Below are 72,089 nucleotides of genomic sequence, written 5' to 3' on the forward strand. Positions count from 1 at the left end.
TTGAACCCACCAAATTTAAACACTAAACTACATCAAATTCTTTTAGAATAATGGCAAGTCCAGGTATCAATCCACATGAACAATTGTGAAATTAAGCTAATTTAATTGATAAATTCCTAAATTAATTTTGATGAAAAGAATGATTGATCATAACCTAATTTAGTAACGAATAAATTAAACTAAATAATTAAATTATCAATTATAACTGACAGTGGATTTGCTGAATTGGGGGAAAAACTAGGGCAAAGAGTCCACCACTAGTCACGTAATTAGGGTTTCCAATTGAAATCAATTATGTTATGATTCGAACGGAATAATGCTTTGCAACTACAAGTTTAAAACATTTAACAAGAAAATCATCACATTTAATGTACGAGTACGAACCATCTCAAGTAGTACGAACCGTTCACTCTAAACTAAGGTAGTGACACGACTCGTCCCTCGTAGTATGATTCGTCTCATACCTTGAATGTGAAAAAATAGAAAACTCATGTATAGAAGACATTCAACAATCACAGAAAGCCGAATACTTGAAGAGATAATAAAAATTATATATAAAAAATTTCTAAAACACCATATAATTGTTCAAACCTTTACATAATTGAGAATCAAAAAGAAAACAAAATAATTACATGGCTAGGGTTTCATCAAAACCCTAGAAAATGAGACTAGCCACTCATGGAGGAGTGAAAGGAGGTCGATAGAGAAGTAGCCTCCATGGGAGACATGCTTAAAGCTTCAATTCCTTTCTCTTCTCAAACCCTAGCCCCCTTTTCTTGACAAAACAACTTCAGAACCCTATTTCCGCCTTTTTCTTGCCTTTTTATACTTTTGATCTCTTCCAAACAGGTTTAAAACGTCGGACACATTTTTCTAGAAAAAGTCAACGCACGTACGGAAAAAGTCAACGCATGTGCGCAAAAGTCAACTCTCTCCAAATTTTATCTTTTTGCTCATTTTATGCTCCGACTATGTACAACCCGATTGACATTCAACACACATAAAGTATGCAGTTTGACCAGCAAGTGAAGTTAAAAGATTCTAATTAACGGCCTCAATGGTGTACATTTCGGCCTTAATCACATCCCCCAACTTGCTACTTGCTAGTCCTCAAACAAGTAATAAAAATAAAATAAAAACGAACAAAATCTAGCTAGTTTCTCTTTCGTGGGAAAACGGTTGCATTTAGCATATGCAACAAGCCTTTAAACCACAAAGCTACCCCAATTGGACGAGTAAAGTCTCGTGAGGGTTTCCAGAAATGATACCCACAAACATTTACATATTCATGTATGCCCAACAATTAACCACACTACTCCACCTAACAATCAACTTATGTGCCACTACAGTGTGATATTAAAATATAATGAGTCATTAAAGGCGCAGTGGACAAGCATGAAGGAACCTATTGAGTCAAAACCACAATTCAGTTAATACAAAAGTAAAGTCTCATGTACTTGCGCATGCTAGTAGACAAATCATCAATACCCTTGGTGTAAAGTGCAATCTCCATATTAGTTAACTGTCCACTATAATAGCCCAGTGTATCTCATAATAACACCCAACATATACAGAAAAACTAATATGTTGCAGCCAAGATTCTCAAAATTGTTTTTTTTTCTTTTTAAGATGACTGTGCAATGTCCTGATCCACTAAGCTTTCTAATCAACCTATGTAGCAAGTATTGGACTAATGACTCCCAAACCGGATGGTTTTAGGGCACTAGGTGTAGGGACACCCCTACGGGCTTAATAACTTGAGTTGAAAAGGCTACGAATCTGAACAAGTCATTCTCCTTATTTTTTCCTTAACTGTGCAATGTCTAAGTTCCTTAAGTTTTCTAATTAACCCATGTAGCAAGTATTGGGCCAATGACTCCCAAACCAGACGATTTTAGGGCACTAGGTGTAAAGACGCCCCTACGGGCTTAATAACTCGATTTAAAAAGGCTACAAACCCAAACAAGTTAAGTGTTTTTTTTTTTTTTTTTTATAAAAAGAATCTTGGCTCCTCATTTATTCTTTTCTGCAACCCTAGCTATTATCAATGATGTACACCATGGATTATAATAAAGTGGTCACCGCAATGAGAGTGTGTTCATGTGAATTAAGGCATACTTATGATAAGTGCACTAATACCACAAGCACAAACGACTCCCTTAATGCAAACATCACATGCAAGTATCTAGCCAATAAATCCTTTTCATACAAGTCTACTATGCTCCCCAATTAACATATATAAATATCATCACCTTACTAGCAACAAGTCACATCAAGTGAAGTAATGCAATCAAGTGAAACAGGTATAAGCATGAATGATGTATGCCAAATAGGAATGCATAAAAGAAAATACAACCCTCATCCCCCAACTTGAATATGACATTGTCCTCGATGGAAAAGTAAAGAGCAATGAGAGAAGATTACCAGAGATTGTAGGTGCACATCCAGGTAGGCATATAGGAACACACACACACACACACACTCAACTTTGTGTTTTTTTTTTTTTTTTTGAAGAAATTAAAAAAAATAACTGAAAAGAAATAAAAATAAAAATAAAAAAGATAAAGCAATATACAGTGGGTGCTACGGGGAAGCCGGTGGTGGTGGTGGTGGGAAATGCTAGGCAAACAAGGCTTGCATCAAAGAGCACATCTCAAAGGCTTCATCCTAAACCCGTTGCTGGATGTCGAGCTGGCGGGCGTGTATCTGGTCGAAGGTTGCCTGAGAATAATCTCGATGCGCCTGAATATCCATGCACAACTCCATGAGACTCTGATGGTGGTCACGAAGAGTACTGTGGACCTGATCCACAGAGTGCTGAGGCTGTAAGTACTCCTCGCGAGTCATGTAGAGTGGGTCCCCTTGGGGAGGCACGGGGGAAACATCATGAGGTGGGGTGGTCATGTACGGGGTCTTGGGCCTCATCAACTGGGGCACCAACCTGTTGCGGGATGCGAGATATGCTCTGCTGCCATTCCCGCTGGCCGAAAGTCGGATACCCTCTACCAATCTCCTCGTTCTCAGCAATGGGGAGGCCATTCAGCTCAAACACAAGTGTTAACAAATTGGCAAATGGCAGTGGCCAAGTCAGGTTCTGCATAGTTTCAGGCCGAACGGCCTCTCGTAGAAATTTTCGCAAATGCATCCAGATGATATGCTCAAGCGGGACCTGATAGCCATGCTGATAACCATGTAAAACCCGAACAAACTCCAAATGACGCTCAGCTCTATGTCCAAGTGGAAGGACATTCTTATGGACCACAGAATCAATGAATAGCAAGCGGCTAGGCAGCTTGCTCCGCCACAAGCATGTGAAACTGGAGTCACCGTGGGCCCCCGGGAAGTATTGTTGGATGAGGCTATGTATGGGTTGTCGATCCTTAACTTTTGGGAAGGGCTGATAGTCTGGCATGGCGAAAAACCCTAACGCGTCAGCAATCATGGCTACGGTGATGCTGATGAGATGGCCATCAATGCTAGACAGCAGCCCAGACTCGGTGAGTGACTTATGTAGATTCTGGTAGAAGAGTCGTACCAGACGAGGATAAATGGGCGCTGTCACAGTGTAAATGCCCAACTATTGCCAGAGTTGGAGCTACTCAACGGCCCAAGAAGTGGCCAGGTCATGCCGAAAATATGGAACGTTGAATTGCATGAGCTTGTGAAGAGGGCGAGAAGCCCACTCCAGCCGTGGCAAGGATGGTGGTGACGGTGGCGGTGGTGGCGCCGAAGAGGTGAAACCTCTGGCCTTTTAGGAGGCCCGAGCAGATACACGTCGACTCATATCCTCCACACATCAAAAGAAAATAGACACAAACCCGTGGAACCAATCATGAGAATAAAGTAAAATATGAAAGCACAAGTTTCCCACCAATAAACCACATGCAATTCGCAGTTTAAATATATATAAAAGCATAAGCTTCGAACATGAAGAATTAATGAATCGAAGTGCGACCCTTGTGTGTTGTGATCAAAGTACACTAAAACGGCCATCAACAACTGGTTGGATCGTTTATTGGTTGTTCGAAACCCTATTTATGAAATTTATCATCACTACATGAACTGAAGAAGTTGAGGGGTATGAAAGAAACAAATCAATAGAGCCCAAGAGAACAGACTAAGTAGTGTCGCGCGGTGACGATGAAAAGAAGTAAGGAGAAGTGAGTGTAGCATGAAGGGTTTCAAAAGTATAAAAGGTGTTTTGAAAAACCCTGAATCTAGAACAAAAATCAAAATTCATTTACTCGTTTCATAGAAATCAAAATCCTACAACATCAAAAAAACTAAAAATAAAAAGCCCTAGAGCAACAATGAAATTGAGAAATAGAAGAAGAGATGGAGAGAGAGAGAGAGAGAGAGAGAGAGAGAGAGAGGGAGAGAAAAGCCTGAATGTCGATGAAAGGCGAGGTGAAGATAAACGACGGTGAGCAACGGTGATTGAGCGACGGTGAGCAACTGTGAGAGAGAGAGAGGGAGAGAGAGAGAGAGTAAGCGACTTCTGTTTGGCGCTTGGTTTTTTTTGGTGTATATATCTCAGCTGAGATACAAAGAAACAAAAAAAATAAAATAATAATAATAATAATAAATTAAACTTAAACTCAAATTAGGCAATAATATTTCGTATTCCCACCAAAAAATTTGAGTTGTATTGCTGACTAAATGTTTTTTGGTCACCGAAAATGTATATTTGATGACGAAATGAAATAGTCACCAAAGATTAAAAATAAAATTATGCTAGTTATTTTGCGACTAAATTTATTTTAGTCGGCAAAAGTTAGTATATAACAACTAAATGTTTTTTAGTCACTGAAAATGCATATTTGTCAACCAAATTAAGTAGTTGCCAAAGATTAAAAATAAAATTATGCTAGTTATTTTGCAACTAAATTTCTTTTAGTCGGCAAAAGTTACTATATGACGACCAAATGTTTCATGGTCACCGAAAATGCATCTTTGCTAACCAAATTAGGTAGTCATCAAAGATTTAAAAAAAAAAAAAATTATGATAGTTATTTGGTGACTAAATTTCCTTCAGTCGGCAAAAACTAGTATACCACGACTAAAATAAATTTTAGTAGCCTAAAACCTATACTAACTCCAACCAATATTTTTTACTCGCCTACTGTGACAATTTTGGTGACTTAATTTTTTTATAGTCGGCAATAATTAATATTTTTGACCAAAAAAATTTAGTAATTAAACCCTGAAACAATGTCGAACAATATAATTTTAGTCGCCTATTATACAACTTTTGGCTACTAAATTCTTTTAGTCGCCAAAGTGTAAATCGTTGTAGTGAAGATTGATAAAAATTCTTCTCTCCTTTCTTCCTTGAAGGAGAGGTGTTTATATAGACTGCGAGGTTGCTTGGCCCGGAATTTGCATGAGAATTGCGGAGGTGGCACCTTCACATGCATAAGGGGACCATTCTCCCAAAATTGCAGTATTTCTCGACAAACTTGTTTGGCTAGCCAGAATATTGCTGGCCAGGCATAAAAGTTGTACTGTTGAGCTTCTTTTTGTATGGCTGAGGTAATTTTGTAGGGAAAACAAGGGTTGCGTTTGGTAGAGCTTTAGAATTATAATTTGATAATAGAGTTGTGTTTTGAGTTTGTTAGTTTTGGAATTATGATTTCATTGTGAAAAATTTGTTTGGTTACGAGTTTTGAAAAGAGTTTTGAATTGAGTTTGAATTGAGTGATATGACATATGATATTTAATTCAAGTATTTATAACTCATAACCAAAGACAACCTAAAATTCTATTCAAAGCACATAAAAAATGTTTAAAAAAAAATTCTCAAAATATTTTTTATTTAAAATATAAAAATAAAAGGTGCCAAAAAAATTAAAAAAAAACAAAAAAAAATACGAACACCATTCTAGTCAACTGGCCAGACGACTGACCGGATGTCCGGGAGGATGACCCGGTAGACGTGTTTTGAAAAGTAGGTGTGGAATCAATTTTTGAAAATTGTAAACAAATAGAGCACTCAAATCATGTTGTGGAATCATGTTTGGAAAGCTCCACCAAACATAGACAAGGTTTATCAAGAGGATTCTCCTCATTTTCACTCATTCCTACTCTGTCCTTGCCCAGTTACCAAAAGTCACAACATTTTGATTTTGAAAGATGAGCTCGAACATTAAAAAAAATGATTGGATTCATAGATGGCTAAAGAAAACATTTTGGAAAAAGATTTTTTAAAGGTTTGAAAACATTTGGGCAAAATGGGTGAAAAGGTTGGGATCGACTTTTGAATAAAGCTCTTTTTTAAAGAGATCGAAGGATTTGCACATGCTGGCCTTTCACTATCGAGTGCTTAAAGAAAAGGAGCTCAAGTCTTAAGGCTAGTCAAAATGGATTAACTAAATCATTAGAAACTTCCATAAAACCGATTTTTTTCCCCTTTACATACAGTGATGTAGATGTTTCAATAAATCTAGTAATAACAGTGCTTTAGTAATAACAGTGCTTTATTAATAACAATGATGTAGATGTTTCATCATATGTGTCAGACAAGGAATTTAGTAATAACAGTGCTTTATCTTCATCTTCAACTTCAACATCTAGATTCAATAAATCTACAAGAATTTTATTGAAACCATCTAGATGTTTTATCATTGAAGTACATTTTTTGTATTGGAAACAAAATAGTTGTTTCTTCAGGTAGAGCTGATTTTTACACTCTTCGTCATGTATTTCTCTTCCAGTTTCTTCCAATACTCCTTTGCATAAATTTCTCTCATGATACAGTATTTCTGTTCTTTAACTAGACACAATTGGATGGTGCGGCAAGCTTGGCAATTAATCTGTGTCCATTCCTTATCACTCATATCAACCGGTTTGTCTTCCAAAGTAATGTCGAGTTCTTGCTAGTAGTGGACATCCCTAACTATGCATTGGCACATACTGGTGTTGTTGGTTCCATCAAATTTCTCCACCTTGAACTTTGCGTTGGACACAATAATCCTTCCTCCAGAGCTACTTGAAGACTCGATTGCCTTAGTGATATACTTTCAGCCATTAGAACTCCTCTAACTCTACCATAAGCAATAATGAAAGCTTGGAAATGCCCGAAACACGGTGATTTCTGTGCTTTTGAAAGCTTAACACAAAATTTGGATCCGAATTTCAAAAAATGGGGTCGGCAGTTGTGTCCAAAATGGTCGATTTAGCTACAAACAAGTTTTCTCTTCTCAAAAAAACCCAAAAAATGGATTGGAAATTGACCAGAAACGTTTTTCAAGGAATATTCTGTTAGAAGAAGGACTATTCCGTTAAAGAGAACGAATAGTCCATTCAAAAGAGAATATACCCCTACTTCTAACCATAACGTTGATGTAGCAGAATTGTTAATGCGACAGGCACATGGTGCTGACGGGACAATGATGTAGCACTGACCTGTTGATGACATGGCAATGACTGGTCTGCTAACTAAGCTACTGTGTCAATTGTGGAATATTCTGATAGAATATTCTCTTGCCATAAATGGAACAGTGGCACCATGCCCGAGAAGACACGTGGGGCGCATGTTTGAGAGTTAACTTCTCGTGCCGACTTTGACCAGAGCGTGAGGGGGTGTCTGATGTTCGTTTCCTTCAATTTTTTCATTGTTGAACTAGTGAGAATGAGGGGATCAACTTGGTGTATTCAAAAGTTTGACTGGACAACTTTGGTTTATGAGGAGATTCAAAAAAACAAAGCTTTGGAGCCCTTTTCCGCAACTTGGGTGCTCTGATACTAGTTTGTTGTGCCCAGGGCCAGAAACAAACACCAAACAAGAAATCAAACAAGAAAATAACAAGATTTATGTGGTTCGGCAAACAACATACATCCACGGGCAACAGATTTTACTAAACTGAGGAAGAAAATTATTATAAGAGAAATATCTCACTCTCAACCTCACTCTTCTCAAAGACTTGATGCTCTTCACTTGCTTGGCTTTTTCTCCCTCCTTACATCCCTATTTATACATAAGTTTTGGGGACAGTTTGGGAACTTTGCTAAGGCAGCTTGAATGCAAGATTCAAGAATTGAAACTTGCCAACTTGCAAGTCTTCTAGAATCTAAGCCAACCCAATGAGTCAACTCAATGAGCTGACTCAATTGAGCCAACTCAATACAACAAGGAGATGGCAGAAGAGAGAGGCAATGCTAGCGACGTAAACAACACGGTAAATGGTGGTATGGGTTTTGATTAGCATTAGGATTAGAATGTTGAAGATTAGGGTATAATAGTCATCTAAGAGGTGTGAATTGAGCAAAACTAATGCCCCTCCCCCCCCCCCAAAAAAAAAAAAAAAGTGTGTGAATATGGATTGAGTAATAGTGTAAACTTAAAGAAATGGTGATGTGCAAATAGAAACTCCCACACAACAAGTTCTTTCTTGGTATGAACACTATCCTAAGTTAAATGTAACCAAATACAAGGAAAAAAAGTACAAAAAAAAAAAAATACAAATAGAATTTTTATACGTACACTCATCTTGAATATTGTATCAATGATATCTTTAAAATTATGAATTACAATGATTTGATTTTTAATTTAAAATAAAAAGATGAAAAAAAACTTCATTAATACATACATAATTCTATATAAAAGCTCATTTTTTGTTGCATTATTTAATACAAAATTGCCAAAATCAATCAAAGAAACAGGAGAGATTTGGTGAAACTAGTTCTTATGCTTATATTCTCTACTTACTATATGCTTACGTTGGTTTCTATGGTTTCTTCGTAGGATGGACACTCAATGTTGATACACATTAGTAACAAAGCAGTTCTATTTAGGAATGGCAATTTGACTCCGAGTCAATGGTGACCCGCCTCGGACCTATTGAGACAGTTTTTCCGCCTCCACCCTATTGGGTTTTGTGTGGTGTTAGTTTGTGAATCCCTGATAGATTTTCATGGCCCATGTTAGTACATATTATTAGCGAAGTAGTTCTATTTAGGAATGGCAATTTGACTAACCTGATAGAGACCCACCCTGGTTGAACCTATTAAGGCAATTTTTCTGCCTCCACCCCATAAGGTTGTGTCACGACCCCAAACCGCCCCTAGTAGTTTGGTGCCGTGATGGCCAGTAATCCGTAATTACCGAAGGCCAACTTTCAAAATTCACACACAATCAGAGTATAGATATAGGGGGCTCACAAGTGCGGAAGCAATAATCTAAAATACAAGTGGTCCATAAGAGCAGTGCATAAGTCAAATGGAATGGCATACATCTTTACAGAGCTTTACAACTTGAACACAATTAAAGCCAAGTACAAAAATACATATTACATCTTACAAAGGGCTTTCACAAGCCGACATAAACAAAATACATGAAATGCAAGTTAAGAAATATAATCTTCGGATTGCCGACATAAACATTGCCGACATAACATGCATCCAAAACATCTTGCAAAACACACATCTCGGCGTAGCCGACTTCTTGCTTGTTACCTACATATATACATAGGGAGGGTGAGCTTGGATACTCAGTGAATGGTACAAGTAATAAAGGGGTTACATGAATGATTCCCGAGGTCTTTCAAAACAATACATAATATATCTTGTCAAAACCATACCTATCATAGCTTGTACAAAACATGAGATAAATCTTGTTCATCAAACTTAATCTTGCAAAACTTACATACTTAACATGCGTCAAAACTTATAACATAACCTCGGCATAACCTTGGTCCTTCAAAACTTGCTTGCTTAACATGTGTGCTACTAATGCTTAAAGTCCCCTAGCACATACGGACTTGTGCCACTAATGCTTAAAGTCCCCTGGCACGTACAGACTTCACATGTGTGCTACTAATGCTTAAAGTCCCCTAGCACGTACGGACTTGTGCCACTAATGCTTAAAGTCCCCTGGCACGTACGGACTTTCAAAGATTGACATTAAAACAAAGCTTATACTTGATATATATAATAGGGATATCATTCATGCTTAACAAATACTTTTATCAAAACAAGGCAAAGCTTATCAAAACGTTATAACATAACTTTATTAAAAATACCACTCACATAGTTCTTGGGACGTCGGGATCGAGGCAAAGGTCCAAGTCCTACAAACACGTGGCAAAGTCTATTGAATGCACTCTTAAAAACAAGCTTCACATGAATGCAAATGATCTAGGGAAAACATGCTGGAAAACATCTAGGGAAAACATGCTGGAAACATCTAGGGAAAACATGCTGGAAAACATCTAGGGAAAACATGCTGAAAACATCTAGGGAAAACATGCTGGAAAACATCTAGGGAAAACATGCTGGAAACATCTAGGGAAAACATGCTGAAAACATCTAGGGAAAACATGCTGGGTACCAACCAGGTCCTGGGATGGATACACAGAGATAATCTAGGCTAAAACGACCTAGCTGGTGAACTCAGGAGGTCTTGGCCGAGGTCCCACACCTCTTGGCCGAGGTGTGGTTACCTAGGCTTCAGTATGCAGCTGCCTGCCGAGGTGTTACAAGGTGCCGGCATGGATGTACCATGGTCGGCCTAGGTGTGCAGTGGTTAGCCTAGGTGTGCATGCAAGATAAACTAACGTGCAAGTGATCATGCAAGGTAGACCAAGGTGTGTGATCTAGGCAAGAGTAGTCTCGGTGATCACACCTAGGGAAATGAAGCCTGGAAATCTGGGTTTTCCTCCTTGAAGAACATGAAGAACATGAGCATGAAGAACATGAAGAACATGAATGCTAAAATCATAACTTGTTATTACAAGATCTGGGATTTCATGCTATAAGTTCGAAAACATGGACCTTGGTACCCATACTTGAAAATCATGTGGAAACAAACACAAAAACATGGATCTTGGCATAAACTTTCGGATCAAAACATGACTTTTCTTGAAGAACACATGAATGCTATTTTCTCTTTCTAAAACCGAACTTCAAAGCAATGCATGGCTTACAAATCATATTCAATCATGCAATGTAATAACATGAACATAAAGAACAACATGAGCAGATCAAGAATCTAACCTTAGAACACGAATCTAACGGTTCGATCTTTAGGGATCAAGCTTGCAAATCTACTCTTCCTCAAGAACTCCTCTCCCCCTTCTAGAGCTTCTCTCTCTTCTTCAAAACAAGGATATAACAAATGATAGGTTTCTCTCTCTGCCGGCTGACTTAACACTCAGCTCGGACACGTGGCGCTACCGGGTTGGTTCTCCACAAAAAGGTGATAGATTGACAAGACAAGACTGACAAAGTGTGCTCAACAAGCTAGATGGCAAGGGAACTCCGGCAAGTAATGATCTCGGCTTAGGACAAAGCTTCGGCAAATAAGGTTCCAATGACCTCGGCTAGGAAGGATAACACTTGACCAAGCTGTGCCACACCTCGGCCTAGATGTGCCACACCTCGGTCTAGGTCATTCCAATCCTAGAACAAGATCACTAGGTGCAAGGATTAAGGATCTCGGATGCCTAGGTGATGGTGGAGGTCACAAAAGCGGTTCCAAGATGGTCCAAGGTGTAAGAGGTTCAAAGGTGTGACCTAGGCTTAAGATGACCTCGGCTTGGCATGACCTAGGCTTGGCATGACCTAGGCTTGACATGACCTAGGCTTAACATGACCTAGGCTTGGCATGACCTAGGCTTAACATGACCTAGGCTTGGCATGACCTAGGCTTAACATGACCTAGGCTTAACATGACCTAGGCTTGGCATGATCTAGGCTTGGCATGACCTAGGCTTAACATGACCTAGGCTTAGCATGACCTAGGCTTGGCATGACCTAGGCTTGGCATGACCTAGGCTTAACATGACCTAGGCTTAACATGACCTAGGCTTGGCATGACCTAGGCTTGGCATGACCTAGGCTTAACATGACCTAGGCTTAACATGACCTAGGCTTGGCATGACCTAGGCTTAACATGACCTAGGCTTGGCATGACCTAGGCTTGGCATGACCTAGGCTTAACATGACCTAGGCTTAACATGACCTAGGCTTGGCATGACCTAGGCTTAACATAGCAAGGAAGGAACAAAATATGCATACAACACTTAGGCAAATCTCATAAGCACAAAACAAGACAGGCACCTTTACTTAGGCAAAACAAGTCAAAGTCTGCAAATGCAAGCTTAACAAGACAAAATCACGCAATGTACATGAACATGACTAAGACATGAACGCGGGTTATTACATACTTCCCCCCTTAAAGAAGTTTGGTCCCCAAACTTCACTTACCTTGTTCCAAAACGACTCCCGATGTCGAGTTCTTGTTAGCATATTATATTAAGTGATAGCATATGATATTCGCCGAAAGGCACACTAGGGTCTGTCTGTAATCACTGTAATCATTTTATGCACTCAGGGATAGCACTCAGGGATCATCTTGTAAATTGCATTTCTTGTAAACCCTAATCTTCTTTTATAAATAGGGGATGATATTCTATCATTCCCCAAGCTGGTTACCCAAGCTTCATGGTATCAGAGCTACACCTCTAGGGTTAGGGTTCAAAACCGTACCTAGTTGGATCATCTGCTTCGTCGATCTTCAGCCACCGTCGTCACTCCGCTTCGTCTTCATCAGCCGCTTCGTCTTCATCAGCCGATTGGATCATCTGCTTCGTCTTCGTTGATCTCCTGCTTCGTCGATCTCCTCAGGTCCTCAGCTCGTCTCCGTCTTCTCCTCAGCTCGTCGATCTCATCGCCCTCGTCGTCCTCAGCTCCTCTGTCGTCTCCGTCACTCGTCGCCCTCAGCTTCGTCACTCGTCGTCCCTCGTCGTCCTCACTGTGGTATGATACTCTAGTATATCTATAAATATATATATATATATATATATATACTGATATATATATATATAAATAGCCTGATATATATATATTTATATATAAATATATGTTTATATCCTGATATCTACATAAATCAATCAAAAAAAAAATCAATATAAAAAAAAAAACAAAAAAAACAAAAACAAAAAAAAAAACAAAAAAAAATCAATAAAAAAAAACAAAACAAAAACAAAAAAAAAAAAACAAAAAAAAAAAAAAAAACAAAAATGGTTTCTTAATTTTGTTATATCTTTATAGTGGTCATTGTGCCTGTTATATCACTACCACCTTCCAGGTTTGTGATTGCCCCTAGTTGTGTTGCGGGTTCGGTAGTATTGTATCCATGACAGATTCCACCAGTGTGTCCCCTTCTTCTCAAACACCAAAGAGTGAGAGTCCCATTCTACCTACTGCCATGATTGAGAATCCCAACCCTAGTCTGAAAATCACCACCTCTCTATTTAATGGTCAGAACTACCTAGCATGGTCCCAAAGTTTGACTATATTTTTGAAGAGCAGAGGGAAGATGGGATATGTTGATGGCAGGATACAGGCCCCTAGTACCACTGACTCAAGTTATGAACAATGGGAGATTACCAACTCTTTAATTATGAGTTGGCTTATCCATTCGATGGTTCCAGAACTTGGTGAGGGCTACTTGTCTATGGAGACTGCCCAGGATGTTTGGGAGGCTGTGGCTGTTACCTATTCCCGCAAAGGGAATTTTTCACAGGCATTTGAGTTGCGCCGCTCTATTGAGAGCACACTTCAGGGGGAGCAAACTGTTCTTCAGTACTTCAATTTCCTCACCAACGGCTGGAAACGCCTTGATCACCTGGAAGACTATAAGCCCGTTTGCCCTACTGATTCTGTCGGGTACAAGAAGTTCATCGCACGGGAACGGGTCTTTAAATTTTTGGCCGGCCTAAATGTGGAGTATGATCCAGTTAGGGGTCGAGTTCTGAGTATGGATACTCTTCCTTCACTTCAGGAGGCATTTTCCTATGTACAAAATGAGGAGAGTCGCCGGTCTGCTATGATGTCCCCTGTCTCTACTGACCGTTCCGCATTACTGTCTACTCCTCGAGATGGCCTCAGCCTGCCTCATCCGTCTGCTGCTAAGGAGTCTGTATTTTGTGATTATTGCAAGAAACCGCGGCATACTCGTGAGACGTGTTGGAAGCTTCATGGGACTCCATCCGGGGGTCGCAGTGATCGGTCTGGTTCTCGAGGAGGTCGGTCAGGTCAATCTAGGGGACGTGGTTCCTATTCCCGGGCTCATCAGTCTAGTGCCATTGATACCCTTGATACTACTTCTACTTTTGTTACCCAAGCTTCTGACACTGAGCTGGAGGATGCTTTGCGCCAATTGTTGGACCGCCGATCTTCTACTGCTCTCAGTACCGCTTCCTCATCCTTTGCCCGCTCAGGTAACTTAGCATCTTCTCCTTGTGTTTTCCTGTGTCATACATCTTTGCCTTGGATTATTGATTCTGGTGCCTCAGATCATATGTCTGGCTCCGCTGATCTTTTCTCTGTCTATAAGCCCTCTTCAGGTCAGGACAAAGTTAGGATTGCCGATGGAACTGTTTCTTCCATTTCTGGCAAAGGTTTAGTCCAAGTCACTCCTACCATACATCTATCTTCTGTTCTCCATGTTCCCAAGTTTTCTGTTAATCTATTATCCTTAAGTCGTCTTACCCAGGATTTGAATTATCGTGTGACGTTTTTTCCTGATCATTGTCTTTTTCAGAACCTTGTCACGGGGAGGACGATTGGCAGTGGTAGTGCAGCAAATGGTCTCTACTTCCTAGATCAACCGGACAAACTTGCTTATTCTTCCACCACGTCTTCTACTACCCCCGCTGATGTATGGCTGTGGCATCGGCGTCTTGGGCATCCCTCCTTTCATTTACTTAAGCATTTATTTCCTTCTAGTTTCGCCAATCATCATGTGTCTGACTTTCTTTGTGAGTCTTGTCAACTTGGAAAACAACATAGAGCTTCTTTTGCTCCCAGTTTGAATAAAAGCTTTGTTCCTTTTTCATTAATACATTCTGATGTTTGGGGTCCCTCTCGTGTTCTGTCTGTGAAAGGTCATCGCTGGTTTGTTACATTTATTGATGATTTTTCTCGTGCTACTTGGGTGTATCTCATGAAAGATAAAAGTGAGGTTTTCTCTGTGTTTCGCACTTTTCATAAGATGATTTGTACTCAGTTTGGGGCCACTATCAAAATCTTTCGTTCTGATAATGGCGGGGAATACATCGATTCTGGGTTAGGACAATATTTCTCTACTCATGGCATTATCCATCAGACCTCTTGCACCAATACCCCTCAACAAGATGGGGTGGCCGAACGCAAGAATCGGCATCTTCTTGACATGGCTCGGTGCATGTGTTTTTTTATGCATGTGCCTCGACCCTATTGGGGCGACGCTGTTCTCACCGCTGCCCATCTTATTAATCGTCTCCCTACCCAGGTCTTGGCCAAACAGGCTCCGCTTCACGTCCTCCTCGGTTCTCAGTCCTTGTTTTCTATTCCTCCTAAAATATTTGGTTGTGTCTGTTTTGTCCATAATCACTCTCCCTCTCGTGGTAAGTTGGACCCTCGCTCCCTCAAGTGTGTTTTCCTTGGTTACTCTCCTACTCAAAAGGGGTATAAATGTTACCACCCTTCGTCTCGTAAGTGGTTTGTGTCCATGGATGTCACTTTCTTTGAATCCCAGTCCTATTTCTTGTCCTCTCCGGTGTCACCGTCCTCATTTCCGGGGGAGCCTTGGTGTGAAGTGAGTCCTGTGCCTCCTATGGTGGAACCAGTTGTTCTTGCACCACCCTCTACTACTGTGCTTCCTATGGTGGAACCAGTTGTTCTTGAACCCCCCTCTTCTACTGGGACTATAGAACCCACTGTCACCAAGAATACGGACGGGCATGTTTATGTCCGGAACATAGACAGAAAACAAGTTAACTGGATACACGGGACCGTTTCTGCTACCCCACTGCCATCTCCTGCTTCTGATGAGAGTCGAGGTAACTTTGAATCTCTCGAGTCCATTGATCTTGATGTTCCTATTGCCAAGAGGAAGGGTGTGAGATCTTGTACTCAACATCCTATCTCACAGTTTGTATCATACTCTCATTTGTCATCCTCATATAGAGCGTTTGTGTCCAATATTTCCTCTGTTAGCATTCCTAACCATTTTCAGGATGCTCTTGCTACCTCTGAATGGAAACTAGCCATGATTGAGGAAATGAAAGCACTTAGGAAGAATGGCACTTGGGAATTGACTGAGTTACCTCCGGGCAAACGACCTGTGGGATGTAAATGGGTATATACTGTGAAACACAAAGCAGATGGGTCTATTGAGCGTTACAAGGCAAGACTTGTGGCAAAAGGGTTTACTCAGACATATGGCATTGATTATCAGGAGACCTTCGCACCCGTGGCTAAAATGAATTCAGTCAGAATACTTCTCTCTCTAGCAGCTAATCTAGATTGGCCGCTTTATCAGTTTGATGTCAAGAATGCTTTTCTCCATGGTGACCTCGAAGAAGAAGTATATATGGACATTCCTCCGGGTTTTGAGGATCATCAAACAGAAGGCACAGTATGCAAACTTCGGAAGTCATTATATGGTCTCAAACAGTCTCCAAGGGCTTGGTTTGAGAGATTCACTCAGGCTATGATTAAATATGGCTTCAAACAAAGTCAGGCAGATCACACATTGTTTGTGAAACATTCCTCACACGGTAAGACTACAGCACTTATTGTTTATGTAGATGACATAGTTCTTACAGGCAATGATAGTGGGGAAATACCTCTGTTGAAGAAATATTTAGCTAAAGAGTTTGAAATCAAAGACTTGGGCAGCTTGAAGTATTTTCTGGGCATTGAAGTTGCTCGCTCTAAGGATGGGATATTTATCTCACAGAGAAAATATGTGCTTGACCTGTTGAAGGAAACTGGGATGCTTGGCTGCAAGGCATGTGCCACCCCTCTGGAACCCAATCAGAAATTAGGGGATGATGAAGGAGGAGAAGTTGTGGATAGGGGGAGCTATCAACGATTAGTGGGTAAGCTCATTTACCTCTCTCACTCCCGTCCTGATATTGCTGTTGCTGTCAGTATAGTTAGTCAGTTTATGCATGCTCCTCATCAGATTCACCTTGAGGCTGTAATGAGAATCTTGAGGTATTTGAAGTCTGCTCCTGGTAAGGGTCTGTATTTTTCAAAGTATGATCATCTTCGTGTAGAAGCCTATACAGATGCTGACTGGGCTGGGTCAGTAACTGATAGGAGATCAACTTCAGGGTATTGCACATTTGTTGGCGGCAACCTAGTTACTTGGAGGAGTAAGAAACAGAATGTGGTTGCCAGGTCAAGCGCAGAAGCTGAGTTTAGAGCTATGGCACAAGGTGTGTGTGAACTTTTATGGATCAAATTATTGTTGCGTGATCTAGGTATTGATCAGACGGACTCCATGCGGTTATACTGTGACAATAAGGCCGCCATCAACATCGCTCACAATCCAGTTCAACATGACAGGAGAAAACATGTTGAGATTGATCGCCACTTCATTAAGGAGAAACTCACTAGTGGTATCATTTGTACTCCCTTTGTCCAGTCTGGTGAACAACTTGCTGACATTCTCACCAAGGGAATTCGGAATAAACCATTTCATGACATCGTAGGCAAGCTGGGCATGAGAGATATCTTCGCACCAGCTTGAGGGGGAGTGTTAGCATATTATATTAAGTGATAGCATATGATATTCGCCGAAAGGCACACTAGGGTCTATCTGTAATCACTGTAATCATTTTATGCACTCAGGGATAGCACTCAGGGATCATCTTGTAAATTGCATTTCTTGTAAACCCTAATCTTCTTTTATAAATAGGGGATGATATTCTATCATTCCCCAAGCTGGTTACCCAAGCTTCAGTTCTTATCTCTTCTTATCATCCTTAGCCTTTACCTTGGGACAATCCTTAATACGATGACCCATCTCACCACATTCAAAGCAAGCCCCCGATGCCCAGTGACAAACTCCAAAATGTCGCTTCTGGCAACTTGTACATGTCAGCCTGGCGCCACCTTCCCGATTTGTGTTATTGGAACTGTCCACATTCGTCTTCTTCTCGGCATTATGCTGGTCTTGGCGATTGTCATAGGTCTGCCTCTTTTTCTGATTCTCTCCTAAACTCTGACTTCTGTTCAAGTTGGCATCTGCAAGGATGGCTTTATCTAACACTCCAGCATACGTCGGCATGTTAAGCAAATTAACCCGGTCTTGAATTGGCCCTCGAAGTCCACTCTCAAACTTGCGAGCTTTCCTGTATTCGTTGTCGACCAAGTGAGGTGCATACCTTGCCAACTCGGTGAAAGCACGATCATACTCCGCCACTGTTTTGCTACCCTGGGTCAACATCTGAAATTCTGTGGTTTTGCGATCTCGGACACTGAGTGGGAAATGCTTGTCATAGAACAGCTCCAAAAATCTGGCCCAAGTCAAGTCTGAGTTACCTTCTCGGATCATCATCCACCATCTTCGAGCGTCGTCCTCCAAAGTGAATGCTGCTAATGACACTTTCTGAGCGTCGGTGCTGGGAAAAACCTCGAACAACTTCTCCATCTCAAGAATCCATGCTTCTGCCTTCATCGGCTCTATACCTCCATGGAACTTTGGCGGTTTCATCTTCTTAAATTCTCTGATCAGGGTCAATGTGTCATCTCCATACAAAGCTGGCTGCGGAGGCACTTGTGGTACTGGCGGTGGTGGAACTGCATGTTGGCCATCTGTCTGCTCGGCCTGGGTGGAGGTGGTACCGGTGTTCTGCTGCCTTGCCTGCCTTAACTCGTCGGTCAGACTTTCAACCAATCTTTCTAATCTGTCTATTCTGTCCTCGGATTGATCTCGGCCAACTGGGGGTCTACCTCTTCTCATGATACTGGGGGTATGCAGGATGTGACTCTTAGAATAAAATGAACAAATGAACGTGTATCCAAGTAAACATGATCATGTCGATGTAACAAAATGCTCATGCCGAGATGATGCACACCTTTTCAAGTAGCAAGCAACATGATGCAATCCTAACATTCTTCTAAGGGACATCCTATGCTCTTTAGGACTCAAAGTGTGTGAATAACGTACTATAAGGATCTTGTGCTCTGATACCATTCTGTCACGACCCCAAACTGCCCCTAGTAGTTTGGTGCCGTGATGGCCAGTAATCCGTAATTACCGAAGGCCAACTTTCAAAATTCACACACAATCAGAGTATAGATATAGAGGGCTCACAAGTGCGGAAGCAATAATCTAAAATACAAGTGGTCCATAAGAGCAGTGCATAAGTCAAATGGAATGGCATACATCTTTACAGAGCTTTACAACTTGAACACAATTAAAACCAAGTACAAAAATACATATTACATCTTACAAAGGGCTTTCACAAGCCGACATAAACAAAATACATGAAATGCAAGTTAAGAAATATAATCTTCGGATTGCCGACATAAACATTGTCGACATAACATGCATCCAAAACATCTTGCAAAACACACATCTCGGCGTAGCCGACTTCTTGCTTGTTACCTACATATATACATAGGGAGGGTGAGCTTGGATACTCAGTGAATGGTACAAGTAATAAAGGGGTTACATGAATGATTCCCGAGGTCTTTCAAAACAATACATAATATATCTTGTCAAAACCATACCTATCATAGCTTGTACAAAACATGAGATAAATCTTGTTCATCAAACTTAATCTTGCAAAACTTACATACTTAACATGCGTCAAAACTTATAACATAACCTCGACATAACCTTGGTCCTTCAAAACTTGCTTGCTTAACATGTGTGCTACTAATGCTTAAAGTCCCCTAGCACATACGGACTTGTGCCACTAATGCTTAAAGTCCCCTGGCACGTACGGACTTCACATGTGTGCTACTAATGCTTAAAGTCCCCTAGCACGTACGGACTTGTGCCACTAATGCTTAAAGTCCCCTGCCACGTACGGACTTTCAAAGATTGACATTAAAACAAAGCTTATACTTGATATATATAATAGGGATATCATTCATGCTTAACAAATACTTTTATCAAAACAAGGCAAAGCTTATCAAAACGTTATAACATAACTTTATTAAAGATACCACTCACATAGTTCTTGGGACGTCGGGATCGAGGCAAAGGTCCAAGTCCTACAAACACGTGGCAAAGTCTATTGAATGCACTCTTAAAAACAAACTTCACATGAATGCAAATGATCTAGGGAAAACATGCTGGAAACATCTAGGGAAAACATGCTGGAAAACATCTGGGGAAAACATGCTGAAAACATCTAGGGAAAACATGCTGGAAAACATCTAGGGAAAACATGCTGGAAACATCTAGGGAAAACATGCTGAAAACATCTAGGGAAAACATGTTGAGTACCAACCAGGTCCTGGGATGGATGCACAGAGATAATCTTGGCTAAAACGACCTAGCTGGTGAACTCAGGAGGTCTTGGCCGAGGTCCCACACCTCTTGGCCGAGGTGTGGTTACCTAGGCTTCAGTATGCAGCTGCCTGCCGAGGTGTTACAAGGTGCCGGCATGGATGTACCATGGTCGGCCTAGGTGTGCAGTGGTTAGCCTAGGTGTGCATGCAAGATAAACTAACGTGCAAGTGATCATGCAAGGTAGACCAAGGTGTGTGATCTAGGCAAGAGTAGTCTCGGTGATCACACCTAGGGAAATGAAGCCTGGAAATCTGGGTTTTCCTCCTTGAAGAACATGAAGAACATGAGCATGAAGAACATGAAGAACATGAATGCTAAAATCATAACTTGTTATTACAAGATCTGGGATTTCATGCTATAAGTTCGAAAACATGGACCTTGGTACCCATACTTGAAAATCATGTGGAAACAAACACAAAAACATGGATCTTGGCATAAACTTTCGGATCAAAACATGACTTTTCTTGAAGAACACATGAATGCTATTTTCTCTTTCTAAAACCGAACTTCAAAGCAATGCATGGCTTACAAATCATATTCAATCATGCAATGTAATAACATGAACATAAAGAACAACATGAGCAGATCAAGAATCTAACCTTAGAACACGAATCTAACGGTTAGATCTCTAGGGATCAAGCTAGCAAATCTACTCTTCCTCAAGAACTCCTCTCCCCCTTCTAGAGCTTCTCTCTCTTCTTCAAAACAAGGATATAACAAATGATAGGTTTCTCTCTCTGCCGGCTGACTTAACACTCAGCTCGGACACGTGGCGCTACCGGGTTGGTTCTCCACAAAAAGGTGATAGATTGACAAGACAAGACTGACAAAGTGTGCTCAACAAGCTAGATGGCAAGGGAACTCCGGCAAGTAATGATCTCGGCTTAGGACAAAGCTTCGGCAAGTAAGGTTCCAATGACCTCGACTAGGAAGGATAACACTTGACCTAGTTGTGCCACACCTCGGCCTAGATGTGCCACACCTCGGTCTAGGTCATTCCAATCCCAGAACAAGATCACTAGGTGCAAGGATTAAGGATCTCGGATGCCTAGGTGATGGTGGAGGTCACAAAAGCGGTTCCAAGATGGTCCAAGGTGTAAGAGGTTCAAAGGTGTGACCTAGGCTTAAGATGACCTCGGCTTGGCATGACCTAGGCTTGACATGACCTAGGCTTAACATGACCTAGGCTTGGCATGACCTAGGCTTAACATGACCTAGGCTTGGCATGACCTAGGCTTAACATGACCTAGGCTTAACATGACCTAGGCTTGGCATGACCTAGGCTTGGCATGACCTAGGCTTAACATGACCTAGGCTTGGCATGACCTAGGCTTAACATGACCTAGGCTTAGCATGACCTAGGCTTAACATGACCTAGGCTTAACATGACCTAGGCTTGGCATGACCTAGGCTTAACATGACCTAGGCTTGGCATGACCTAGGCTTAACATGACCTAGGCTTGGCATAACCTAGGCTTGGCATGACCTAGGCGTAACATGACCTAGGCTTGGCATGACCTAGGCTTGACATGACCTAGGCTTAACATAGTAAGGAAGGAACAAAACATACATACAACACTTAGGCAAATCTCATAAGCACAAAACAAGACAGGCACCTTTACTTAGGCAAAACAAGTCAAAGTCTGCAAATGCAAGCTTAACAAGACAAAATCACGCAATGTACATGAACATGGCTAAGACATGAACGTGGGTTATTACAGGTTGAGTGTGGTGTTGATTTGTGATTCCTAATTAATTTTAGGGCTGGATTGGGTTTAACCGTCTATGAGGTGTAAAACAAAAGCATGAAGATTTGAACCCTAGACCTTGTGGTAAAATGGAAATGAACTTCAACCAACCAAGCTACTTCAAATTGATGATATATTTATTGAATTAATTTAGGGACAATTACACCCAAAAAAAAAAAAAAAAAAAAAAAAAAAAAAAAAAAAAAAAAAAACCTCAAGGTTTTAGCCTTGTAACAAAATAAATTTTGATTTTTAAATTTTATCAATTTAAATCCTAATTTTTTGATTTGTTTTCAATCTAAACCATTTGCCTATTTTTCCTAAATAAAACAGATGAAACAAATAATATTTTTGTCATTAAACTTAATGTAGATATACATAAAATGTCTAAAATACTATTTTCATTGAGTTTAATGATTAAAATATCTATTTTTTCATTATGTTTACTTAACGGAAATAAGCAAATGATTTAGATTGAGAACAAATAAAAAATTTAGGGTTTGAATCAATAGAATTAAAAACTCAAGATTTATTTTGTTACAAAACTCAAACCATGAGTTTTTTTTTTTTTTTTTTTGTAATTTTTTCAATAATTTATATATATTAGTTTTCTCTTTATTTTTTTGCATATATATAAATTAACTTATTCTTGGTACAATAGTAGGAAAATACTCTAGTAACTGGTGACTAAGATCGTGATACATTTTTGTGCCTCCTGGATGCACCACAAGGCGCGAATGGAAAAACTCTCAGAGTACCTCTCTTCAGTAAGACTTCGGCACGAACAAACGGTCTAGGCTTTGATAGTGCAGGGCGGGTGAGGATGTGCAAGACGAGTGTGGTCTCATAAAAATTGTCTCCCTCGAGGATTGGGGATGGAGATGGAAAAAAAAAAAATCTGCGATTGGAGACAAAGAGAGTAAAATTCACAGTGCCCCGCCCCGCCTCACCCTGCCCCGCCGCACTCCGTTGCCATTCCTACTTCGATTTGGCTACAACATAGCAGAATTATGTTATATGTAAGCCTTTGGATCAAAATTCACAAGAACAAATAGCATTTTTGATATTTTACCATAGAAAAAAAAATACGTAATAGAACACTCTATATATTAATAGCTGAATTATAATATCCATCAACCAAATGTTACACACTTCATATATTAACACTATGTGTTAACAACTGAAATATATTATCCATCAACCAAATGTTTGACATTCCACTTTTTTCTTCTTTTTTTTTTATTTTTTTTTTATTGACAAAAAAAAAAAACTTTTTTGATGGAACAAATAGCATTTTTGATCTTTTAACATAGAAAAAATGATACGTAATAGAACACTCTATATATTAATAGCTGAATTATAATATCCACCAACCAAATGTTACACACTTCATATATTAACACTATGTGTTAACAACCGAACTATATTATCCATCAACCAAATGTTTGACACTCCACTTTTTTCTTTTTTTTTTTTTTTTTTTTTTTTTTTTGATTGACAAAAAAGAACTTTATTAATGGAATAAACAAGTACAAAAGTGCAACGCAAATTACATCAATAAAGAAAGCAAGGTGCAAAAGTATCACAATAAGCTAAATTATCTCAACGAAGTTGGCACCATCTAACTCATCCTATCATTTGCTAGCACCCTCAAGAGTTGGTGAGAGACAACCCAACACCACAACAACAGCACAGACCAAAACAAACATTCATCAAACACAGACAAACAGCACAAACTTTAACATTTATCAACCAACTATTTGACACACGAACTACTCAAGACTTAAACCAACAAGAAAACTAAATGCCACCAGGCAGCTATGACATAGGGATTTCCATGATTTCATTTGGATGATAAACCTCTTCAATATTGTCACCTTAAACTTTTGCAGAAACATCAATACATTGCTCAACCGCTTCTTCCACCACTTCTGTTTGTCGTTCCTCTACAACATGAAGCCCTTGTTCCTCGACTTTCTTTCCGTTCTTGTATATTGCATAAAGTATCATTTGGAGGACACCTAAAATGAACCCTATGACATTGGGAATCTGTTAACAGAAAAATAAATAATTTTTAGTAGCTTAGGAGAAGGTAATTAAAACAAGAAGATGATTGAGTTTATTTTTAATATATACTTACAGAAATATTCAAATCTTTTCTTAAAATTCCATAGAAAAACCACATGATTGCACTGAATGTAAGGGATAGGGATAGATAAAATGGCATGAATTCCACACTTTTTGTTCGTATAACTTGCTTCTGAACAACAATAATAGAAAGAATTATGAATACGATAATGTAAAAATTAAGAAAAGAGCATATAATATTGATCATGGATGAGAATATGAGGTGCAAATACCATTATGTTGAGAGGTGCAGCGAACACACAAACAGAAAAGACTAAACAAAACCAGCCAACAATGTGGAGACGAGCTTGACCTCTTGTGAGAAAATTAGTTAGGATAAAGATTAGGCCGAACCAGCCAGTTCCCAACAGAAGTAGTGAAACAGCCTTGACCTACATATAGCAAATTAATAAGTAGTTAGAGACTTACAAACAAAATTTGAATGTGTAGGAAAATTGACTTAATTTTCTTAGTTTCATACCTTCTTAGGTGCATAAAATAGATGAACACCTATATAAAAAGATTCTATGAGGCATCCAAAGCTATTAATCGTGATCAAAAGGGTTTCATTTGAGTTGAGAAGTGCATAATACATCCATAAGGCCGCACTGAACAAGCCAACAACGTAGGGAAGTGACTGGAAGCCTTCGCTTGATTTTTTCTTGTAAATTTTGTAAAACGTTGGGCTATAATAAATATTAAAAAGGGTATATCAATGATTAAACTTGGCTTAAACAAATTGAAGTTGTATGCTTGTTGAACAATTAACAACAAATTAAATACTTACATAGGTGAAAAATAAACCAAGAAGGATACAATGTTGCCTGCAAATCAATAGGAAAAGAAAGAAAAAAAAAAATTAGATTTGGCCATAGCATTGAGCTTTCCTTCCATTATTTTTACTCAAATTATCAGTAATCATATATAAATATAATTTATATATATATATATATATATAATTTTCATATACTATGATATCACATCTTATAGTTCTTGTATTTATAATGAAAACACTTATTATTGTCAGGTGTAGCACTTGTTCAAATCAAGTGACAACCCCAATTCTCTCTAGGTTTTAATAAAAGACCCTAATTTTCTAGAAGTTTACATAAAGGCTGCTATTTAGGCCTCATTTGGGAAGTGACCCGTTTAGCCAAAAAGTCAAAAAATAATTTAAAAAATCAAAAAGCCAACAATTCATACCAAAAAGTCAAAGATTCTATTTTCTCTCTACTTTTTACACATCTTTTCGTAAAAATCCAAAAAGTCATCCCAAACATACTAGTTTTTTTAACTTATATTTTAGCCAAATAGCCAAAAAATTACTAAATTAGCTTGTTCCCAAACGAGACCTTAGTACATGTTTTAGCCTACCTAATAACCAAAGAGCAGAATATTAAAAGAGTGAATAATTGGAAAAATAATTTCAAATTAACGTAGATATTTGTCACTTGCACAAATCTAAGTATATAAACCACTTTTAATTTTCACAATTTCTAAAATTATTTTCCAGGTTCCCACTTTTTATTTTGTATTTTTGTCTATATATATATATATATATATAATAGAGATAGTTCTTACAATAAGCAAAAAATCACATGACACACACACACACACTAATCAATTTTGTAAAAAGGCCCAACAAAAAATTGATGATAATTTCAAAAGCCAAAGGGATATTACAAAAATAAATAAATTTTGGACTAACTCACATACCTAGAATTGTTTAGTTTTAAAAAATTTTATTAAGAAAAGGAAAAATTACCCCCCAAAAAAATAAAAATAAAAATAAAAATAAATCAAGGTTTGACTATTGTAACAAAATAAATCCTGAATTTTTAATTTTGTCAATTTAAATCCAAAACTTTTGATTTGTTTTCAATCTGAACCATTTGCCTATTTTTGTTAAGTAAAATCGATAGAAAAATCTATATTTTAATTATTAAATTTAATGAAAAATTATATTTTTGATATTTTATGTATATTTATATTAAGTTTAATAACTAAAACACTATTTTTCTATCAGTTTTACATAACAAAACTAGGCGAATGATTTAAATTGAAGAAGAATCAAAAGATTAGAAGTTAAATTGATAAAATAAAAAATTCAGGGTTTATTTTGTTAAAATCTCAATTTTTTTTTTTTGGGTAATTGTCGATAATAAAAATAGTAAAGATCTATAATTTTTCCAAGACCCCAATTTTTATTCACTTTTATTCTCAGTAAAATTATAAATTCTCCTTATCTTAAGGCTCATCACCAATAGAAGAACTTTTTATCTATTAAAACTTACAAATAAATTTAAGAAAATTGGGAAAATTACAAAATATACATATACAATTTTGTGCTTTGTAACAAAATAAATTATGAGTTTTTAATTTTACCAATTTAAATTCTAAACTTTTGATTTCTTGTTAATCTAAACAATTTGCCTATTTTTGTTAAATAAAATTGATGGAAAAATGAGTATTTAGTCATTAACTCAATAAAAAAGATATTTTAGACATTTTATGTATGTCCAAATTGAGTTTAACAATTAAAATACTCTTTTTGGTCGATTTTATTTAATGAAAATAGATGAATGATTTAATTTAAAAGCAAATCAAAATATTAGAATTTAAATTGATAAAATTAAAAACTCAAAATTTATTTTATTAGAACCCAAACTTTGGAATTTTTTTTTTTTTTTTTTGTAATTATCCAAAAAAAAAATTATCCAACAGTTGGCAAAATAACATCATACTTCACATTGTTCATTCATAGTCCCTCAATAATAAATAATGCATAACACATTTGTTGACAAATCTCGAGTATGAATTTATTTTTATTTTTTTAATATAAAATACGAACGAAATAAAAATTCTCATTGTCTAAACGCCCCCACTAGTATCGGCAGCAAGAATACATATTGTGTGGGTAAAAATCTGACCACACTGCCCGTTTAGTGATCAGCAGCTAAGCACCGGCAGAATAGATGGCTCCAGCAACCTGTAACAGAAAAGAAAAGCTCCGGCGGTGGTTCTTCCACCCGGGGGCACTCCGACGATCAAGTCAGTATATCTCTCAAAGATAATCAAGTACTAAATTGAATACTCAAAGTATAAATTGCATACCTTAGACCCACGGGGGTGCCTCTCTTTTATAATATACTCAATCCAAGTCCAACTAGAAGTATGACTTCTATGAACTCCAATCTTAGTGCTTACTCTGAACTCTTTAAGAGATAGAGATAAACTCCCTAAGAGCTTTTATCCTTATCTTAACTAAGTCCCCTCTTTGCCTTAGGACTCTTGTCCCTTATCTTCGGACTCCGACATCTTCGGAGATGACCTCGGCTTCTCCGAGATTACCTCGGCTTCTCCGAGATTACCTCGGCTTAACTACCAGGGCACGTGGCACCTCGGCTGACACGTCGGCGTCACCATGCCACGTGTTGGTATTCAAAAAATATGTCCCCACAACTGCCCCCTAGGTTCTATTACCTCGGCATTCTGAGGTGATGGAACCTATTCCGAATTTTTTTTTTTTTTTTTACTTCCTTTCTGAATAATGGCTCAAGAAGACTGCTTTGCCAAGATTATCTCTTTTCAGCCGACGTGTTCTCTTCGGAGAACGTGGCTTCGGTCGTACTCCCCTATGCACATGAGCTGTCATTCATGTCTAACTGTTCCTTCCACGTGTTTCGTCTTTATTGGAGCGTGTTAGTGACGCGCCTGGAAGCTGTCTGTTCGTTTCGTCTGCGCCGTCTGACGCGTGCGTTACCCTAGGCGCAATAATTGCCCTATTTTTGCCGCCGTTTCAAATTTTTGACAAAACTTCTTTTGCCTCTATCTTTTCTTCACTTTTTCTTTTCATCTTCTTTACTCTTTCTCTTCCGAAAGCTCGTTCTTCCTCTTCAAATCTGCCATTGCTTCAATTTCTTCTCTGGAACTGTTCTTAGTCCCGTATTTCTTGCAAAGCCTTTTTTGCTGTCGCAACTGGTTTCTGGATTCAACGAGTATTGCCTTGGCTTCACTTCTCCTGGTAAGACCCCTTCCTTTAATTTCTTTTATTTTCTTTATGCGCTATTGTCAGTCTGTTGCCATTGCTGATCTTACTCGAGGTCTGGGATCTATTTGTATCTTGAATTTTGTGGCTATATTTTGAACCTCTATGCTTTTCCATCATTCTTTTCGCCGCTGTTCTTGATTTTTTCCTGTACCTCTATTGTTTCTGAAAATTATACCTCTGTTCTTGAATCTGAAACCTCGTTTTTGTTTTCTCTTTTTTGTATCTGCCCCAGATCTGTGCCCTCGATCTTTATCGTAATAGTTCGTAGATTTGGGATTTGTCTGTAGAACCCTTAATCTTTAGGGAAACCTGAAAGACGCCCGTCTTCTGAAACATATTCCTCTTAATTTAGGTCGACACAATGGGTATGTGGAGGCACAGGGTAAATACCCCAACAAGTCTTGAATACTTTAGGCAAGAATTCTCTATCCCAGCCGACGTTCATCTTAAGCTGGCTGGGGATAATGACACTATCGTGCCTACAGACCATACAATGCCTTTTCCAGTAGTTGCTTTTATCGAATGTGGACTTCGGCTTCCATTCGATCCCCTTTTCCGTCAAGTTCTCTATTTCTATAAGCTAAACCCCATGCAACTTACTATCAATTCCTATAGGATAATTAATGGTATTATAGCCTTATCTAGGCAAGAAAACCTCAGAATCACCCTCGCCGACCTTCAATATTGTTATACCATGTGCCCTCTTGATCTGAAGGATAGGGGTTTTGTATATTACCTTAAGCCGAGATCCACTCAGTACAAGATTATAGCCGACCTTCCAGACTCCAACAAGGGGGCTGGAGATGACTATCTTATTGCCTCTGGAAATTGGGAATTTGGCCCAGATGAAGATGTCCACCTTTACCCTCTTCCTCGAACACTTACAGAGGGCAAGAGTAAGAGCCCTGAGTCAACACTTAGTTGTTTTCATTCAACACTTAAATACTTTTGTTGTTTCTGACGTCTGATTCTTTGCAGATCTTCATCAACCACCGAAAAATTTTCGTCAATCCTTCTTCCCAGGACCAGATCTGAGAACACTTCTTGGTCTTCCAATCCTTAAACGAAAAGCCCCAGTATTATTAAACTTTGTCCCCACACACAAATCCATTTTACCCGACGTCCCTCGAAAAAGGAAGAAGAGTCTCTCTCCACCAACAGCCACAACCTTAACTGCTTCTACATCTCGGACAGATCAAGAGTCCACATCTGACCCAGCCGATCTTCCATCAACTTCGGCTCCCTTCTTAATACCAATTCCTGAACGTAAACGCCGACGAAGGCTAGTAAAGACTGCCGAGATGGTTCGTCCGAGGCCTGTCGTCCAAGACCTTCTCGCCGATATTCCAACTGATGCCGAAGCCGCGCCGGCGCAATCAACGCTCCCTCCCAAACAAAAGAGAGTAAAAAAGGCTCAGCCTAAGGCCAAGGCTACAGACGCCGAGGCTGAGGATGCTCTGCCGATTTTGAAGCTAGCTGAAAGCAAAAAATCAACCGCTACTTCAACCAAAAGGTCTGCTGAGGGCCAACCCTCAGGATCTACACAAACAAAGAGGCCAAGGTCATCGTCTGCGACGACCTCGGCTTCAAAGAAGCCCGACGTCCCATGGGCCCCTGATCTTTCTCTGGAGGACAGGCCTATCATGGCTAGTGAAAGTGCTGATGATATCAACGTTGCTGTCGCCCTTAGCACCGCTCTTCTTCTACCGAATGACTTGGAGCGAAATGCCAAGTTCAGTGAGTATGAAAATTACGCTCTGATGCTCCAACACTCTGCTCAAGTAAGTATTTCTATTTGTATTTATGTTTCTTCCTTCTTTTTCTTTCTGAGAAAATTTTCTGATACTTCTGTTTGCATTCAGGCTATCCAACATGCCCACTCATTTTCAATGCAATCCTTTGAGAATCGTCAAAGATTGGTTGATATGAAGAGGGAAGCGACCTCAATGAAGAGAGAATTAAGGGCTCTTGAAGTAAAAATGAAGAAACTAGAGGATCAAGCCGAGGCTGCGACGAAGAACCAAACCTTAGCTCTTGAGAAGGCCGAAGCTGCTGAGGCCGTTAAAAAAGTAGCTGAAGCCGAGAAAAAGGAGGCCGAGGCTCAGAAGGTCCAAGCGCAAAAAGAACTTCAACAAGCTCTGGCCACCAAGGAGGCCGAAGTCAAGGAGGCCGATGAAAAGGCCTATGCTCAAGGCATGGCCGACGTTGCAGAAGAATACAAACTTCAAGTCAGGCAGGCATGCAACAGGGGATTTTCCCTTGGTTGGATGTCTCTGATAAAGAAGCTTGATCTCCCTGCTGACTCGCCATTGCGCCAAGTTGATGCTAATCTTCTACCATTTCTTCCTTCAAGTCAAGCTGAGGATGAATCAGAGACCGAGGTAGAAGCTGAGGGTGAAGACGAAGAGAAAGATGAAGGTGAAGCCTTGGTGAGAAAACCCAAGGGCGCTACTGAGGCCAAGTCCTTTCCAGCTGAGCAAATTTTAGACTTAACTCAAGATGAAGTGGGTGATGAGGCTGAGGAAGTGCCCAGGGAACCTGTTCAGGGGTGTCCATCATCTGACCTTCTTCTGACTGACAGAAGTCTTGACACAACTTTAGCAGAGATAGATGCCGAGATACGAGCGGAGAAGGTGGCCGAGGATATTCCAGCTGAATCATCCGAGGTTCCAGTTTCTGCTGCTGCTGATGTTCAAGAGTCTTGATTTTCCCTTCTTTCTTTTCTGGATTTTGGACTTTGTTTTTTCTTTTAATTTCTGAACAATGTACATTCCTTCTTATGGCCGATGTGCCTTTTTCAGTATGTAATTGCAACTGTTCTTGCAATGGATATTTTTGATCTTGTGATGTTCTGTTGCTTGCTTCTGCATAGTTCTATACTTAGAAATTTTTGCATGCTTTCTTTGTGCAATCTTCTCGGGGCTACATACCCTGGGTATAACTGCAAGGCTTTTACTTCGGCAAGATACTGACCTGCAAACCTTGTGTAAATTCTGTCAAGAACTAAACATATACTACTCAATGTATACTTTTGCCATCTTTTAAGTTTTCAATAAGTATTTAAACAATGATTTCGTTCTAACCTACTTGTAAATTGCTACAAATTTCAACAAGTGTTTAAGTAATATACTTAACCTTTGCATCGACCCGTTAATTTTCTGTATACCTCAGCGGGTGATCATACGTCGGCTTAACATAACCTTGTAAATGGCTACAACTTTCAACAAGTGTTAAGCATCTTCTCTAGGGTTCAGACAACCCACATATTGCTATGAGAACTTACGCAATAACCTCGGCCTATTTTCGACTTGTAAATTGCTACAAATTTCAACAAGTGAAGGTAGGGAATCAGCTTGATTCCAACTTGTAAATTGCTACAAATTTCAACAAGTGGATCAAGGAATAACATCGGCTTAACTTCAACTTGTAAATTGCTACAAATTTCAACAAGTGAAGATAAGGAATCAGCTTGATTCCAACTTGTAAATTGCTACAAATTTCAACAAGTGGATCAAGGAATTATATCGGCTTAACTTCAACTTGTAAATTGCTACAAATTTCAACAAGTGAAGATAAGGAATCAGCTTGATTCCAACTTGTAAATTGCTACAAATTTCAACAAGTGGATCAAGGAATAATATCGGCTTAACTTCAACTTGTAAATTGCTACAAATTTCAACAAGTGAAGATAAGGAATCAGCTTGATTCCAACTTGTAAATTGCTACAAATTTCAACAAGTGGATCAAGGAATAATATCGGCTTAACTTCAACTTGTAAATTGCTACAAATTTCAACAAGTGAAGATAAGGAATCAGCTTGACTCCAACTTGTAAATTGCTACAAATTTCAACAAGTGGATCAAGGAATAACATCGGCTTAGTTTGCCTGAGTTTGATATGTCTTCAATAACCATTAATCATACGTGTTGAGAGAATTCTGAAAAGACTTTATTGATAATATCGGCCAAACAATGATGTTTATCTAATGATAGAAGAATTTCAAGTTACAAGTATTCCAAGGTCTGGGTAGTGCTTTGCCCTCATTGTCTTCAAGCCGATATGCTCCATTGCCCAATACTGAAGTAACTCTGTAGGGTCCTTCCCAGTTCGGGCCAAGCTTGCCTTCCCTGGGATCCTTCTTGTTTCCGACGACTTTTCTTAGGACTAAGTCGCCAACTTGAAAATCCCTTGGATTAACCTTCTTGTTGTAAGCTCTGGCAAGCTGTTGCTGGTATACTGCAAGCTGAATTGCAGCCTTCTCTCTTCGTTCTTCCAGTAGATCCAGGTCTCGGGCTAAGAGTATGTCATTGGTGCCATTCTCTACTCCCTGGGTTCTGATCCCTGGGATGCCGATCTCCAATGGGATGACTGCTTCTGTGCCATAGGCCATGGCAAAAGGGGATTCTCCCGTTGATCTTCTCGGCGTGGTCCGATATGCCCAAAGTACGTTGGGCAGCTCGTCCACCCACTTTCCCTTTGCTGCTTGGAGCCTCTTCTTTATCCCATCCAGGATTACTTTGTTGGACGCCTCTGCTTGCCCATTACTTTGAGGAAAACTTGGAGTTGAGAAATAGTTTTTGATCTTGAATTTCGCACAGAAGTTTTTGATAAGTTTGCTGTCGAACTGTGTTCCGTTGTCGGCAACTATTGCTCTTGGGATCCCAAATCTGGTGATTATGTTTCGCCAAATAAAATTCTTGACATCCACATCTCGGATTTTGGCAAGAGGTTCTGCCTCTATCCATTTTGTGAAGTAGTCCGTTGCTACCAGTAAATATTTTCTTTGCCCAGTTGCCTGGGGAAGTTGTCCCACCAGATCCATGCCCCATTGGGCAAACGGCCAGGGGCTGGATACTGGGTTTAGGTCGGCAGCTGGCTGATGTATCAAAGGTGCAAACCTTTGACATTGCTCACATCTCTTTACATAGGCTTCGGCATCCTTTTGCATGTAGGGCCACCAATACCCCTGGGTAATGGCCCTATGGGCTAACGATCTGCCCCCGGCATGGCTTCCACAAATTCCTTCATGGATCTCATAAAGAAAATCTTCAACCTGCAAAGGGTGTACGCACCTTAAAAGTGGTCCAGTGAAGGACCTCCTGTAAAGATGGCCTTCCGCTGTTAGGCTGAATCTGGCGGATTTCAGCCTAATTTTATGTGCTTCTTTGTGGTCTTCTGGCAGCTTCCCCTCTTTTAGGAACGCAATGATTGCATCCATCCAGCTTGGTCCAAGGCCCACGCACATTGTTTCTTGTTTGGTGCTCTGTTTATCTATACTCGGGGCCGACATGTAGTCGATCATAATTGTCCTTGTTTTTCCAGTTTGAATTGAACTGGCCAGGTTGGCTAATGCGTCGGCATGGGTGTTGTCATCTCGGCTGACTTGGAGTAATCTGCAGTTCTGAAATAGGGCCGCCAGTCGGATGACTTCCTTTGCATATGCCGACATTCTTTCGTCTCTGGCTGCAAATTCTCCTGTTGACTGGTTAACAATTAATTGCGAATCACAAAAAACAATTACCTCGTCTGCCTCTGCTGCTGCTGCTAGCTTTAGTCCTGCAATTAATGCCTCGTATTCTGCTTCGTTATTGGAGGCTTTGAACCCCAGTCGGATGGATTGTTCTACAATCTCTCCATCTGGAGATATCAGCAGTACTCCTGCTCCTGCTCCCTGGCGGTTTGAACTTCCATCGACATATAGTCTGAACGAATCGCCGATGTAGATGCTGCATGGTCTGAGCCTTTCTTTCTCTTGCTGTTTTGTCTTTGACTGGGTTTCTTTTTGTTTGTCGGGGTGATGCTCATCTCGGCTCGACGGAGCCTGAGGTGCGATGGCTTCAGGTGTGAGTTCTGCGACGAAGTCGGCCAAAACTTGGCCCTTTATTGCTGTTCTTGGCCTAAATTCTAGGTCAAACTGTCCCAGTGTTACTGCCCATTTTGCTATCCTTCCTGTTAAGTCTCCTTGATGTAATAAGGACTTCAATGGGTGCTCTGTTAGAACCACAATCTTGTGTGCCTGGAAGTAATGGCTTAGTTTCTTTGAGGCCATTACCAAGGCTAGCATTAATTTTTCCAGTGGTAGGTACCTTGTTTCTGCGTTAGCCAAAGTCTTGCTTACATAATAGACAGCTTTCTGCTCCCCTTTTTCCTCGCGGATTAGCACTGCACTGACTGCGTGTTCAGAGACTGCTAAGTACAAAAATAATTCTTCTCCTGGAACAGGGTTAGAAAGGACCGGGGTTGTGGTCAGGTACTTTTTCAGATCGGCTAAGGCTGCTTCACATTCTTCGGTCCACAGGAAGTCTGTGGCTTTTTTTACCAGGTTAAAGAAGGGTCTGCACTTGTCCGAGCTTCTGCTGATGAATCGGTTCAGGGCTGCGGCCCTTCCAGTGAGCATTTGGACTTGCTTTGCCGATGTTGGGCTCTGTAGCTCTAGGATGGCTTTGATTTGGTCTGGGCTGGCCTCTATGCCCTTTCTTGTTACCAGATAGCCTAGGAATTTACCTGACCCAACTCCGAAGGCACACTTTGCGGCGTTGAGTCGGAGCCGATATCTTTTGAGTATGTCAAAGACCTCTTTTAGGTCGGCAAGATGCCCTTTTGACTCCTTGGTCTTTACGACCATGTCATCAATGTAAACTTCTACTGTTTTGCCGATCAGATGTTTAAACATCTTTGTTACTAACCTCTGATAGGTTGCTCCTGCGTTTTTCAGCCCAAAAGGCATTACCTTATAACAGTACAGGCCTTTCGGGGTGATGAACGCGGTCTTCTCCTCATCTGGAGGGTACATAGCAATCTGGTGGTACCCTCTGTATGCGTCTAAAAAACTCATCCTTTCGTGTCCCGAAGTGGCGTCAACCAGTTGGTCGATTTTGGGCAGAGGGAAACTGTCCTTGGGGCAAGCTTTGTTGAGGCTGGTAAAATCCACACAAACCCTCCATTTGCCATTTTTCTTTTTTACTACTACTGTGTTGGACAGCCACGTTGGGTACTGGACTTCTCGGATTGCCCTGGCTTCAAGGAGTTTGTCTACCTCTTCCTCCACTGCTTCGACGTGTAATAACGTCGGCCTTCTGGCTCGTTGAATCACTGGTTTTGCCGATCTGTCGACATTCAAACTGTGGCAAGTGACCTCGGGGTCAATGCCAGGCATTTCATAGGGTGTCCAGGCAAATGCCTCTATGTTTGCCCTTAAAAAATCTTCTAGTTCTTTTTCTTCTTCTTTGGCTAGGCCGGAGCCGAGAAGAAAAAATCGTTCTTCGTCGCCCTCCTGGACGAAGATTTTCTTTAGTGCTTCTTCGCTTTTCTCGGTCGGTTCTTTCCCGACGTCTTCCAGGACTTCCATGTCTCCATCTTCAACTTCTGCTTTCTTTGGCTCCTGTATACTACAGGTGGACTTTATTGCTGCCATGGAGCAATTTTTGGCTTGTAGTTGATCCCCTCTGACTTCTTCAATCCCATGCTCCGTTGGGAACCGGAGTAGTTGATGCAACGTCGAGGGAACTGCCCCCATTGCATGCAACCACGGTCTTCCAAGGATGATGTTGTATGGTGAGGGTGTGTCAATGACCAGGAATTCTGTCCTGATCTTCTTAGTGCCGGCTTGTACCTCTAAGCTTGTTGCACCCAGTGGCCATGTTGGCGTTCCATTAAAGCCGACCATCGGGCCGCTGGATTGCTCTAGGTCGTCGGGGTGAAGGCCTAGCTCTCTGTAACATCTGACGTACATGATGTCACAGGAGCTGCCTTGGTCTATTAGGATGCGTTTTACTTGGCATTCCCCAACCTGGAGGGATACTACCAGGGCATCATTATGCGGATGTTGGACCAGTTCTAGGTCGGCTTCGGTAAAGGCTATCATTGGCCCTTGGCATTCTTCTGGCCGATGTCTCTTGTCCCCAATTTGGTGGATATGCTGTAAATGTCTTACCCTCTGGGTTTCTCCTCTGACCTCGTTTTCGTTGACCCTTGAGTGGATCACATTGACCACCCTTGGTTCTCCTGCCTGTGGTCGCTGTGCTGGGGGAGGGGGTGCTGCTGGTGCTTGAGGCAACCTTGCCTGTTCTTCCCTTGTTCTGGCCTCATCGACCAGGTCCCTCAGAAGGCCTTGCCTTACTAGGTCCTCCAAGTGTGCTTTTAAGGCCCTGCAACCTTGAGTTGGATGCCCTCCTTCATTGTGGTAGGCACAACGTCTGCCGACGTTTTTTCCCATGAATTCCCCTGGTGCTCTTTCTGGAGCCCTGAAATATGGTTGATTCCGAATCCGATCCAAGATTTTATGGATGGGGATCCGGAATACCGTGGTTACCGCCTGTTTATTTCTTAATTCTATTTCTTGCCTGGTGAGTCCGTTGTTGACTCGGCCTCGCTTCGGTGAGCCGTTTCCCTTTTCTTGCTTCACTTCTTTGTTTCCCGACGTATCTTCCTCGGCCCTGGCGTATTTCTCAATTCTTGCCATGAGTTCCTCCATGCTCTTTGGCAATGTTTTTGCCAAAGACTTCCGTAGTGGGCAGTCATCGTTCAGGCCGTTCTTGAAAGACACGACTGCTACTTCCTGGTTGCACTCAGGTATTCGGTTGAACACCTCGTAGTATCTCTTCGCATAGGCCCTAAGGCCTTCTTCCTTGGTGATTCTTAGAGCCATCAAAGCGTCAACCCTCAGGGGTTGTAGCTTGTTGGTCACGAACCTGGCCACAAACATCTCGGCCAAGCCTTCCCATGTTTTTATACTTCCTTTTGGTAACTTGTGGAACCAATCAGATGCAATTTCCCCAAAGGATGAGGGAAATACCTTGCAGAGCAACGGCTCGTTCCCGCTATATAATGCCATTGAATTTAGGTACAGCCCGACATGAAAGTTTGGATCTGACTTACCATCATAGATTTGGAACCTCGGCATACTGAACCTCTTGGGTGGTTCGAATTTGTCCAGTTCTACCGAGAAGGCTGTCTTTGGTTTTACTGGGGAGTTTACCTCGGCCTCTGCATTTTGCTGCCTCCTCTTGAGGTAGTCCCTTAAGTCTTCTTTGCTCCGCCCTGGGGCTCGGCTGTCTTTTGATTTTAGTCTTTTTGGTGTACTGCTCTCGGCCTCGAGGTGGGTCCGTTTGGGTCTTTCTTCATGGGTTGTGTCAAAGTGGAGTACTTGCCCCTGAACATGTCGATGTTCTTTGGGGTCTGGATTCTTCATGTGTTGCGTCCTTCGGGACTCCTCTTGCCTTGGCCTTTCTCGTCCGACTTCCCTGGAAGACCGGTGAGAATGCCTGCCGCTCCTGGTATGTTGAGGGACGTCGGGGATTGTTTTTCCTCCACCTTTCTGGGTGTTGGTTGCTGGCATCGGCGTATCTTGCAGCGGGTATGGTGGTTGCATAACATTGTTCTGCATCATGAAGTTGACGACCGACTGGAGGTCCGCCAACTTGTTTGCTAATTCCTTTACTTCCTCGTCTCTGCGTAGGCACCTGTCCCTCCATACCTGGAGGTTGTCTTCATTGTAGTATTTTCCTTGGTTTGATCTTTTTGTTGTGTCACCTTCCTGGATATCGTCGTTCTCCCTGTGACCCTGGTCACGGGCTTCTGTATTGCGATTGTCTCCTTCGGTGTCAAGGTTAATCGGTCTGCTGCTTCCAGAAGGAGCATCGTCCCCCGCGTTTCCTTGTTGTCCGTTACTGGCCATCTATTCTTCCTTCGTTCCCACAGACGGCGCCAAATTGTGTGGGTAAAAATCTGACCACACTGCCCGTTTAGTGATCAGCAGCTAAGCACCGGCAGAATAGATGGCTCCAGCAACCTGTAACAGAAAAGAAAAGCTCCGGCGGTGGTTCTTCCACCCGGGGGCACTCCGACGATCAAGTCAGTATATCTCTCAAAGATAATCAAGTACTAAATTGAATACTCAAAGTATAAATTGCATACCTTAGACCCACGGGGGTGCCTCTCTTTTATAATATACTCAATCCAAGTCCAACTAGAAGTATGACTTCTATGAACTCCAATCTTAGTGCTTACTCTGAACTCTTTAAGAGATAGAGATAAACTCCCTAAGAGCTTTTATCCTTATCTTAACTAAGTCCCCTCTTTGCCTTAGGACTCTTGTCCCTTATCTTCGGACTCCGACATCTTCGGAGATGACCTCGGCTTCTCCGAGATTACCTCGGCTTCTCCGAGATTACCTCGGCTTAACTACCAGGGCACGTGGCACCTCGGCTGACACGTCGGCGTCACCATGCCACGTGTTGGTATTCAAAAAATATGTCCCCACACATATGTAACGTAAAATGAAATTCAATAATAAATTTCATAATGTGAATATGGTAAATATTAATTTAATTAATATTTAATAAAAAGTCTGATTTATAAATACTAGTATTTTAATATTAATATTTAATATTTTTGAGGTTTTGCTTTACGGCCCCACTATTACTGGGTAGGTCCATTTTATTATTCTCATTATTTCACAAATATTATCATTTTTGTTATGAGTATATATGTTCATACATAATTTAAAACAAGAATAATATGACAAGGATAATCTTACAATTACAAACCACCGACATTTTTTAATTTCAATATATATATATGACACATCATAGACATTTTTAAACTCAGTTAACTCAGTAAATATATGTAATTTTTTCCTTTTTTAGCTCGTTAAAACAGAAAATAAAAAAAGAGAGGTTACACTTCAATTATTCTTCTAATCTACTCTTCTCTTGAATGTTTATATTTCGCTTCATTTGATTTGAAAAAGCAGTTGAACTCCTTATACAATAATACTCTAAACTCAGAAAGTTTTTTAAAAAATTATCTAGAAAAGTGAATTAATGGACCAAATTTATTATAGGTGTGACCCACATCTCATTATCTTTAAATTTATACCATACACTTACTTTTCGAGGTAAAATCAAAATATAGCATTTGTTTTTATCGTTTTATATGCATAGCAACAACGAACAAACAACAGATCTCATAATTCATTTCTGAGTATTGGTAGAAATCATAGTTGTCATTCTCGTACCTTACAGACCGGTACGCACTATACTAGAAAGAAAACTAAATACAAATAGACCGATATCGTTCTAGTCAACTTCCTAATTAGTACAGACAATTCCGTAAATACCGAACAATACTGATCGGAAAATGTAATTCCAACAGAATTGAATGGTATGGAAGCAAAAGTGAATTTCTGAATTTATTGTTTTATTAAATATATATTGTTAAATATATTATATGATATATGTTATTTTCCTAAGAAAACAAAATGGTACAATTTTGGATGGTCAAAGTATGTGCTATTATATAATATTTTTAATACATATATTATATTTTTGCAATAAATCTGAAATCGTACCCAAAAACACAATGGTACCGTACCGGTAGGTACTGTACCAATTGCAAAACCAGTACTTTGTTTGATATGGGATTAACAATAACTTTGGTAGAAAAATGTGTTGTTCATCTAGATCTAAAGTTGTTTAAGAATTTGTTATTGCTTGGATTGTCTTAGGGTTTCCATTTTTATCACAAATCCAGTGAAGATGTAAATATATGATGTTTAAACATGTGTTACTACTTAGGCTGGTTTAGGGTTTCATTTTTATCACAAACCCAGCGAAAATGGCAAACAACCATGAACAATTATGCTTTCAAAACTCAAAATTATATAATGCTAATACGATGTTTAAACATGTGTTACTACTTAGGCTGGTTTAGGGTTTCATTTTTATCACAAACCCAGCGAAAATGGCAAACAACGATGAACAATTATGCTTTCAAACTAGTGAGACTTATTATTTTTATATTGATTGTTAGAAGAAACACATGGTATGTATTAGAATGATATATGATTTTTTTTGGAGGGGTAAAATAAAAGCTGTGAAGCACGTGTATGGGCATTGGTATCGGTACGATATAGGTATGTCAATATAATAAAATTTTTAAAAAAAATACAGATACAGTTGGGTATATGTTTCTAAAAAAATATTTATTTTTAATTTAAAATGATACAAAAAATTAATTAAATGATTTAGTTTGTTATGATCTAACTTAGAATTCATATTTAATACCAAAAGTAAAAAATATAAAATAAAGTTAAATATCATATTATTAAAGAACTTACAAATACCATATTATATTATTAAAATATCATTTTATTCTCTCTTGACCATTGTCTTTGCTTTTGACTTCTCGTTTCATATTTCAACTAGATATGACACTATGATGCTTTTGTCTTAGCCTTTTGGGCCTTCGTGATGTAATCTTTTTGTACATTTTGTACTTTTATTTTACATCAATAAATTTTTATTTTTACCTGTAAAAAAAAAAAAAAAAACTTTATAAATTATAACTTAATTTTAAAATTATACTACATATAATAATAATAAAAAAGTTTAATAAAATTAATTTTAATTCTTTATTAAAAGAAAATACTATTTCGACTTACGTACGGTTGCAGTACAATAAAATTTAAGAAAAAAAATTTAAGTACGTATTTCATGTACTCGGCATATATTCAAAAGTACTTATGCTTCGTAGAATAAAAGTTTTATTGCTGTAAAAAAAGGGAATTAATACAAAGTAGTTAATCAAAAATAAAAAGGCATGGCAAATGAATCCATGCCTAAAAAAACCAAATCCTTACTAGTTGGCATACTCCCAAGTAGATTTTCTGCATCACCCAAACTAAAGACACATGATGACAAACAGAAAGATCTCTTTCTTCAAACTATACCCACTTAGATAATGTAGACAAGTATCAAAATTTCAAAGCTAAGGTGAAAGCTTCAAACTTACCGAGTATTCCAAATGTCAACTCTAAGCGTGCGGCCATGTTCGTCCACTGCAAATTGTCAAATTTCTCTCTGCTTGTTCACAGCTTTTGTGGGGAAGATAAAGCTTTGTGGATGTTAATTACCAAGAAGTGTAGGTTTTATAGTGATCAAGGAAAGAAATAAATCAATGTCGGAAACAAATATGTCAATTCCATTGACCAGCGAGACAGAGAGAAACTATGGATTATGGAATACCTCATTTGCCTTCCGTGATGGAAAGGGCTCAAAACCGAAAGAGCTGTTTTCACTTTATGTCCAGCCAGACAATTTTAAACAACATTGTATAAAGTGATTTTTTATTTTTATTTATTTATTTATTTTAGTGAAGAATTCTCGTATAATTGAATTATACCACCAGTAAAGAATTGCATCATTAGTTGACACCTTGCTAGCTAACTACAAGTGTTCATGGGATTGCTTGTGTCCATTCAAGCCTGATGGTGCCAACCTAATAAGGATGCTGATGCTGTCATCACTACATCGTGTTTTTACTTTATTTTTTCATTAATAAAATTTTCCTTTACTGATAAAAAAAAAAAATTATATAATTTATTAAATCTAGAAAAAATTTACACCTCAGTGTATGGTCTCAAAATAAATTTTAAATAATGATAAAGCTTACCAACTTTTTAAAATATACAAGCTCAAAATGCAACTTCATCTTGAAAATGTAATTTTATATTGACATAATTTGCTGGTGTGTAGATGTGACTCATATCAATATGAGATCGCATTTTCAGTATGCGATTTCATCATGAAATTGAATTTTGAACCTGATTTTTAAAAGTCAATTAGTTTGATAAATAGTTTGAAAAGTTAGGATTACAAAAATAGTTGGATTTTTTTGGAATACTCACCAAAAAAAAAAAATCACAAATTCTATGCATAAGCAATTTTCTTTCGAGAAATTTGGATCTCCACCTTGGGATTTTGTTTTCTTTTAAAGTGTGAGACGATAGAGTACACTACAAGTGCAGTGCAAAAACAGTTATGTTTGTTACAACTTTTGGGGGAGGTTTTTTTCTTCTTCCAAAATTTATCAATCTGTGTGCTCTTTGTCTTGGGTGAGCTCATGAATAACCCTAACAGAACACTCAAAAAACACATTTTGCAGTAGTTTCATACATAAAGCGACTTCATCACCTGAAGAAAAAGACCAAAATCACTTCCATGTGAAATGTGTTTAGAAGATAGTAACTCAAATATGGTGTCAAATATGTAGTTTATTTAGTACTCTTGGAGCGTCGAATATTATTTATGTGGTGGTCTAAATCAATAATATGGTATCAAATTTTATGAATAGAACATAGTAACTCATTATTGTTAGGTAATTAGAAGATAATAGGTGAATTACTTAGTGTGATTTGCGATTTCTTATATCCAAAGTACCACGCCATCAATACCACATAATATTATGAAATTATCTAATAATTTCTATTCAAAACACATTTTTAGAATCAATACTGTCTCTCTAATATTTTTCTATCAAATAAAAATTATAAAAATTTTATAATGATTTGTGCTATAAATGATTTGCTTCTATTTTCTAAAATTAAGAATTTTAATTTGTAATTTTTTTTGTGCTAAAATTGCATACTTACATTACTATTGTGTCTAAGTTATTTCACATTATTGTAGAATTTTGATTAATTACCATTAATAATAAATAATTAAATTTTTTTACTTAAATTTAGCTCATAAAATTATTATTATTTTATTATTGATCATCCAAAAAAAATAAAATTATAAAATACCCCTCTACGTTAATTTCTTAAATCCGCCACCAACTCTGGACATGCCCAACGGACTTCTCATACCACGTGTGTTGTGCATAATTCTCTTTATGCTGTGCCATAATCCCCTTTATGATGTGCCACACGTGTTGTTTGAATTTCTTCGACACTTTAACCGCATAATATGGAGTAAACGGTACATAAATAAATAAATTTATATAAAATTATGTGATAAATTCATTTTATTAGATGACTTCTTATTAACAAAATGTCACCATTCCATCGTATCATTCTAATAATTTATTTCTTTCATACATAATATGTACACAATTTATGTTTACAAATCATTTTTAATATAATTACCTAAGTCTTATTTAGTGAAGATGTGTTAGGGTAGGTCTCATGTAAAAAAAATTATTCCGGGATTTTTTTTTTTTTTTTTGAACTGCTTTTATTATTAGATGATTTTGCCATCAATTAAATAGGAAAAGAAGCCGGACATGTGCTCATGCAAAAACTTGATGTTATGGAAAATTTTTCTCTTTTTTGTATTTTATAATTTAAAATGTCATAATTTTCATATTATATATATGTTTATTATAAAATTTATATTTTTGAAATATACTCCTCGAGATCAAACAAATAATACTAATATTGAATGTAAAATCATATAAAAATAAAAGAATAATTTGTTGGCGAAACTGTATGGAACATTCCGGTTTGACTACAACAATTTACACTTTTGGCGATCAAATTTGGCGACTAAAAGAAATTTAGTCCCCAAAAGTGTAATTTTTAGCGACTAAAAATTATATTGGTCAGCGTTGGTTTAGGATTTAGCTACAAAAATTTTCAGTCGAGGTATATTATCTATTGGCGACTAAAAAAAAAATTAATCACCAAACGTACCATAATTGGCGACTAAAAATAATAATAGTCGGCGTTAGTCTAGTTTTTAGGCTACTAAGATTTGTTTTAGTCGTGATATACTAATTTTTGTCAACCAAAAGAAATTTAGTCATCAAATAACAACCATAATTTTATTGTTACTCTTTGGCGACCAAAAAATTAGTCCGCGAATACGCAGCTTTGGAGACAAATAGATTTAGTCGTAATATACTAAACCTTTTTGACGAAAACAAAATTAGTCGGCAAATTATTACTTTTGGCAACTAAAATTTTGACCGTGGTTAGTTAAGTGTTTGGCTACTAAATAAATTAGTCGTTATAAATTAACCTTTGTCAACAAACAATGAATTTAGTCGCCAAAGGTATATAAAATTTAAGTGGGAAACAATTGAGATTGGTGCCCAAGTTATTCTTAGCAATTTCGGAATACAAACAGGGGATCCTCTCTCTCCCTCTCTCTCTTACACACACACACACGCACAAACACACACAATCAATCACCACCAAACCTCACCTCATCTCACCTCACCGCGGTCGCTCACAATACGTCGCACATCACCACCGTGACCACCACCACTGCAAATCACCATTGTCACTGCTTTGCTGTTTTTATCTTTGTTTTGCCTTGTTTGTTGGCTTCTCACCAACTAGGAGGTTGGTGCTTCTTCTAGCTCTAAGCTCCTCTTTATTGATGTAATTCGGTTGTTTTTTCATCAATAAAGTTTTTCTTTGCCGATCAAAAAAAAAAAAACAATACATACAAGTTCGGGGTCTCTCTCTCTCTCCCCCTTTCTCTAGAGCAAGAGTGAGAAATTGGGAAATAGAGAAAGGGGGAGAGAGAGAGAGAAAGACTCCGAACTTGTATGTATTGTCTTTTTTTTTTTTTTTTTTTCATCGGCAAAGAAGAACTTGTATGTATACATACAAGAAGCTTGTTTTTAGTTTAATTTCTTCAAATTGCAGTAAACACATACATGATTCTCTCTCTCTCTCTCTATATATATATATATATGCTCTTCTTAATTATGACCCACAGAAGCCGTGGTTGATTGGGTTCACCGATCATTTTAGGTTTCTCAAAGGTCTTTGCTTCTTGATTTCAATTCTTCGAGCTCGTGAGTCAAAAACTTCAATTTTTCTTTATGGGTTTTGTGATCTTTATTTATCTTTCTTCTGATTTTTGGGTTTTCTTATTCATCAAGTGAAGTTTTTGGGTTGTTTAACTCATTAAGTTTTCTTGTACATGAACTCATATATTTCTTTTGTGAAATTTCTTCTTAAAGTAGTCTCTTTGTGGTTCATTATTTGAAATAATTGAATTTTTTTTCTTCTTTTAATTAGTTTAATTGTATAAAGCCCTAGGGATTGGTTGGAGCACTTCATTAAAATTCTAGTGATGTTTGTGTGAAAACTTTGGTGACGTTATTGGATTGTGACTTGCCTCTGTTTCTGCTAAAATTTTGATGCACCAAGTTATTTTTGGATTACTTTTTTAAGATTATAAAAGTTGGGTTTTGATTTTAAGAAATAAGTCGGTAAGTGGTGCTAAACGGGTTATGGAGCTACCTATTAATGTGAAAATTAGTTGGGGTAGCCTTCCTTGATAAGTCTTTTATGTTTGGTTGAATTGGTAGTTAGAATCATAGTATTATGACCTGATTAATTAAAGGAGTTAAATCTTAGTTCTCATTTTGATTAGGTTGTTAAGTGATTGGGGGTGTAACGATCTTGTGGTTGGGAGTAAGAGGTTGACTTTAGTTCTTCATTTCCTTTCATTAATTTCTTATGCTAAGGTAGTTGACGGTGAGTGCGAGTAATTATAATTTTCGAGTAAGAAATTCTTTCTTGACGGTTAACTTAGAGGCTTGGTCTTGGTTTTTGTGCACCGTGGGTGTGGGAAGATTTTGGATCACTTGAGTGTTAATCTAGAATAGTCATTGAGGTCATCCTTGCGTAGTCTGGATTTTGAGGTAATGATGGGTCGTTGAACCCACCAAATTTAAACACTAAACTACATCAAATTCTTTTAGAATAATGGCAAGTCCAGGTATCAATCCACATGAACAATTGTGAAATTAAGCTAATTTAATTGATAAATTCCTAAATTAATTTTGATGAAAAGAATGATTGATCATAACCTAATTTAGTAACGAATAAATTAAACTAAATAATTAAATTATCAATTATAACTGACAGTGGATTTGCTGAATTGGGGGAAAAACTAGGGCAAAGAGTCCACCACTAGTCACGTAATTAGGGTTTCCAATTGAAATCAATTATGTTATGATTCGAACGGAATAATGCTTTGCAACTACAAGTTTAAAACATTTAACAAGAAAATCATCACATTTAATGTACGAGTACGAACCATCTCAAGTAGTACGAACCGTTCACTCTAAACTAAGGTAGTGACACGACTCGTCCCTCGTAGTATGATTCGTCTCATACCTTGAATGTGAAAAAATAGAAAACTCATGTATAGAAGACATTCAACAATCACAGAAAGCCGAATACTTGAAGAGATAATAAAAATTATATATAAAAAATTTCTAAAACACCATATAATTGTTCAAACCTTTACATAATTGAGAATCAAAAAGAAAACAAAATAATTACATGGCTAGGGTTTCATCAAAACCCTAGAAAATGAGACTAGCCACTCATGGAGGAGTGAAAGGAGGTCGATAGAGAAGTAGCCTCCATGGGAGACATGCTTAAAGCTTCAATTCCTTTCTCTTCTCAAACCCTAGCCCCCTTTTCTTGACAAAACAACTTCAGAACCCTATTTCCGCCTTTTTCTTGCCTTTTTATACTTTTGATCTCTTCCAAACAGGTTTAAAACGTCGGACACATTTTTCTAGAAAAAGTCAACCCACGTACGGAAAAAGTCAACGCATGTGCGCAAAAGTCAACTCTCTCCAAATTTTATCTTTTTGCTCATTTTATGCTCCGACTATGTACAACCCGATTGACATTCAACACACATAAAGTATGCAGTTTGACCAGCAAGTGAAGTTAAAAGATTCTAATTAACGGCCTCAATGGTGTACATTTCGGCCTTAATCACATCCCCCAACTTACTACTTGCTAGTCCTCAAACAAGTAATAAAAATAAAATAAAAACGAACAAAATCTAGCTAGTTTCTCTTTCGTGGGAAAACGGTTGCATTTAGCATATGCAACAAGCCTTTAAACCACAAAGCTACCCCAATTGGACGAGTAAAGTCTCGTGAGGGTTTCCAGAAATGATACCCACAAACATTTACATATTCATGTATGCCCAACAATTAACCACACTACTCCACCTAACAATCAACTTATGTGCCACTACAGTGTGATATTAAAATATAATGAGTCATTAAAGGCGCAGTGGACAAGCATGAAGGAACCTATTGAGTCAAAACCACAATTCAGTTAATACAAAAGTAAAGTCTCATGTACTTGCGCATGCTAGTAGACAAATCATCAATACCCTTGGTGTAAAGTGCAATCTCCATATTAGTTAACTGTCCACTATAATAGCCCAGTGTATCTCATAATAACACCCAACATATACAGAAAAACTAATATGTTGCAGCCAAGATTCTCAAAATTGTTTTTTTTTCTTTTTAAGATGACTGTGCAATGTCCTGATCCACTAAGCTTTCTAATCAACCTATGTAGCAAGTATTGAACTAATGACTCCCAAACCGGATGGTTTTAGGGCACTAGGTGTAGGGACACCCCTACGGGCTTAATAACTTGAGTTGAAAAGGCTACGAATCTGAACAAGTCATTCTCCTTATTTTTTCCTTAACTGTGCAATGTCTAAGTTCCTTAAGTTTTCTAATTAACCCATGTAGCAAGTATTGGGCCAATGACTCCCAAACCAGACGATTTTAGGGCACTAGGTGTAAAGACGCCCCTACGGGCTTAATAACTCGATTTAAAAAGGCTACAAACCCAAACAAGTTAAGTGTTTTTTTTTTTTTTTTTTATAAAAAGAATCTTGGCTCCTCATTTATTCTTTTCTGCAACCCTAGCTATTATCAATGATGTACACCATGGATTATAATAAAGTGGTCACCGCAATGAGAGTGTGTTCATGTGAATTAAGGCATACTTATGATAAGTGCACTAATACCACAAGCACAAACGACTCCCTTAATGCAAACATCACATGCAAGTATCTAGCCAATAAATCCTTTTCATACAAGTCTACTATGCTCCCCAATTAACATATATAAATATCATCACCTTACTAGCAACAAGTCACATCAAGTGAAGTAATGCAATCAAGTGAAACAGGTATAAGCATGAATGATGTATGCCAAATAGGAATGCATAAAAGAAAATACAACCCTCATCCCCCAACTTGAATATGACATTGTCCTCGATGGAAAAGTAAAGAGCAATGAGAGAAGATTACCAGAGATTGTAGGTGCACATCCAGGTAGGCATATAGGAACACACACACACACACACACTCAACTTTGTGTTTTTTTTTTTTTTTTTGAAGAAATTAAAAAAAATAACTGAAAAGAAATAAAAATAAAAATAAAAAAGATAAAGCAATATACAGTGGGTGCTACGGGGAAGCCGGTGGTGGTGGTGGTGGTGGGAAATGCTAGGCAAACAAGGCTTGCATCAAAGAGCACATCTCAAAGGCTTCATCCTAAACCCGTTGCTGGATGTCGAGCTGGCGGGCGTGTATCTGGTCGAAGGTTGCCTGAGAATAATCTCGATGCGCCTGAAAATCCATGCACAACTCCATGAGACTCTGATGGTGGTCACGAAGAGTACTGTGGACCTGATCCACAGAGTGCTGAGGCTGTAAGTACTCCTCGCGAGTCATGTAGAGTGGGTCCCCTTGGGGAGGCACGGGGGAAACATCATGAGGTGGGGTGGTCATGTACGGGGTCTTGGGCCTCATCAACTGGGGCACCAACCTGTTGCGGGATGCGAGATATGCTCTGCTGCCATTCCCGCTGGCCGAAAGTCGGATACCCTCTACCAATCTCCTCGTTCTCAGCAATGGGGAGGCCATTCAGCTCAAACACAAGTGTTAACAAATTGGCAAATGGCAGTGGCCAAGTCAGGTTCTGCATAGGTTCAGGCCGAACGGCCTCTCGTAGAAATTTTCGCAAATGCATCCAGATGATATGCTCAAGCGGGACCTGATAGCCATGCTGATAACCATGTAAAACCCGAACAAACTCCAAATGACGCTCAGCTCTATGTCCAAGTGGAAGGACATTCTTATGGACCACAGAATCAATGAATAGCAAGCGGCTAGGCAGCTTGCTCCGCCGCAAGCATGTGAAACTGGAGTCACCGTGGGCCCCCGGGAAGTATTGTTGGATGAGGCTATGTATGGGTTGTCGATCCTTAACTTTTGGGAAGGGCTGATAGTCTGGCATGGCGAAAAACCCTAACGCGTCAGCAATCATGGCTACGGTGATGCTGATGAGATGGCCATCAATGCTAGACAGCAGCCCAGACTCGGTGAGTGACTTATGTAGATTCTGGTAGAAGAGTCGTACCAGACGAGGATAAATGGGCGCTGTCACAGTGTAAATGCCCAACTATTGCCAGAGTTGGAGCTACTCAACGGCCCAAGAAGTGGCCAGGTCATGCCGAAAATATGGAACGTTGAATTGCATGAGCTTGTGAAGAGGGCGAGAAGCCCACTCCAGCCGTGGCAAGGATGGTGGTGATGGTGGCAGTGGTGGCGCCGAAGAGGTGAAACCTCTGGCCTTTTTGGAGGCCCGAGCAGATACACGTCGACTCATATCCTCCACACATCAAAAGAAAATAGACACAAACCCGTGGAACCAATCATGAGAATAAAGTAAAATATGAAAGCACAAGTTTCCCACCAATAAACCACATGCAATTCGCAGTTTAAATATATATAAAAGCATAAGCTTCGAACATGAAGAATTAATGAATCGAAGTGCGACCCTTGTGTGTTGTGATCAAAGTACACTAAAACGGCCATCAACAACTGGTTGGATCGTTTATTGGTTGTTCGAAACCCTATTTATGAAATTTATCATCACTACATGAACTGAAGAAGTTGAGGGGTATGAAAGAAACAAATCAATAGAGCCCAAGAGAACAGACTAAGTAGTGTCGCGCGGTGACGATGAAAAGAAGTAAGGAGAAGTGAGTGTAGCATGAAGGGTTTCAAAAGTATAAAAGGTGTTTTGAAAAACCCTGAATCTAGAACAAAAATCAAAATTCATTTACTCGTTTCATAGAAATCAAAATCCTACAACATCAAAAAAACTAAAAATAAAAAGCCCTAGAGCAACAATGAAATTGAGAAATAGAAGAAGAGATGGAGAGAGAGAGAGAGAGAGAGAGAGAGAGAGAGAGAGAGAGGGAGAGAAAAGCCTGAATGTCGATGAAAGGCGAGGTGAAGATAAACGACGGTGAGCAACGGTGATTGAGCGACGGTGAGCAACTGTGAGAGAGAGAGAGGGAGAGAGAGAGAGAGAGAGTAAGCGACTTCTGTTTGGCGCTTGGTTTTTTTTGGTGTATATATCTCAGCTGAGATACAAAGAAACAAAAAAAATAAAATAATAATAATAATAATAAATTAAACTTAAACTCAAATTAGGCAATAATATTTCGTATTCCCACCAAAAAATTTGAGTTGTATTGCTGACTAAATGTTTTTTGGTCACCGAAAATGTATATTTGATGACGAAATGAAATAGTCACCAAAGATTAAAAATAAAATTATGCTAGTTATTTTGCGACTAAATTTCTTTTAGTCGGCAAAAGTTAGTATATGACAACTAAATGTTTTTTAGTCACTGAAAATGCATATTTGTCAACCAAATTAAGTAGTTGCCAAAGATTAAAAATAAAATTATGCTAGTTATTTTGCAACTAAATTTCTTTTAGTCGGCAAAAGTTACTATATGACGACCAAATGTTTCATGGTCACCGAAAATGCATCTTTGCTAACCAAATTAGGTAGTCATCAAAGATTTTAAAAAAAAAAAAATTATGATAGTTATTTGGTGACTAAATTTCCTTCAGTCGGCAAAAACTAGTATACCACGACTAAAATAAATTTTAGTAGCCTAAAACCTATACTAACTCCAACCAATATTTTTTACTCGCCTACTGTGACAATTTTGGTGACTTAATTTTTTTATAGTCGGCAATAATTAATATTTTTGACCAAAAAAATTTAGTAATTAAACCCTGAAACAATGTCGAACAATATAATTTTAGTCGCCTATTATACAACTTTTGGCTACTAAATTCTTTTAGTCGCCAAAGTGTAAATCGTTGTAATGAAGCTTGATAAAAATTCTTCTCTCCTTTCTTCCTTGAAGGAGAGGTGTTTATATAGACTGCGAGGTTGCTTGGCCCGGAATTTGCATGAGAATTGCGGAGGTGGCACCTTCACATGCATAAGGGGACCATTCTCCCAAAATTGCAGTATTTCTCGACAAACTTGTTTGGCTAGCCAGAATATTGCTGGCCAGGCATAAAAGTTGTACTGTTGAGCTTCTTTTTGTATGGCTGAGGTAATTTTGTAGGGAAAACAAGGGTTGCGTTTGGTAGAGCTTTAGAATTATAATTTGATAATAGAGTTGTGTTTTGAGTTTGTTAGTTTTGGAATTATGATTTCATTGTGAAAAATTTGTTTGGTTACGAGTTTTGAAAAGAGTTTTGAATTGAGTTTGAATTGAGTGATATGACATATGATATTTAATTCAAGTATTTATAACTCATAACCAAAGACAACCTAAAATTCTATTCAAAGCACATAAAAAATGTTTAAAAAAAAATTCTCAAAATATTTTTTATTTAAAATATAAAAATAAAAGGTGCCAAAAAAATAAAAAAAAAAAACAAAAAAAAATACGAACACCATTCTAGTCAACTGGCCAGACGACTGACCGGATGTCCGGGAGGATGACCCGGTAGACGTGTTTTGAAAAGTAGGTGTGGAATCAATTTTTGAAAATTGTAAACAAATAGAGCACTCAAATCATGTTGTGGAATCATGTTTGGAAAGCTCCACCAAACATAGACAAGGTTTATCAAGAGGATTCTCCTCATTTTCACTCATTCCTACTCTGTCCTTGCCCAGTTACCAAAAGTCACAACATTTTGATTTTGAAAGATGAGCTCGAACATTAAAAAAAATGATTGGATTCATAGATGGCTAAAGAAAACATTTTGGAAAAAGATTTTTTAAAGGTTTGAAAACATTTGGGCAAAATGGGTGAAAAGGTTGGGATCGACTTTTGAATAAAGCTCTTTTTTAAAGAGATCGAAGGATTTGCACATGCTGGCCTTTCACTATCGAGTGCTTAAAGAAAAGGAGCTCAAGTCTTAAGGCTAGTCAAAATGGATTAACTAAATCATTAGAAACTTCCATAAAACCGATTTTTTTCCCCTTTACATACAGTGATGTAGATGTTTCAATAAATCTAGTAATAACAGTGCTTTAGTAATAACAGTGCTTTATTAATAACAATGATGTAGATGTTTCATCATATGTGTCAGACAAGGAATTTAGTAATAACAGTGCTTTATCTTCATCTTCAACTTCAACATCTAGATTCAATAAATCTACAAGAATTTTATTGAAACCATCTAGATGTTTTATCATTGAAGTACATTTTTTGTATTGGAAACAAAATAGTTGTTTCTTCAGGTAGAGCTGATTTTTTACACTCTTCGTCATGTATTTCTCTTCCAGTTTCTTCCAATACTCCTTTGCATAAATTTCTCTCATGATACAGTATTTCTGTTCTTTAACTAGACACAATTGGATGGTGCGGCAAGCTTGGCAATTAATCTGTGTCCATTCCTTATCACTCATATCAACCGGTTTGTCTTCCAAAGTAATGTCGAGTTCTTGCTAGTAGTGGACATCCCTAACTATGCATTGGCACATACTGGTGTTGTTGGTTCCATCAAATTTCTCCACCTTGAACTTTGCGTTGGACACAATAATCCTTCCTCCAGAGCTACTTGAAGACTCGATTGCCTTAGTGATATACTTTCAGCCATTAGAACTCCTCTAACTCTACCATAAGCAATAATGAAAGCTTGGAAATGCCCGAAACACGGTGATTTCTGTGCTTTTGAAAGCTTAACACAAAATTTGGATCCGAATTTCAAAAAATGGGGTCGGCAGTTGTGTCCAAAATGGTCGATTTAGCTACAAACAAGTTTTCTCTTCTCAAAAAAACCCAAAAAATGGATTGGAAATTGACCAGAAACGTTTTTCAAGGAATATTCTGTTAGAAGAAGGACTATTCCGTTAAAGAGAACGAATAGTCCATTCAAAAGAGAATATACCCCTACTTCTAACCATAACGTTGATGTAGCAGAATTGTTAATGCGACAGGCACATGGTGCTGACGGGACAATGATGTAGCACTGACCTGTTGATGACATGGCAATGACTGGTCTGCTAACTAAGCTACTGTGTCAATTGTGGAATATTCTGATAGAATATTCTCTTGCCATAAATGGAACAGTGGCACCATGCCCGAGAAGACACGTGGGGCGCATGTTTGAGAGTTAACTTCTCGTGCCGACTTTGACCAGAGCGTGAGGGGGTGTCTGATGTTCGTTTCCTTCAATTTTTTCATTGTTGAACTAGTGAGAATGAGGGGATCAACTTGGTGTATTCAAAAGTTTGACTGGACAACTTTGGTTTATGAGGAGATTCAAAAAAACAAAGCTTTGGAGCCCTTTTCCGCAACTTGGGTGCTCTGATACTAGTTTGTTGTGCCCAGGGCCAGAAACAAACACCAAACAAGAAATCAAACAAGAAAATAACAAGATTTATGTGGTTCGGCAAACAACATACATCCACGGGCAACAGATTTTACTAAACTGAGGAAGAAAATTATTATAAGAGAAATATCTCACTCTCAACCTCACTTTTCTCAAAGACTTGATGCTCTTCACTTGCTTGGCTTTTTCTCCCTCCTTACATCCCTATTTATACATAAGTTTTGGGGACAGTTTGGGAACTTTGCTAAGGCAGCTTGAATGCAAGATTCAAGAATTGAAACTTGCCAACTTGCAAGTCTTCTAGAATCTAAGCCAACCCAATGAGTCAACTCAATGAGCTGACTCAATTGAGCCAACTCAATACAACAAGGAGATGGCAGAAGAGAGAGGCAATGCTAGCGACGTAAACAACACGGTAAATGGTGGTATGGGTTTTGATTAGCATTAGGATTAGAATGTTGAAGATTAGGGTATAATAGGCATCTAAGAGGTGTGAATTGAGCAAAACTAATGCCCCTCCCCCCCCCCAAAAAAAAAAAAAGTGTGTGAATATGGATTGAGTAATAGTGTAAACTTAAAGAAATGGTGATGTGCAAATAGAAACTCCCACACAACAAGTTCTTTCTTGGTATGAACACTATCCTAAGTTAAATGTAACCAAATACAAGGAAAAAAAGTACAAAAAAAAAAAAAATACAAATAGAATTTTTATACGTACACTCATCTTGAATATTGTATCAATGATATCTTTAAAATTATGAATTACAATGATTTGATTTTTAATTTAAAATAAAAAGATGAAAAAAACTTCATTAATACATACATAATTCTATATAAAAGCTCATTTTTTGTTGCATTATTTAATACAAAATTGCCAAAATCAATCAAAGAAACAGGAGAGATTTGGTGAAACTAGTTCTTATGCTTATATTCTCTACTTACTATATGCTTACGTTGGTTTCTATGGTTTCTTCGTAGGATGGACACTCAATGTTGATACACATTAGTAACAAAGCAGTTCTATTTAGGAATGGCAATTTGACTCCGAGTCAATGGTGACCCGCCTCGGACCTATTGAGACAGTTTTTCCGCCTCCACCCTATTGGGTTTTGTGTGGTGTTAGTTTGTGAATCCCTGATAGATTTTCATGGCCCATGTTAGTACATATTATTAGCGAAGTAGTTCTATTTAGGAATGGCAATTTGACTAACCTGATAGAGACCCACCCTGGTTGAACCTATTAAGGCAATTTTTCTGCCTCCACCCCATAAGGTTGTGTCACGACCCCAAACCGCCCCTAGTAGTTTGGTGCCGTGATGGCCAGTAATCCGTAATTACCGAAGGCCAACTTTCAAAATTCACACACAATCAGAGTATAGATATAGGGGGCTCACAAGTGCGGAAGAAATAATCTAAAATACAAGTGGTCCATAAGAGCAGTGCATAAGTCAAATGGAATGGCATACATCTTTACAGAGCTTTACAACTTGAACACAATTAAAGCCAAGTACAAAAATACATATTACATCTTACAAAGGGCTTTCACAAGCCGACATAAACAAAATACATGAAATGCAAGTTAAGAAATATAATCTTCGGATTGCCGACATAAACATTGCCGACATAACATGCATCCAAAACATCTTGCAAAACACACATCTCGGCGTAGCCGACTTCTTGCTTGTTACCTACATATATACATAGGGGGGGTGAGCTTGGATACTCAGTGAATGGTACAAGTAATAAAGGGGTTACATGAATGATTCCCGAGGTCTTTCAAAACAATACATAATATATCTTGTCAAAACCATACCTATCATAGCTTGTACAAAACATGAGATAAATCTTGTTCATCAAACTTAATCTTGCAAAACTTACATACTTAACATGCGTCAAAACTTATAACATAACCTCGGCATAACCTTGGTCCTTCAAAACTTGCTTGCTTAACATGTGTGCTACTAATGCTTAAAGTCCCCTAGCACATACGGACTTGTGCCACTAATGCTTAAAGTCCCCTGGCACGTACAGACTTCACATGTGTGCTACTAATGCTTAAAGTCCCCTAGCACGTACGGACTTGTGCCACTAATGCTTAAAGTCCCCTGGCACGTACGGACTTTCAAAGATTGACATTAAAACAAAGCTTATACTTGATATATATAATAGGGATATCATTCATGCTTAACAAATACTTTTATCAAAACAAGGCAAAGCTTATCAAAACGTTATAACATAACTTTATTAAAAATACCACTCACATAGTTCTTGGGACGTCGGGATCGAGGCAAAGGTCCAAGTCCTACAAACACGTGGCAAAGTCTATTGAATGCACTCTTAAAAACAAGCTTCACATGAATGCAAATGATCTAGGGAAAACATGCTGGAAAACATCTAGGGAAAACATGCTGGAAACATCTAGGGAAAACATGCTGGAAAACATCTAGGGAAAACATGCTGGAAAACATCTAGGGAAAACATGCTGGAAACATCTAGGGAAAACATGCTGGAAACATCTAGGGAAAACATGCTGAAAACATCTAGGGAAAACATGCTGGGTACCAACCAGGTCCTGGGATGGATACACAGAGATAATCTAGGCTAAAACGACCTAGCTGGTGAACTCAGGAGGTCTTGGCCGAGGTCCCACACCTCTTGGCCGAGGTGTGGTTACCTAGGCTTCAGTATGCAGCTGCCTGCCGAGGTGTTACAAGGTGCCGGCATGGATGTACCATGGTCGGCCTAGGTGTGCAGTGGTTAGCCTAGGTGTGCATGCAAGATAAACTAACGTGCAAGTGATCATGCAAGGTAGACCAAGGTGTGTGATCTAGGCAAGAGTAGTCTCGGTGATCACACCTAGGGAAATGAAGCCTGGAAATCTGGGTTTTCCTCCTTGAAGAACATGAAGAACATGAGCATGAAGAACATGAAGAACATGAATGCTAAAATCATAACTTGTTATTACAAGATCTGGGATTTCATGCTATAAGTTCGAAAACATGGACCTTGGTACCCATACTTGAAAATCATGTGGAAACAAACACAAAAACATGGATCTTGGCATAAACTTTCGGATCAAAACATGACTTTTCTTGAAGAACAGATGAATGCTATTTTCTCTTTCTAAAACCGAACTTCAAAGCAATGCATGGCTTACAAATCATATTCAATCATGCAATGTAATAACATGAACATAAAGAACAACATGAGCAGATCAAGAATCTAACCTTAGAACACGAATCTAACGGTTCGATCTCTAGGGATCAAGCTTGCAAATCTACTCTTCCTCAAGAACTCCTCTCCCCCTTCTAGAGCTTCTCTCTCTTCTTCAAAACAAGGATATAACAAATGATAGGTTTCTCTCTCTGCCGGCTGACTTAACACTCAGCTCGGACACGTGGCGCTACCGGGTTGGTTCTCCACAAAAAGGTGATAGATTGACAAGACAAGACTGACAAAGTGTGCTCAACAAGCTAGATGGCAAGGGAACTCCGGCAAGTAATGATCTCGGCTTAGGACAAAGCTTCGGCAAATAAGGTTCCAATGACCTCGGCTAGGAAGGATAACACTTGACCAAGCTGTGCCACACCTCGGCCTAGATGTGCCACACCTCGGTCTAGGTCATTCCAATCCTAGAACAAGATCACTAGGTGCAAGGATTAAGGATCTCGGATGCCTAGGTGATGGTGGAGGTCACAAAAGCGGTTCCAAGATGGTCCAAGGTGTAAGAGGTTCAAAGGTGTGACCTAGGCTTAAGATGACCTCGGCTTGGCATGACCTAGGCTTGGCATGACCTAGGCTTGACATGACCTAGGCTTAACATGACCTAGGCTTGGCATGACCTAGGCTTAACATGACCTAGGCTTGGCATGACCTAGGCTTAACATGACCTAGGCTTAACATGACCTAGGCTTGGCATGACCTAGGCTTGGCATGACCTAGGCTTAACATGACCTAGGCTTGGCATGACCTAGGCTTAACATGACCTAGGCTTAGCATGACCTAGGCTTAACATGACCTAGGCTTAACATGACCTAGGCTTGGCATGACCTAGGCTTAACATGACCTAGGCTTGGCATGACCTAGGCTTAACATGACCTAGGCTTAACATGACCTAGGCTTGGCATGACCTAGGCTTAACATGACCTAGGCTTGGCATGACCTAGGCTTGGCATGACCTAGGCTTAACATGACCTAGGCTTAACATGACCTAGGCTTGGCATGACCTAGGCTTAACATAGCAAGGAAGGAACAAAATATGCATACAACACTTAGGCAAATCTCATAAGCACAAAACAAGACAGGCACCTTTACTTAGGCAAAACAAGTCAAAGTCTGCAAATGCAAGCTTAACAAGACAAAATCACGCAATGTACATGAACATGACTAAGACATGAACGCGAGTTATTACATACTTCCCCCCTTAAAGAAGTTTGGTCCCCAAACTTCACTTACCTTGTTCCAAAACGACTCCCGATGTCGAGTTCTTGTTAGCATATTATATTAAGTGATAGCATATGATATTCGCCGAAAGGCACACTAGGGTCTGTCTGTAATCACTGTAATCATTTTATGCACTCAGGGATAGCACTCAGGGATCATCTTGTAAATTGCATTTCTTGTAAACCCTAATCTTCTTTTATAAATAGGGGATGATATTCTATCATTCCCCAAGCTGGTTACCCAAGCTTCATGGTATCAGAGCTACACCTCTAGGGTTAGGGTTCAAAACCGTACCTAGTTGGATCATCTGCTTCGTCGATCTTCAGCCACCGTCGTCACTCCGCTTCGTCTTCATCAGCCGCTTCGTCTTCATCATCCGCTTCGTCTTCGTTGATCTCCTGCTTCGTCGATCTCCTCAGGTCCTCAGCTCGTCTTCGTCTTCTCCTCAGCTCGTCGATCTCATCGCCCTCGTCGTCCTCAGCTCCTCTGTCGTCTCCGTCACTCGTCGCCCTCAGCTTCGTCACTCGTCGTCCCTCGTCGTCCTCACTGTGGTATGATACTCTAGTATATCTATAAATATATATATATATATATACTGATATATATATATATAAATAGCCTGATATATATATATATATTTATATATAAATATATGTTTATATCCTGATATCTACATAAATCAATCAAAAAAAAATCAATAAAAAAAAAAACAAAACAAAAACAAAAAAAAAAACAAAAACAAAAAAAAAAAAAAAAAAAACAAAAATGGTTTCTTAATTTTGTTATATCTTTATAGTGGTCATTGTGCCTGTTATATCACTACCACCTTCCAGGTTTGTGATTGCCCCTAGTTGTGTTGCGGGTTCGGTAGTATTGTATCCATGACAGATTCCACCAGTGTGTCCCCTTCTTCTCAAACACCAAAGAGTGAGAGTCCCATTCTACCTACTGCCATGATTGAGAATCCCAACCCTAGTCTGAAAATCACCACCTCTCTATTTAATGGTCAGAACTACCTAGCATGGTCCCAAAGTTTGACTATATTTTTGAAGAGCAGAGGGAAGATGGGATATGTTGATGGCAGGATACAGGCCCCTAGTACCACTGACTCAAGTTATGAACAATGGGAGATTACCAACTCTTTAATTATGAGTTGGCTTATCCATTCGATGGTTCCAGAACTTGGTGAGGGCTACTTGTCTATGGAGACTGCCCAGGATGTTTGGGAGGCTGTGGCTGTTACCTATTCCCGCAAAGGGAATTTTTCACAGGCATTTGAGTTGCGCCGCTCTATTGAGAGCACACTTCAGGGGGAGCAAACTGTTCTTCAGTACTTCACTTTCCTCACCAACGGCTGGAAACGCCTTGATCACCTGGAAGACTATAAGCCCGTTTGCCCTACTGATTCTGTCGGGTACAAGAAGTTCATCGCACGGGAACGGGTCTTTAAATTTTTGGCCGGCCTAAATGTGGAGTATGATCCAGTTAGGGGTCGAGTTCTGAGTATGGATACTCTTCCTTCACTTCAGGAGGCATTTTCCTATGTACAAAATGAGGAGAGTCGCCGGTCTGCTATGATGTCCCCTGTCTCTACTGACCGTTCCGCATTACTGTCTACTCCTCGAGATGGCCTCAGCCTGCCTCATCCGTCTGCTGCTAAGGAGTCTGTATTTTGTGATTATTGCAAGAAACCGCGGCATACTCGTGAGACGTGTTGGAAGCTTCATGGGACTCCATCCGGGGGTCGCAGTGATCGGTCTGGTTCTCGAGGAGGTCGGTCAGGTCAATCTAGGGGACGTGGTTCCTATTCCCGGGCTCATCAGTCTAGTGCCATTGATACCCTTGATACTACTTCTACTTCTGTTACCCAAGCTTCTGACACTGAGCTGGAGGATGCTTTGCGCCAATTGTTGGACCGCCGATCTTCTACTGCTCTCAGTACCGCTTCCTCATCCTTTGCCCGCTCAGGTAACTTAGCATCTTCTCCTTGTGTTTTCCTGTGTCATACATCTTTGCCTTGGATTATTGATTCTGGTGCCTCAGATCATATGTCTGGCTCCGCTGATCTTTTCTCTGTCTATAAGCCCTCTTCAGGTCAGGACAAAGTTAGGATTGCCGATGGAACTGTTTCTTCCATTTCTGGCAAAGGTTTAGTCCAAGTCACTCCTACCATACATCTATCTTCTATTCTCCATGTTCCCAAGTTTTCTGTTAATCTATTATCCTTAAGTCGTCTTACCCAGGATTTGAATTGTCGTGTGACGTTTTTTCCTGATCATTGTCTTTTTCAGAACCTTGTCACGGGGAGGACGATTGGCAGTGGTAGTGCAGCAAATGGTCTCTACTTCCTAGATCAACCGGACAAACTTGCTTATTCTTCCACCACGTCTTCTACTACCCCCGCTGATGTATGGCTGTGGCATCGGCGTCTTGGGCATCCCTCCTTTCATTTACTTAAGCATTTATTTCCTTCTAGTTTCGCCAATCATCATGTGTCTGACTTTCTTTGTGAGTCTTGTCAACTTGGAAAACAACATAGAGCTTCTTTTGCTCCCAGTTTGAATAAAAGCTTTGTTCCTTTTTCATTAATACATTCTGATGTTTGGGGTCCCTCTCGTGTTCTGTCTGTGAAAGGTCATCGCTGGTTTGTTACATTTATTGATGATTTTTCTCGTGCTACTTGGGTGTATCTCATGAAAGATAAAAGTGAGGTTTTCTCTGTGTTTCGCACTTTTCATAAGATGATTTGTACTCAGTTTGGGGCCACTATCAAAATCTTTCGTTCTGATAATGGCGGGGAATACATCGATTCTGGGTTAGGACAATATTTCTCTACTCATGGCATTATCCATCAGACCTCTTGCACCAATACCCCTCAACAAGATGGGGTGGCCGAACGCAAGAATCGGCATCTTCTTGACATGGCTCGGTGCATGTGTTTTTTTATGCATGTGCCTCGACCCTATTGGGGCGACGCTGTTCTCACCGCTGCCCATCTTATTAATCGTCTCCCTACCCAGGTCTTGGCCAAACAGGCTCCGCTTCACGTCCTCCTCGGTTCTCAGTCCTTGTTTTCTATTCCTCCTAAAATATTTGGTTGTGTCTGTTTTGTCCATAATCACTCTCCCTCTCGTGGTAAGTTGGACCCTCGCTCCCTCAAGTGTGTTTTCCTTGGTTACTCTCCTACTCAAAAGGGGTATAAATGTTACCACCCTTCGTCTCGTAAGTGGTTTGTGTCCATGGATGTCACTTTCTTTGAATCCCAGTCCTATTTCTTGTCCTCTCCGGTGTCACCGTCCTCATTTCCGGGGGAGCCTTGGTGTGAAGTGAGTCCTGTGCCTCCTATGGTGGAACCAGTTGTTCTTGCACCACCCTCTACTACTGTGCTTCCTATGGTGGAACCAGTTGTTCTTGAACCCCCCTCTTCTACTGGGACTATAGAACCCACTGTCACCAAGAATACGGACGGGCATGTTTATGTCCGGAACATAGACAGAAAACAAGTTAACTGGATACACGGGACCGTTTCTGCTACCCCACTGCCATCTCCTGCTTCTGATGAGAGTCGAGGTAACTTTGAATCTCTCGAGTCCATTGATCTTGATGTTCCTATTGCCAAGAGGAAGGGTGTGAGATCTTGTACTCAACATCCTATCTCACAGTTTGTATCATACTCTCATTTGTCATCCTCATATAGAGCGTTTGTGTCCAATATTTCCTCTGTTAGCATTCCTAACCATTTTCAGGATGCTCTTGCTACCTCTGAATGGAAACTAGCCATGATTGAGGAAATGAAAGCACTTAGGAAGAATGGCACTTGGGAATTGACTGAGTTACCTCCGGGCAAACGACCTGTGGGATGTAAATGGGTATATACTGTGAAACACAAAGCAGATGGGTCTATTGAGCGTTACAAGGCAAGACTTGTGGCAAAAGGGTTTACTCAGACATATGGCATTGATTATCAGGAGACCTTCGCACCCGTGGCTAAAATGAATTCAGTCAGAATACTTCTCTCTCTAGCAGCTAATCTAGATTGGCCGCTTTATCAGTTTGATGTCAAGAATGCTTTTCTCCATGGTGACCTCGAAGAAGAAGTATATATGGACATTCCTCCGGGTTTTGAGGATCATCAAACAGAAGGCACAGTATGCAAACTTCGGAAGTCATTATATGGTCTCAAACAGTCTCCAAGGGCTTGGTTTGAGAGATTCACTCAGGCTATGATTAAATATGGCTTCAAACAAAGTCAGGCAGATCACACATTGTTTGTGAAACATTCCTCACACGGTAAGACTACAGCACTTATTGTTTATGTAGATGACATAGTTCTTACAGGCAATGATAGTGGGGAAATACCTCTGTTGAAGAAATATTTAGCTAAAGAGTTTGAAATCAAAGACTTGGGCAGCTTGAAGTATTTTCTGGGCATTGAAGTTGCTCGCTCTAAGGATGGGATATTTATCTCACAGAGAAAATATGTGCTTGACCTGTTGAAGGAAACTGGGATGCTTGGCTGCAAGGCATGTGCCACCCCTCTGGAACCCAATCAGAAATTAGGGGATGATGAAGGAGGAGAAGTTGTGGATAGGGGGAGCTATCAACGATTAGTGGGTAAGCTCATTTACCTCTCTCACTCCCGTCCTGATATTGCTGTTGCTGTCAGTATAGTTAGTCAGTTTATGCATGCTCCTCATCAGATTCACCTTGAGGCTGTAATGAGAATCTTGAGGTATTTGAAGTCTGCTCCTGGTAAGGGTCTGTATTTTTCAAAGTATGATCATCTTCGTGTAGAAGCCTATACAGATGCTGACTGGGCTGGGTCAGTAACTGATAGGAGATCAACTTCAGGGTATTGCACATTTGTTGGCGGCAACCTAGTTACTTGGAGGAGTAAGAAACAGAATGTGGTTGCCAGGTCAAGCGCAGAAGCTGAGTTTAGAGCTATGGCACAAGGTGTGTGTGAACTTTTATGGATCAAATTATTGTTGCGTGATCTAGGTATTGATCAGACGGACTCCATGCGGTTATACTCTGACAATAAGGCCGCCATCAACATCGCTCACAATCCAGTTCAACATGACAGGAGAAAACATGTTGAGATTGATCGCCACTTCATTAAGGAGAAACTCACTAGTGGTATCATTTGTACTCCCTTTGTCCAGTCTGGTGAACAACTTGCTGACATTCTCACCAAGGGAATTGGGAATAAACCATTTCATGACATCGTAGGCAAGCTGGGCATGAGAGATATCTTCGCACCAGCTTGAGGGGGAGTGTTAGCATATTATATTAAGTGATAGCATATGATATTCGCCGAAAGGCACACTAGGGTCTGTCTGTAATCACTGTAATCATTTTATGCACTCAGGGATAGCACTCAGGGATCATCTTGTAAATTGCATTTCTTGTAAACCCTAATCTTCTTTTATAAATAGGGGATGATATTCTATCATTCCCCAAGCTGGTTACCCAAGCTTCAATTCTTATCTCTTCTTATCATCCTTAGCCTTTACCTTGGGACAATCCTTAATACGATGACCCATCTCACCACATTCAAAGCAAGCCCCCGATGCCCAGTGACAAACTCCAAAATGTCGCTTCTGGCAACTTGTACATGTCAGCCTGGCGCCACCTTCCCGATTTGTGTTATTGGAACTGTCCACATTCGTCTTCTTCTCGGCATTATGCTGGTCTTGGCGATTGTCATAGGTCTGCCTCTTTTTCTGATTCTCTCCTAAACTCTGACTTCTGTTCAAGTTGGCTTCTGCAAGGATGGCTTTATCTAACACTCCAGCATACGTCGGCATGTTAAGCAAATTAACCCGGTCTTGAATTGGCCCTCGAAGTCCACTCTCAAACTTGCGAGCTTTCCTGTATTCGTTGTCGACCAAGTGAGGTGCATACCTTGCCAACTCGGTGAAAGCACGATCATACTCCGCCACTGTTTTGCTACCCTGGGTCAACATCTGAAATTCTGTGGTTTTGCGATCTCGGACACTGAGTGGGAAATGCTTGTCATAGAACAGCTCCAAAAATCTGGCCCAAGTCAAGTCTGAGTTACCTTCTCGGATCATCATCCACCATCTTCGAGCGTCGTCCTCCAAAGTGAATGCTGCTAATGACACTTTCTGAGCGTCGGTGCTGGGAAAAACCTCGAACAACTTCTCCATCTCAAGAATCCATGCTTCTGCCTTCATCGGCTCTATACCTCCATGGAACTTTGGCGGTTTCATCTTCTTAAATTCTCTGATCAGGGTCAATGTGTCATCTCCATACAAAGCTGGCTGCGGAGGCACTTGTGGTACTGGCGGTGGTGGAACTGCATGTTGGCCATCTGTCTGCTCGGCCTGGGTGGAGGTGGTACCGGTGTTCTGCTGCCTTGCCTGCCTTAACTCGTCGGTCAGACTTTCAACCAATCTTTCTAATCTGTCTATTCTGTCCTCGGATTGATCTCGGCCAACTGGGGGTCTACCTCTTCTCATGATACTGGGGGTATGCAGGATGTGACTCTTAGAATAAAATGAACAAATGAACGTGTATGCAAGTAAACATGATCATGCCGATGTAACAAAATGCTCATGCCGAGATGATGCACACCTTTTCAAGTAGCAAGCAACATGATGCAATCCTAACATTCTTCTAAGGGACATCCTATGCTCTTTAGGACTCAAAGTGTGTGAATAACGTACTATAAGGATCTTGTGCTCTGATACCATTCTGTCACGACCCCAAACTGCCCCTAGTAGTTTGGTGCCGTGATGGCCAGTAATCCGTAATTACCGAAGGCCAACTTTCAAAATTCACACACAATCAGAGTATAGATATAGAGGGCTCACAAGTGCGGAAGCAATAATCTAAAATACAAGTGGTCCATAAGAGCAGTGCATAAGTCAAATGGAATGGCATACATCTTTACAGAGCTTTACAACTTGAACACAATTAAAACCAAGTACAAAAATACATATTACATCTTACAAAGGGCTTTCACAAGCCGACATAAACAAAATACATGAAATGCAAGTTAAGAAATATAATCTTCGGATTGCCGACATAAACATTGCCGACATAACATGCATCCAAAACATCTTGCAAAACACACATCTCGGCGTAGCCGACTTCTTGCTTGTTACCTACATATATACATAGGGAGGGTGAGCTTGGATACTCAGTGAATGGTACAAGTAATAAAGGGGTTACATGAATGATTCCCGAGGTCTTTCAAAACAATACATAATATATCTTGTCAAAACCATACCTATCATAGCTTGTACAAAACATGAGATAAATCTTGTTCATCAAACTTAATCTTGCAAAACTTACATACTTAACATGCGTCAAAACTTATAACATAACCTCGACATAACCTTGGTCCTTCAAAACTTGCTTGCTTAACATGTGTGCTACTAATGCTTAAAGTCCCCTAGCACATACGGACTTGTGCCACTAATGCTTAAAGTCCCCTGGCACGTACGGACTTCACATGTGTGCTACTAATGCTTAAAGTCCCCTAGCACGTACGGACTTGTGCCACTAATGCTTAAAGTCCCCTGGCACGTACGGACTTTCAAAGATTGACATTAAAACAAAGCTTATACTTGATATATATAATAGGGATATCATTCATGCTTAACAAATACTTTTATCAAAACAAGGCAAAGCTTATCAAAACGTTATAACATAACTTTATTAAAAATACCACTCACATAGTTCTTGGGACGTCGGGATCGAGGCAAAGGTCCAAGTCCTACAAACACGTGGCAAAGTCTATTGAATGCACTCTTAAAAACAAACTTCACATGAATGCAAATGATCTAGGGAAAACATGCTGGAAACATCTAGGGAAAACATGCTGGAAAACATCTGGGGAAAACATGCTGAAAACATCTAGGGAAAACATGCTGGAAAACATCTAGGGAAAACATGCTGGAAACATCTAGGGAAAACATGCTGAAAACATCTAGGGAAAACATGTTGAGTACCAACCAGGTCCTGGGATGGATGCACAGAGATAATCTTGGCTAAAACGACCTAGCTGGTGAACTCAGGAGGTCTTGGCCGAGGTCCCACACCTCTTGGCCGAGGTGTGGTTACCTAGGCTTCAGTATGCAGCTGCCTGCCGAGGTGTTACAAGGTGCCGGCATGGATGTACCATGGTCGGCCTAGGTGTGCAGTGGTTAGCCTAGGTGTGCATGCAAGATAAACTAACGTGCAAGTGATCATGCAAGGTAGACCAAGGTGTGTGATCTAGGCAAGAGTAGTCTCAGTGATCACACCTAGGGAAATGAAGCCTGGAAATCTGGGTTTTCCTCCTTGAAGAACATGAAGAACATGAGCATGAAGAACATGAAGAACATGAATGCTAAAATCATAACTTGTTATTACAAGATCTGGGATTTCATGCTATAAGTTCGAAAACATGGACCTTGGTACCCATACTTGAAAATCATGTGGAAACAAACACAAAAACATGGATCTTGCCATGAGCTTTCGGATCAAAACATGACTTTTCTTGAAGAACACATGAATGCTATTTTCTCTTTCTAAAACCGAACTTCAAAGCAATGCATGGCTTACAAATCATATTCAATCATGCAATGTAATAACATGAACATAAAGAACAACATGAGCAGATCAAGAATCTAACCTTAGAACACGAATCTAACGGTTAGATCTCTAGGGATCAAGTTAGCAAATCTACTCTTCCTCAAGAACTCCTCTCCCCCTTCTAGAGCTTCTCTCTCTTCTTCAAAACAAGGATATAACAAATGATAGGTTTCTCTCTCTGCCGGCTGACTTAACACTCAGCTCAGACACGTGGCGCTACCGGGTTGGTTCTCCACAAAAAGGTGATAGATTGATAAGACAAGACTGACAAAGTGTGCTCAACAAGCTAGATGGCAAGGGAACTCCGGCAAGTAATGATCTCGGCTTAGGACAAAGCTTCGGCAAGTAAGGTTCCAATGACCTCGACTAGGAAGGATAACACTTGACCTAGCTGTGCCACACCTCGGCCTAGATGTGCCACACCTCGGTCTAGGTCATTCCAATCCCAGAACAAGATCACTAGGTGCAAGGATTAAGGATCTCGGATGCCTAGGTGATGGTGGAGGTCACAAAAGCGGTTCCAAGATGGTCCAAGGTGTAAGAGGTTCAAAGGTGTGACCTAGGCTTAAGATGACCTCGGCTTGGCATGACCTAGGCTTGGCATGACCTAGGCTTGACATGACCTAGGCTTAACATGACCTAGGCTTGGCATGACCTAGGCTTAACATGACCTAGGCTTGGCATGACCTAGGCTTAACATGACCTAGGCTTAACATGACCTAGGCTTGGCATGACCTAGGCTTGGCATGACCTAGGCTTAACATGACCTAGGCTTGGCATGACCTAGGCTTAACATGACCTAGGCTTAGCATGACCTAGGCTTAACATGACCTAGGCTTGGCATGACCTAGGCTTAACATGACCTAGGCTTGGCATGACCTAGGCTTAACATGACCTAGGCTTGGCATAACCTAGGCTTGGCATGACCTAGGCTTAACATGACCTAGGCTTGGCATGACCTAGGCTTGACATGACCTAGGCTTAACATAGTAAGGAAGGAACAAAACATACATACAACACTTAGGCAAATCTCATAAGCACAAAACAAGACAGGCACCTTTACTTAGGCAAAACAAGTCAAAGTCTGCAAATGCAAGCTTAACAAGACAAAATCACGCAATGTACATGAACATGGCTAAGACATGAACGTGGGTTATTACAGGTTGAGTGTGGTGTTGATTTGTGATTCCTAATTAATTTTAGGGCTGGATTGGGTTTAACCGTCTATGAGGTGTAAAACAAAAGCATGAAGATTTGAACCCTAGACCTTGTGGTAAAATGGAAATGAACTTCAACCAACCAAGCTACTTCAAATTGATGATATATTTATTGAATTAATTTAGGGACAATTACACCCAAAAAAAAAAAAAAAAAAAAAAAAAAAAACCTCAAGGTTTTAGCCTTGTAACAAAATAAATTTTGATTTTTAAATTTTATCAATTTAAATCCTAATTTTTTGATTTGTTTTCAATCTAAACCATTTGCCTATTTTTCCTAAATAAAACAGATGAAACAAATAATATTTTTGTCATTAAACTTAATGTAGATATACATAAAATGTCTAAAATACTATTTTCATTGAGTTTAATGATTAAAATATCTATTTTTTCATTATGTTTACTTAACGGAAATAAGCAAATGATTTAGATTGAGAACAAATAAAAAATTTAGGGTTTGAATCAATAGAATTAAAAACTCAAGATTTATTTTGTTACAAAACTCAAACCATGAGTTTTTTTTTTTTTTTTTTTTTTTGTAATTTTTTCAATAATTTATATATATTAGTTTTCTCTTTATTTTTTTGCATATATATAAATTAACTTATTCTTGGTACAATAGTAGGAAAATACTCTAGTAACTGGTGACTAAGATCGTGATACATTTTTGTGCCTCCTGGATGCACCACAAGGCGCGAATGGAAAAACTCTCAGAGTACCTCTCCTCAGTAAGACTTCGGCACGAACAAACGGTCTAGGCTTTGATAGTGCAGGGCGGGTGAGGATGTGCAAGACGAGTGTGGTCTCATAAAAATTGTCTCCCTCGAGGATTGGGGATGGAGATGGAAAAAAAAAAAATCTGCGATTGGAGACAAAGAGAGTAAAATTCACAGTGCCCCGCCCCGCCTCACCCTGCCCCGCCGCACTCCGTTGCCATTCCTACTTCGATTTGGCTACAACATAGCAGAATTATGTTATATGTAAGCCTTTGGATCAAAATTCACAAGAACAAATAGCATTTTTGATATTTTACCATAGAAAAAAAAATACGTAATAGAACACTCTATATATTAATAGCTGAATTATAATATCCATCAACCAAATGTTACACACTTCATATATTAACACTATGTGTTAACAACTGAAATATATTATCCATCAACCAAATGTTTGACATTCCACTTTTTTCTTCTTTTTTTTTATTTTTTTTTTATTGACAAAAAAAAAAACTTTTTTGATGGAACAAATAGCATTTTTGATCTTTTAACATAGAAAAAAAGATACGTAATAGAACACTCTATATATTAATAGCTGAATTATAATATCCACCAACCAAATGTTACACACTTCATATATTAACACTATGTGTTAACAACCGAACTATATTATCCATCAACCAAATGTTTGACACTCCACTTTTTTCTTCTTTTTTTTTTTTTTTTTTTTTTTGATTGACAAAAAAAAACTTTATTAATGGAATAAACAAGTACAAAAGTGCAACGCAAATTACATCTATAAAGAAAGCAAGGTGCAAAAGTATCACAATAAGCTAAATTATCTCAACGAAGTTGGCACCATCTAACTCATCCTATCATTTGCTAGCACCCCCAAGAGTTGGTGAGAGACAACCCAACACCACAACAACAGCACAGACCAAAACAAACATTCATCAAACACAGACAAACAGCACAAACTTTAACATTTATCAACCAACTATTTGACACACGAACTACTCAAGACTTAAACCAACAAGAAAACTAAATGCCACCAGGCAGCTATGACATAGGGATTTCCATGATTTCATTTGGATGATAAACCTCTTCAATATTGTCACCTTAAACTTTTGCAGAAACATCAATACATTGCTCAACCGCTTCTTCCACCACTTCTGTTTGTCGTTCCTCTACAACATGAAGCCCTTGTTCCTCGACTTTCTTTCCGTTCTTGTATATTGCATAAAGTATCATTTGGAGGACACCTAAAATGAACCCTATGACATTGGGAATCTGTTAACAGAAAAATAAATAATTTTTAGTAGCTTAGGAGAAGGTAATTAAAACAAGAAGATGATTGAGTTTATTTTTAATATATACTTACAGAAATATTCAAATCTTTTCTTAGAATTCCATAGAAAAACCACATGATTGCACTGAATGTAAGGGATAGGGATAGATAAAATGGCATGAATTCCACACTTTTTGTTCGTATAACTTGCTTCTGAACAGCAATAATAGAAAGAATTATGAATACGATAATGTAAAAATTAAGAAAAGAGTATATAATATTGATCATGGATGAGAGTGAGGTGTAAATACCATTATGTTGAGAGGTGCAGCGAATACACAAACAGAAAAGACTAAACAAAACCAGCCAACAATGTGGAGACGAGCTTGACCTCTTGTGAGAAAATTAGTTAGGATAAAGATTAGGCCGAACCAGCCAGTTCCCAACAGAAGTAGTGAAACAGCCTTGACCTACATATAGCAAATTAATAAGTAGTTAGAGACTTATAAACAAAATTTGAATGTGTAGGAAAAATTGACTTAATTTTCTTAGTTTCATACCTTCTTAGGTGCATAAAATAGATGAACACCTATATAAAAAGATTCTATGAGGCATCCAAAGCTATTAATCGTGATCAAAAGGGTTTCATTTGAGTTGAGAAGTGCATAATACATCCATAAGGCCGCACTGAACAAGCCAACAACGTAGGGAAGTGACTGGAAGCCTTCGCTTGATTTTTTCTTGTAAATTTTGTAAAACGTTGGGCTATAATAAATATTAAAAAGGGTATATCAATGATTAAACTTGGCTTAAACAAATTGAAGTTGTATGCTTTTTTTTTTTTTTTTTTTTTTTTTTTTTTTTTTGATCAGCAAAGAAAAATTTCATTAAATAGCATGAAATTAAAAGTACAGGAAGATGAGATGCATCGAGAGAGATTCGAAAGTATAAAAATACCCCTACTACTGCTACTCGCATCCATACAACCAACCCCTAAGCCTCTCGATTTTTTAAATTATAAGTTAAGAAGAACTTAACTAAGAAATTTAAATACATGAATCCCCACAAAAACCCACACAAACACCCAAAACAAACTAAAGAAACAAAACAAGACCCACAACACAGCTGCTAAAACAAACTAAATAACAAGAACTAAACTAAAACACCCAAGCAGCCCGAAGCCCTCCAACGAACGTCCAATCAGCAACCCACGTCTAATCTGCCAAGACCCACGGCTTAGCTGCTACAACTCCCCATGCCTCACGCCTCTGCTGCATCAACTGCTACAACTCCCCACGTCTCAGCTACTACACCACCCCACGCCTCCCAACTCCCAATACCCACTCCGGCCGAGAAAACACCAGTGCCACCACCGGGAAGAAAACTTCAGCTCCACTGCTGCATCACTCTACTGCCGCATGAAAACCTCACCTCCCCATGCCTCTGCTACATCAACTCCACTGCTTCATCAGGTCTTCACACCCAATACCCTCTGCCAAACTCCCAAAGCCCACACCAAGATGCTACTACTCCTCTCCCTAAAACAAATCCTAACGGCTGAGGTTTAAAAATACCCCACGCCTCCCACTCCCAACGCCCACTCCGGCCGATAAAACACCAATGCCACCACCGGGAAGACTACACCTCCTCTGCTACATCAGGTCTCCTTCTAACTCACACCCAATACCCTCTGCGAAACTCCATAACCAACAGGTCTTCCAACTCACGCCGCGGATCCGCACACCCACCGAACACCGACCACCCACTGGGACACTTCCATACAAATGGTAGAACTTCACCCCTCAAACTCTCACTCAAGGAAGAGCGCTCGAGTGACAACCGGACAGAACTGGACCGCCTACGATCCCCTCGTTACCGCCCAAAAAGCACACCCCTCAAACTCCTACTCGCCAAAGAGCACGCGAGTGAAATACCAGGACGCCCCTGCTGAACCAGCTACTACGGCAAGGTGGAAACACATGAGTACAAACTGATGACAAAACCTGGATACACCAAAAACTCTCCCGCAACAACGAAACACTCCTAGGTGGGTAGAAACGGGGGACTCAAGTGTATTGAAAAGAAAACTAACAAGACAAAGGAAAACACGAGCTAGGCCAGCCGACCGCCATAGCCAAAGGCGGCGGCCAACCGGCCCAAAAAAGAGGCCGGAGAAGGAGGTTTTTAGGGAAGGAAAAGAGAGGTTTTTAGAGAGAGAATATATTTTATTGAAGTTGTATGCTTGTTGAACAATTAACAACAAATTAAATACTTACATAGGTGAAAAATAAACCAAGAAGGATACAATGTTGCCTGCAAATCAATAGGAAAAGAAAGAAAAAAAAAAATTAGATTT

The 72,089-nt window shown here is 39.4% G+C and overlaps 2 protein-coding genes across 2 annotated transcripts in view; both read right to left on the reverse strand.

Moving 5' to 3' along the window:
• Positions 1-23,794: 23,794 nt before the first annotated feature.
• On the reverse strand, positions 23,795-37,904 carry LOC145813018 (bidirectional sugar transporter N3-like). Its single transcript, XM_082908275.1, has 8 exons — positions 37,760-37,904; positions 31,202-31,221; positions 30,375-30,561; positions 24,965-25,001; positions 24,659-24,863; positions 24,411-24,569; positions 24,191-24,310; positions 23,795-24,099 (listed from the first exon to the last, which is right to left on the reverse strand). The coding sequence occupies exons 1-8, from the start codon at positions 37,902-37,904 to the stop codon at positions 23,929-23,931; spliced, it is 1,044 nt and encodes a 347-aa protein (XP_082764401.1). The 3' UTR covers positions 23,795-23,928.
• Positions 37,905-69,445: 31,541 nt separating this feature from the next.
• Positions 69,446-72,089, reverse strand: part of LOC145813019 (bidirectional sugar transporter SWEET15-like) — an 8,101-nt gene continuing 5,457 nt past the window's right edge. Inside the window, exons 2-6 of the mRNA XM_082908276.1 lie at positions 72,010-72,046; positions 70,294-70,498; positions 70,045-70,203; positions 69,827-69,946; positions 69,446-69,735 (exon numbers count right to left, since the gene is read on the reverse strand). Of these exons, the coding sequence (XP_082764402.1) occupies positions 69,565-69,735; positions 69,827-69,946; positions 70,045-70,203; positions 70,294-70,498; positions 72,010-72,046 (692 nt within the window). The 3' untranslated portion in view covers positions 69,446-69,564. The remainder of the gene's footprint in view (positions 69,736-69,826; positions 69,947-70,044; positions 70,204-70,293; positions 70,499-72,009; positions 72,047-72,089) is intronic.

This window comes from Camellia sinensis, chromosome 15, assembly GCF_055761805.1.
Source record: "Camellia sinensis isolate YWXY chromosome 15, ASM5576180v1, whole genome shotgun sequence".
Taxonomy (NCBI): domain Eukaryota; kingdom Viridiplantae; phylum Streptophyta; class Magnoliopsida; order Ericales; family Theaceae; genus Camellia; species Camellia sinensis.

Bases quoted from the DNA above. Each gene is read 5' to 3' on its own strand.
- LOC145813018 (XM_082908275.1), bottom strand. From the start codon at position 37,904: ATGGCCAGTAACGGACAACAAGGAAACGCGGGGGACGATGCTCCTTCT. The intron at 24,864-24,964 runs GTAAGTATTTAA...TATTTATTATAG, and splicing joins TTGGTTTATTTTTCACCTAT to CCCAACGTTTTACAAAATTT. The intron at 24,311-24,410 runs GTATTTGCACCT...ATTGTTGTTCAG, and splicing joins CTGCACCTCTCAACATAATG to AAGCAAGTTATACGAACAAA.